Genomic DNA, 72,089 nt, shown 5'->3' on the forward strand with positions numbered 1-72,089 from the left:
CAACATCACTCCGTGCAACAGCATTAACTTACTCCAAGACCATCAGATTCCTGGTAGTCCAGCAGGAACTGTTCACCTTTCCTTCACAAGTCTGGGGTGGCAGAGTCAGTGACCAAGCGAACACCAGATCATCTATTGGTCTTTTGGAAGATGGTGATGAAGTTCTGGCTGATGGGGTCAGTTTCCCCACTACAGGAGCCCAGCTGCTCATTTCAGAAGTTGAGGACGACCCCAGTGTTCAGACTGGAGGAGACTACAGTATGTCCAGGCAGATGAGAAGAATGAGGATCCATGATGAAAGAGTAACTGGACATCTTAAAACTATCACATATTGCACCAGACACGTCCTGTTAGCTCAGTAAAGGAAGAGACAAAAATACAGTTGCAACTATTGATAAAATATTAGTTGGATGCTCTGATTTATGTAGCTTGGATAAGGCATTAGCTCAATAAGATTGTTGAAACACAAACTCTTTGGAACATATCTTTTATTAAAGCCAACTGTCAAAAGCACTTAATTATAAAGCTTGTAATATTTAAATGTACATTTATGTGGAATGTGTGGTTTTCTTAAAATGTGGGTTACTGACCACAGTGCTAGGCAGCTGATCTGAACATAGCCTCTGAAGCGCCCTCTAGTGGTGAATGTGAAATAAGGCCTTCATAACGTTATTACCTAAAACAAGCATGCTTCAGGTTTACAGTGTAGACATTGGTTTTACATAGAGAATACATAGGCCTACACAGTTTTTGTACATATGGAACATATGTAAAAGAAAATGTAAAATAACATCTGAACCCCTGAAGATTCATCCCAGTAATGGTTAGAGAATAGTCCCCATCCTAACACACCCACATACACACAGAATTAAAGAAAATGAAAAAATGACTAAATAAAGCATTTAATAAAAAGCTACATTTGTAGAAACAATCACAGTCTCTCAGAACTGAAACAGAAGCAGATGGGTGCCAGATCACTGTGAACAGAAGCACTGCTGGCCACTAGGGGGCCCTTCATAATACAGACTATACCAGGGATACTCAAATAGAAATGATGGCGGGCCACATTTTATTTTTTCAATCACTGAAGGGGACGGTTACGAACGTAAACGGGGGTGGCGAACGTGAACTGTAGACGGGGAGTGGCGAACGCATTTGGGCGTCTGCTACGTGTTTGTTGTTGCAATCCCCGGCAGCGTCTTGAGATCGCGGTGCGCGATTTCAAAATAAGAGCGGATAGCGCGATTGAAAAAAAAAGATTCCTAAAAAAAAAACACTTTTCAAAACAGCTCGCGGGCCAGGGCCGCTATTTGAGTATGGGGGGACTATACTGTTTATTTACGTACACGTTATAGTATTGAAACATGACCAAGATAAGCTGAAAAAAGGGGAGGAGTCAGAGACCCAAACAGGAAGTGGTTACTATAGGAACCATGGTGGGGGAATCCATTTGTCCTCATGCTGAAGAGAGAAACACAAAACACAGAAGATCAGCAAACATGAGAGTTTACAGTGCATCCGCAAAGCATTCACATCGCTTCACTTTTTCCACATTTTGTTACGTTACAGCCTTATTGCAAATTGTATTAAATTAATCTCTTTCCTCAAAATTCTACACAAAATACCCCATTATGATCACGTGAAAAAAGTTTTCTTGAGAGTTTTGAAAATTTATTTAAAATAAAAAACTAATAAATCACATTTGCGTAAGTATTCACAGCCTTCGCCATGAAGCTCAGAATTGAGCTCAGGTGCATCCTGTTTCCACTGATCATCTTTAAGATGTTTCTACAGTTTAAATGGAGTCCACCTGTGGTAAATCCAGTTGATCCAGCACTGCTCATCACGAGGCCAATACCATCCCTACAGTCACGCATGGTGGTGGCAGCATCACGCTATGGGGATGTTTTTCAGCAGCAGGATCTGGCAGACTAGTCAGGATGGAGGGAAAGATGAATGCAGCAATGTACAGAGACATCCTGGATGAAAACCTGCTCCAGAGCGATCTTGACCTCAGACTGGGGCGACGGTTCATTTCTCAGCAGGACAATGACCCAAAGCACACAGCCAAGATATCAAAGGAGTGGCTTCAGGACCACTCTGTGAATGTCCTGGAGTGGACCAGCCAGAGCCCAGACTTGAATCTGATCAAACATCTCTGGAGAGATCTGAAAATGTCAGTGCACAGACATCTCCTGTCCAACCTGATGGAGCTTCAGAGGTCAAAGAGGAATGGGCAAAACTGCCTAAAGACAGGTGTGCCAAGCTTGTGTCATCATATTCAAAAAGACTTGAGGCTGTAGTTGCTGCCAAAGGTGGTTATACAAAGTATTAAGCAAAGGCTGTGAATATTTATTGTTTTGCCTCTTGTAAGTTGTGTTGAGCTGCAATTTTTTGTACGCTATTTCAGAGCTCCCTCTTGTGGACGATTGGCATTACTGTTTCATTAACTTTGTAAAAAAATAAATCATTTAAGACGGCCGTACGCAATGTCGAGCCATTCGTGTGTCGAATGGTCCAAGGGTCTGTGGGACCCATTTTTAAAAAATCAGCTTAAAAAAATTCTACATTTTTTTTTTTTTCAAACTGAGATTCATTGGTCCTTGGCTCATTTTCCGTGAGCAACATAAATCAGAAAATATTTTCAATGACCCCCCATACACCCCCCTTCACATTTGTATTACATACAGGGGCCAGGGTCCACTGGGCCCTGGGCTACTCAAAGTTGGCAATCAACATTGGGTTGGGTAGTTGATAGTCGTCTGTATGACTTTAAAGGATATACAAACAAAGGACAGAGGTGTTTGGCATGCAAAGGTGGGCAACCATCAACACTTTTGATGGTTGTCACATCAGGGGTTGATTGCATATTGTCAGACAGCAGAAGAAGAATCTCTATAGAGACAAAGAGGTGAGATCTGAAAGAAGCATCTTTTCTCTCAGCCCTCATTATCCCTCCCTCCTCTCTGGACCTGTGTGTGTGTGTGTGTGTGTGTGTGTGTGTGTGTGATGCTATAAATGCTAAAAATGCTATAAAAGATGGCAAAGCTATTCTCAGTTCAGACTGCCTTACAGCTGAAATTGGAAGAGACAGAGGATTTTAATGGTGATTCAGAAGAAGAAATTTCAGGATCACATTTCTGAAATATCAGAGTCTGATACTGATAATGAAAAGGAGGATGAGCAGCAGCCAGCTCCGTTAGCACCAGCCCGTGAGCAGCTAGCCATAGGACCAGCCTGTCAGCCAGCATGATTTATGATTCATTTCCTTATTGTGTTACATTTTAATAAAAAAGTAACTAATAAATAAATAAGAGAGCAAACTAATATAACATATGTATTGTTTATTTTACTTGCAATTGGGCTGAATCTGCTGATTATTTTAACAAAAATTGCAAAGGATCCACCACACCCAGCTGGACACCCTGGATGAAGACAAAGCCTGGACTTTATCAGGGTTAATGTTGAACTCCACACATTGTAGCCTTGGACGAGATTGGTCCGTAAGTATCAGAATATGACAAAATTGTGATTTTATTTTTGTTTGTGTAAAAAAATATGTGCATTTGAGTTGATCTTGATTTGTTATTGTATGGTCTACAGCAGGGGTACTCAACTGGCGGACCGCGGTCCGGATCCAGACCCGAACGCAGTCCTGTCCAGACCCAATCTCATTCCTGATTAACTGGATACGGACCAAAAAAAAAAACGAAGCATTTATTTCAGGGCTATTGAAAAAACACTCCGTCACGAGTGTTACGTTCGCCACCCCCGCTCAACAACTTACGTTCAACCCCACCCCACCCCCGCACCGGACCTCAGGTCAGAGGTATCTGCCAAAATTGGACCGCGGACAAATTTAGTTGAGTACCCCTGGTCTACAGTTAACATGTAACATGTAATTTTTTTTTCTTAGTTTTACGACGGCATAAAGAGGGCAATGGTTAGATACCATTCTACAAATAAATCAACACAAAAAGAAAAAAGCTTGATTATTTGAAGCGTCGTTAACTCGCTGTCTAACTGGTGAAATTAGATAACTCAGAGCGAGGGCAGCACACTTATGTAAATATGATTTCTTCAAAAATATTTTTTCAAAACTCTCAAGAAAACTTTTTTCACATGGTCATAATAGGGTATTTTGTGTAGAATTTTGAGGAAAGAGATTAATTTAATACAATTTGGTATAAGGCTGTAACGTAACAAAATGTGGAAAAAGTGACGCACTGTGAATACTTTCCGGATGCACTGTAAATATCCACCCAGTACAGAATCTACACCAGTATGAGTGTAAATATCCACCCAGTACAGAATCTACACCAGTATGAGTTTAAATATTCACCCAGTACAGAATCTACACCAGTATGAGTGTAAATATCCACCCAGTACAGAATCTACACCAGTATGAGTTTAAATATCCACCCAGTACAGAATTTACACCAGTATGAGTTTAAATATCCACCCAGTACAGAATTTACACCAGTACGAGTTTAAATATCCACCCAGTACAGAATTTACACCAGTACGAGTTTATATATCCACCCAGTACAGAATCTACACCAGTATGAGTTTATATATCCACCCAGTACAGAATCTACACCAGTATGAGTTTATATATCCACCCAGTACAGAATCTACACCAGTATGAGTTTATATATCCACCCAGTACATAATCTACACCAGTATGAGTTTAAATATCCACCCAGTACAGAATCTACACCAGTATGAGTTTAAATATCCACCCAGTACAGAATCTACACCAGTATGAGTTTAAATATCCACCCAGTACAGAATCTACACCAGTATGAGTTTAAATATCCAACCAGTACAGAATCTACACCAGTACGAGTTTAAATATCCACTCAGTACAGAATCTACACCAGTCATGTTTCATATATGACTCAATATTTTGTACTTGGACAATATCTGCTTCATTAACTGGATACCACACACACACACACACACACACACACACACACACACACACACACACACACCATTTTGATCCACTGTTTGTGTTGGGGTTTGGTACTCAAAGAATTGATTTTGCACCTTTTTCTTCCTAATGGCCTGTGTCTGTACACTGCTCAAAAAAATATAGGGAACACTTGGTGTTACATTGTGTTGTTTAATTCAACCACACTTCTGTGAAACCAACCTGTTCAGCTAGGAAGCAACATTCATTCTGAATCAATTTCACCTGCTGTTGTGCAAATGGAATAGACAACAGGTAGAAATGAGAGGCAATTAGCAAGATTGCCCCCCCTATAAAGGAGTGGTTCTGCAGGTGGTGACCAAGGTTTGCTGTGTCTGTCAGCACAGTGTCCAGAGCGTGGAGGCGCTACCAGGAGACAGGCCAGTACACCAGGAGACGTGGAGGGGGACGTAGGAGGGCAACAACCCAGCAGCAGGACCACTAACTTCTCCTTTGTGTGAGGAGGAACAGGAGGAGCAGTGCCAGAGCCCTGCAAAATGACCTCCAGCAGGCCACTAATATCCATGTTTCTGCTCACTGTCAGAAACAGACACCATGAGGGTGGTAAGAGGGCCCGATGTCCACAAGTGGGACTTGTGTTTACGGCCCAACACCAAGATTGGCAGATTCACTAATGGCGCCCTTTGCTCTTCACGGATGAGAGCAGGTTCACACTGAGCACATGTGACAGACGTGACAGAGTCTGGAGACGTTCTGTATGTCAGTAATGGTGTGGGGATGCATTTCTTTGGAGGGCCGCACAGACCTCCATGTGCTCACCAGAGGTAGCCTGACTGCCATTAGGTCACTCAAGTTTGCTGACAGTGCAGTGGATGGATGCCATTGTCTCAGAATGCCCCCAAGCCTATGTTACCTTCTGGTTCTGCCTTTTTAGCTAGGCTGTAATAATTTAACTAAATGCCGGAGTTGCTGCCACACTCCAGAAATGTGTTTAATTTCACCTGTCCTGTATATGTCCTCATACAGAGCTAATTTTCCCTGTTTTATTTTCTCCACATGGCTGCCCGCCTGCTCGAGGAAAATGAGATGAGGAGACCCAAGCGATCCATCCAGTGCCAGCCACCTACTGCCTGACCGGATGAGCCTACACCATGATAGACATTATTACATCTTTTCCTTTTCTTTATTTTTATCTGTCTAAATTGTTGTTGTTGTTGTCATGGTGACCGGTGTCAGCCAGAGGAGGATGGGTTCCCCCCCCTGAGTCTTGGTTCCTCTCAAGGTTTCTTCCTCATGCAAAAAAAAACTAGGGAGTTTTTCCTTGCCACTGTCGCCTTTGGCTTGCTCACTGGGGGCTAGGATTCGGCACTTGTAAAGCTGCTTTGTGACAACAACTGTTGTAAAAAGCGCTATATAAATAAAATTTGATTGATTGATTGATTGAGATGAGATCCTCAGACCCCTTGTGAGACCATAAGCTGGTGCGGTTGGCCCTGGGTTCCTCCTAATGCAGGACAATGCTAGACCTCATGTGGCTGGAGTGTGTCAGCAGTTCCTGCAAGATGAAGGCATTGAAGCTATGGACTGGCCCGCCTATTCCCCAGACCTGAATCCGATCTGGGACATCATGTCTCGCTCCATCCACCAACGTCACATTGCACCACAGACTGTCCAGGAGTTGGCGGATGCTTTAGTCCAGGTCTGGGAGGAGATCCCTCAGGAGACCATCCGCCACCTCATCAGGAGCATGCCCAGGCGTTGTAGGGATGTCATACAGGCACGTGGAGGCCACACACAATACTGAGCCTCATTTTGACTAGTTTTAAGGACATTACATCAAAGTTGGATCAGCCTGTAGTGTGTTTTTCCACTTTAATTTTGTGTGGGGCTCCAAATCCAGGCCTCCATTGGTTAATAAATTTGATTTCCATTGATGATTTTTGTGTGATTTTGTTGTCAGCACATTCAACTTTGTACAGAACAAAGTATTCAATGAGAATATTTCATTCATTCAGATCTAGGATGTGTTATTTGAGTATTCCCTTTATTTTTTTGAGCAGTGTATATTTGTAAAGCGCTTTGTGACAACATGTGTTGTGAAAAGCGCTATACAAATATACACTGGATTTACAAGTTTAACAATACTATGGGTCCAAATCCCTAGTGAGCAAGCCAAAGGCGACAGTGGCAAGGAAAAACTCCCTATGATGGTGGGGAATAGGAAGAAACCTTGGGAGGACCAAGACTCAAAAGGGAACCCATCCTCCATTGTGCGGCCCGTTAACACACAAATTACACAAAAACAAATTATACAGACGAATACACAAGTTACAAACAAATGACACAATCAGGCTAAGTATAAGGTAACTAGAATGAAAGTTCTTGGTGTTGATATTGTCAATGTAAATGTCTTGTGATGAACGCCAGGTTTTCATTCCGTGTCGGAGCGATGATACTGGTATTGTAGGCTCCAACTGCAGTGTTACTCCCCAAGTGAACCTCGGAGAAGAAAGATATGTGATGTGGTAAATATGTAAAAGATTATTCAAAGGCCAAACTAAACAGATAAGTCTTTAATCAAGTTTTAAACATTGAGACTGTGTCTGAGTCCCGAATAAAGGCAGGAAGATTATTCCACAGTTGTGGAGCTTTAAAAGAAAAGGCTCTTCCACCTGCTGTGATCTTTTTGATCCTAGGAACAGTTAATAACCCTGCGTCCTGTGAACGAAGTGAACGTGCTGGGTTGTAATGATCAATAAGTTCACTAAGATACTCTGGAGCTAAGCCATGCAGCGTTTTATATGTTAATAAAAGTATCTAACTGGCAGCCAATGTAATGACGATAGTACGGGACTAATGTGATCAAATTTTAAAGTTTTCGTTAAAACTCGCGCTGCTGCGTTCTGAACCAGCTGGAGTTTGTTTATCGATTTACCAGAACATCCAGCTAGAAGACTATTGCAATAATCTAGGCGAGAGGATATGAATGCATGGATTAGTTTTTCCGCATCACTAGTATTTAATATGTTTCTAATTTTAGCAATGCTGCGTAAGTGAAAGAACGCTACTCTACTTATATTATTAATGTGTGAATCGAATGAGAGATCTGGGTCTATTGTGACACCTAAGTTCTTTACCTCTGCGCTGGGGGTTATAGTAAAGGAATGTAGATTCAATGCTACATTACGTATCTTGTCTCTCGCTGCCCTAGACCCAACTATTATTAGCTCTGTTTTATCTGGATTTAGTGCTAGAAAGTTACACGCCATCCAATGTTTTCTCTTCTACACACTTCTCGATTTTACTGTTTACACCTAAATCATCGGGTTTAGCCGATAAATATAGTTGGGTGTCGTCTGCGTAGAAGTGGAAACTGATGTCATGCTTATGCATAATCTCGCCTAAGGGTAACATGTAAAGTGTAAATAGAAGTGGTCCTAGGACTGTCCCTTTTGGGACACCATATTTAACCTGCACAGATTTAGATGTTTTATTATTAACACTTACACATTGGAAGCGGTCGGTCAGATATGATCTAAACCAGGAGAGTGCAACTCCTTTAATACCTACCGTGTTTTCTAGTCGATCCATCAAAATGTTGTGGTCTACAGTATCAAAAGCTGCGCTAAGATCTAACAGTATAAGGAACGAGATGAGCCCATTATCGGACGATATTAGTAAATCATTCACTACCCTGAGTAAAGCTGTTTCAGTGCTGTGGTTCGGTCTAAATCCTGATTGGAACTTTTCATGGATACTATTTGATTGGAGATAATGGTTTAACTGATTGTAAACTGCTTTTTCTAGAATTTTAGAGATAAATGGGAGATTAGAAATTGGTCTATAGTTGGCTAGAATCTGCGGATCGAGATTCTGTTTTTTAATCAAGGGTCTAATTACGGCGCATTTTAATTGTTTGGGCACATATCCTAGGTTAAGGGAACAGTTAATCATATTAAGTAAGGGCCCTGCAATAGCTGGGAGTAGGTCTTTGAATAGACGGGTTGGAACTGGGTCGAATATAAATGATGTCGGCTTAGACGAATTAATTAGTGTTGTGAGCTCTTTTTGAGATATAGGATCAAAGCCATTTAGCTCAGTAATATTTTCGGATGCGTAGTTACTAATACCTATACAACTGGGGTTGGAGTGGAGGTTAAGCTGTGATGTATTATGACTCTGTAGTCAGATAATATCTATTTTATTACTAAAAAAGTTAAAAAATTCATCACTAGTGTGTGTAAGTGCCGTATTAGAACTAGTGTCATTAATATTTCTGGTTAGTTTTGATACAGTCGCGAAGAGAAATCTAGGGTTATTTTTGTTGTTTTCTATTAGTGTCGAATAATATGAGGCTCTAGCTTTTATTAGGGCATGTTTATATTTGACTACGGCGTCTTTCCATGTGATTCTAAACACTTCTAGTGAGGTGGATCTCCATTTGCGCTCCGCTGCTCGAGCTGCCTGTTTTAGAAGACGAGTGTGGTTGTCATACCATGGTGCAAGCTTTTTCTCCCTAATTAATTTAGTTTTAACTGGAGCAACACTGTCTAAGGCAGGGGTACTCAACTGGCGGACCGCGGTCCGGATCCGGACCCGAACGCAGTCCTGTCCGGACCCAATCTCATTCCTGATTAACTGGATACGGACTAAAACAAAACCGTAGCATTTATTTCAGGACTATTGAAAAAACACTCCGTCACGAGTGTTACGTTTGCCACCCCCGCTCAACAACTTACGTTCGCCACCCCCGCTCAACAACAAGTCTGCCTGGTTGACGCTTCGCGAGCGGCGCGAGGGTCCGCGCGGCGAAAATGACGTAATCGCTGTGGCTCCGCGTGTGCGCGAGTGCCTCGCGCGCTGTCGGTTCGCGAGGTCGTGCACCTCTCGAATTTTGTAACTTCGCGCCGCGCTTCAGCGCAATGAACAAAGTCACGTTTTCAGGGTTCATACACCTTTATAAGGTGGAATTCAAGCACTTGTACGCCACTTTCAAGGTTCATTTCAATATTTCCCAGCATGTTAAACATAATTAAGTAAAAAAAACGCCCAATCTTCACGTCTTCACGTTCTCTCATGTTTCGTCCTGGAATTACAAGAGGCTCTTAGGCCTATTTGTTAACCTAATACAAGAGAACTATTCAGTCAGACAGATATTTGTTGTGAAACCAAGTAGTTACAATTTCAAGCATTTTAAAGTACTTTAACCTAAATTCCAGCACTTTTCAAACCTGAAACATATAGCAACATTAAAGTTGGTCAGGTAAATGTTCATTTTCCTGTTTTGAGGGGTGTTTCTACCACATATCGTTTCGGACAAAACGCCTATCGTTTAGGACAAAACGCTCGCGAAAGTATAAACGCCTCCACCGTTCGCCCCCCCCCCCCCCCCCCCCCCCGCTCAACAACTTACGTTCGCCACCCCCGCCGCACCGGACCTCAGGTCACAGGTATCTGCCAAAACTGGACCGCGGACAAATTTAGTTGAGTACGCCTGGTCTAAGGTATTGCTGAGTGTGGAATAAAACTGTTGTGTTGCCTGTTCTAATTCATTGGGCTGCAGTGGCATAGTGCTCGGTAGCTCTGGTAGTATGTTTATAAATGTAGCTACGGTGTAGGATTTGATGGTGCGTGTGGTTTTTATATGGCGCATCTGATGCAAATCGTATAAAGCTATTTCATATATCAGTAGGGAATTATCTGAAATGGCGTCATTTTGGGGGATAATTGCCAAATGTTCTATGTTTAATCTGTAAGTACGTATTAAGTCTAAGGTATGTTTACAGCGGTGAGTAGGTCCTGTCACATTTTGGGCTATACCTACTGAGTCTAGGATGGAATCGAACGTGGTTTTCAGTGGTTCTGATTTATTTTCATAATGAATGTTGAAATCACCCACAATTACAAATCTTTCAATTGTTAGGACTAATTCCAAAAGAAACTCAGCAAATTCCTTAAGAAATTCTGAGTAAGGACCCGGTGGTCGATAGATGGTCACTAGTTTAAGCTTTGTTTTATTGCCTATGAGATTATTGCCTATTTCACCTATCAAGGCTTCGAATGAGTTAATAGAGGTGGTTGGTTTTACAGTAAAACTTATATCTGTGTCATATATTGTGGCTACTCCACCTCCACGCCCTGTGATACGGGGCCGATGTACATAACTGTATCCAGGAGGAGCTGCTTCATTAAAACTTACATATTCGTCTACTCTAGCCCATGTCTCTGTTAAACAGAGTGCATTTAGTCTGTTATCTGATATTATTTTGTTTACTATCACAGCTTTTGATGCAAGCGATCTAATGTTTAGAAGTCCTAGCCTTAGCTTAATATTGCTGCTCACTTCATGTTGATTATTTAATTTAATTTTAATTAGATTTTTAAAACATATCGCCCTGTTATTCCTATATCTGCCATGGTTAACAGACACAGTCTCAATGGTTTGGTAGGTAGGAAAGTAAGTTCTACTTAGCGAATGGCCGTTGGAAACCGTTTTTTTCATTTTTGGGTGATGTTGTCCTTAACCGTCTATCTGTTTGTTGTCAGTTGTATGTATCGGCACCGTTATTTTGTTGTTTTTGTTGTTTTGTTGTGTTAGCGCTTGCTAACAACTGTCCGGTCGCTGCTACTCCGTTGCCGTTAGAAACGCAGAGCCGTTGCGCTGCCTTACCGGTGCACTGCTGAAGTTCCGCTCGGTTTCGACTGTAGTTAAAAATAAACTTTCGGTTTTGTTCTCGGAAGATGCTCTGGTGTTTCTTCTATCCTTTTATCACCTCGATAAATTATATTTCAAATTTCTCTAGGTGAAAATCTCCTTCTCCCGTACGTTCTCCTCCACAGCGCGGGGTCTTGCACCCTCACACGCCGCGATCCAATCACCATCACTCCATGATCACTCCACAATCATCCATCAACATCCACCTCCATCATAACACCATCTCCATCATATCAGCATCCACCTCCATCATATCAACACCCACCTCCATCATATCAACATCCACCTCCATCATATCACCATCCACCTCCACCATATCAACATCCACCTCCATCATATCAACATCCACCTCCATCATAACACCATCTCCATCATATCAACATCCACCTCCTCCACCATCATGTCACCACCCACCTCCATCAGATCACCACTATCTCCTGTTCAGTCTGTTGTTAAATTTGTCAGTGGTATTTCTCCATTAGCCTCCTCAGCCCCTCCAGGAGTGTTAGTGGGTGCTGGTTTGAAAACAGCAGACATTGTTAGCACTGAATCTGCAGATACAGACTAATCTTTGTCTGCAGTCTTGCTAAAAATATATATATATAAAATCTGGGTCACTAAAAAGTGGTTAAAGTGAAAGTAACCATATAAGTAAATATAAGTAAAAAAGTTAATTTACACTTATTCTATTCCACAAATATGAGTTCTATTCTATGAGCACATTTGTTCTTTGGGATCATCAGTGTGAACCACCACCAGACACCAATGAAACAACCACCAAATGAACGTTTGCAGTCGGTCATGTGGTGTTTACAGAAGAATTATTTTATTAATCCTAATTAGACTCAATTAGGTACCTTTACATCATTAATATTAATGGGGCGGGGTTCACGTTAGGGGTGGGATTTTGTCTGTGGTTATCTAGGGAGTGATGGAAGCTGTCTGTCTGGTGTTTATGTATTGGTAATAGAGCATTAATCTGTTTAAATATTCTTGAATTTATGGCGTAGACATGGTGGGGTTTATGTTAGTCTATGTTAGTTTTGTTTGTTTTGGCCTCAGTTGACTCAAGAGCTACAACTCCTCTTGTATTATAAACACAAAAAAAGATAAAATCACTCACATTTCTAACCAGAGCATTTCTGTACAGTTGAACCCAGACCGGATCATAACGCTGTATTAATTTTCTTGATTAATTAAAATCATGCCTCAGATATCACAGAGGAACTCTCATGATCAGAACACACAACAACGGTGGTGAAGAAAGCACAACAGTGTCTCTTCTTTGTCACGTAGGGCTACGCCCCCTCTCCTAGCTGTCACGTAGGGCTACGCCCCCTCTCCTAGCTGTCACGTAGGGCTACGCCCCCTCTCCTAGCTGTCACTCCGGTGTCCCTGTTCCCTAGTGTCTGTGTTGTTCCTTGCTCGGTTATCCCGCCCTGCTTGTCTGTTGCCCTGGTTTCCCTCTGTCTGCCACGCCCATGTCGTCATTGTCTTCATCTGTAGCTAGTTCAGTCCTGCGTATTTAAACCCCCTTTTATTTTTCCTCTGTGTCGGTGATTGTGTTCCTGTATTCATTCAAGTGTGATCCTGATTCTGTGTTCCCTGTTTTGTGAGTACTTCTTGGTTTCGCTGCCCAGTTGCTCTGTGTGTTTCAGTTTCCTGGTTGTTTCGTTTGTTCTGCGTTCTACCCGTGTTTGATTTCAAGTGTATCGTTCTGTCATGCCTCTCCATGTTTCATGTTCAGACTCCTTAACTGATTTGACCTCCGCCTTCTTATTTGACCCTGAGTTTGGAATTCCCTTTAATAAATCTCGCTCTCCTCAGCGTTTGTGTCCGCCTCCTCACTCCACAGCATACGCTGCGTTATACGTGCTTAAATGCCACTCAGTTCAGTTTAAAATGTGTAGTACGCTGCGTTACATTCTTACTAAAATGGCTAAAGAAGTTTGGCATGAACCCCTGGATAATCAACATTTTACACATGCACTAGGCTTGTCACGATACTAAGAATTACAACTTCGATATGATACTTAAAAAAATATTGAAATTCGATACCATTTTCGATACCAAAGTCAGATACGGTGCTAATTTCCGTTTTAAAGCCTTTTTATTTTTTTTATAAACAAACAAATGAATGTTGCTTTGTGTTTGAAAATGCTTGAAATTGTAACTTCATTTCACAACAAATATCTGTCTGACTGAACAGTTCTTTTGTGTTAACAAATACGAGCATCTTGTAATTCCAGGATGAAACATGAGAGACCGTGAAGACATTACGATTGGGCGTTTTGAAAATAAACAACCATTAAATAATGTGATAAAAAAGCGAATAATTTCGAGTATATGTATAAATATTTAACTTATCCCAACAAACATGCGACGTCAGAAAGACGTTAAAATCAAGTCTGTATCACGTTGGTCAGTCCAGACCCATTTTTGCATGTCTGGTGGACGTTCAAAACTGGTTCAAAATCTGACAGTGTGACTAGGACCTTAACCTTTTAACTTAACATGAATGTCTATGACGAGTTTTCTATCTGAACGTCTGACTAGGACCTTTATTGGATGTCAGGACGTGCAAAAACTGCAACTGAACGGCAGTAATAGACGTTTAAAAGACGTCGCTAAAACTTTCATTCTGGCTTTTCAGTGGACGTCTTTTGAACGTCTGACAAAGTGTCTTTGCTCGTGCTGAGAAATATTGAAATGGACCTTGAAAGTGACATACAAGTGTTTGAATTCCACAAGGTGTATGAACCCTGCAAACATGACTTTGTTCATCGCGCTGAAGCGCGGCGCACGCGAGGTCGTGCACCTCTCGAATTTTGTAACTTCGCGCGCGCCGCGCCTCAGCGCAATGAACAAAGTCATGTTTGCAGGGTTCAATTCAAGCGCTTGTACCAATATTTCCCAGCACGTTAAACTTAATTAAGTTAAATATTTATACATATACTCGAAATGATTAAAAATATTGCGCTTTTAATTAGGGATGCACCGAAAATTCGGCCACCGAAAATTTTCGGCCGAAATGGCTTAAATTTGCATTTTAGGTTTTCGGCCGAAATACTTTCATCACCGAAACAACATGGCTGAAACGATGTGTTGTGATGACGCAAGCAAAAATCGCCACCTGCACGTGCTTATTTGGATTTAAAAAAAGTTTCAAAAGCAAAAAAGTTTCAGTGATGCAGAAAGCAAAAAAGTTTCAGTGATGGCGCCAAGGCAAAGGACATTACACCAAAAATTATGGAACTCGTTGCCTTAGACGATCAGCCGTTCTCTGTCGTAGAGGATGTGGGATTTTAATAGAGCACATTGAGCCCCGTTATGTTTTGCCGAGCAGACGACATTTCTCAGAAGCGTGTTTACCTGAGCTGTTTAATGTTGTTGCAACTCACGTCACGTTTTTATGAGAGAATTTATATTTATCTTTCAGGCCAGTCAGTTATAATAAAATTTAACTCGTATAAAATACATAGATATGGATCGGAGGTAAATAAACTAGATTTTTTTTCTCGCCGTGTGAAATCGGAGGTGTGGCGTGTGAGCGTGTGAAGACAGTCAAATGCGTGTGTCACACGCTCAATGCGTGAGACTTGAGAGACCTGCTAATAATTGGCATAATGTATTTCGGTGTTTCGGTTTTCGGCCTTGGTTTCCTCATTTTCGGTTTTCGGTTTCGGCTAAGAATTTTCATTTCGGTGCATCCCTACTTTTAATCACATTATTTAATGGTTGTTTATTTTCAAAACGCCCAATCTTAATTTCTTCACGTGTTTCGTCCTGGAATTACAAGAGTTAACGTAATAACGTAACGTGCATTTTTCTTAACGTCTTCACGTTCTCATGTTTCATCCTGGAATTACAAGAGGCTCGTATTTGTTAATGTAATACAAGAAAAATGTCCAGTCAGACAGATATTTGTTGTGAAACGAAGTAGTTACAATTTCAACATTTTCAAGTACTTTAGCCTAAATTGCAGCACTTTTCAAACCTGAAACACACTGAAACACAAAGCAGCATTAAAATTCGTCAGGTAAGTGTTCATTCCCCTGTTTTGAGGGGTGTTTCTTTTATACTACCACATATAGTTTCGGACAACACTGCAAAGCGGAAAGTTTAAACGCCTCCACCGCTCGCGGAGGTTCGCGCGGAGTCAAGCGCTATGGTCACTCAACCAGGCTTTAGCGCCCTTCGTTGAAATGTTCCAAAAGCACCGCTTGCAAACTGGCTTGTTCATATCCTTCAGTTTTCCATCTGTATCTGCTTCGAATCCAACAGCACTGCGTTTGCTTTAGCTGCCATATTAACATTACAAACTGTCCTGTGCATTACGGCAGCTTGGGTGGGTCAAACGAAAGCGCATTTTATGTAAAAAGAATCGATACTTAAGGGAAACGAGTATTGTACCGTTTCAGAATGTTCAGTATCGATACGTATCGATATATCGATTTTTTTGACAACACTAACATGCACTGTGCATTTTGACTGGCATTTTGACAGGTGTACCTCTCTGTGATGACTGTAGTGCAGGTGTATCTCTCTGTGATGACTGTAGTGCAGGTGTAGCTCTCTGTGATGACTGTAGTGCAGGTGTAGCTCTCTGTGATGACTGTAATGCAGGTGTATCTCTCTGTGATAACTGTAGTGCAGGTGTATGTCTCTTTGTGATGACTGTAGTGCAGGTGTACCTCTCTTTGTGATGACTGCAGTGCAGGTTTAACTCTGTGATGACTGTAGTGTAGGTGTAGCTCTCTGTGATGACTGTAGTGCAGGTGTAGCTCTCTGTGATGACTGTAGTGCAGGTTTACCTCTCTTTGAGAGTCGTCTGTAACATTTCCATCCAACTATGCACACTATAAGTATAATAAGGGAAATGGTACTGTATTTCCAAATGTTGTATGACTGACCTGGAAACAAACAAAAACACTCAAATTAATTTCCATCTCTACAGTCATGCATGTCTAAGTAGGAGAAAAACAATGTTAAATACCATCTTAAGAGAGGCACATCATAAGAGAGTATGCTCTATGTAATACCAGAATCACTCTGGTGTTATCACTGATGTTACACCAGCCTCACTCTGGTGTTATTAGTGATGTCCATCCATCCATTTTCATCCTCTTATCCGGGTCCAGGTCGCAGGGGCAGTAGCATAATCAAAGAGGCCCAGGTTCCCCTCTCCCCAGCCACCTCTTCTAGCCCTTCTGGGGGGACAACCAGGCCTTCTCAGTACATCCGAGAGATATAATCTCTCCAAAGTGACCTGGTTCTGCCCCGGGGTCTCCTCCCTATAGAGTCGCCCAGGTGGCATCCGGACCATATGCCCGAACCACCTCAACTGGCTCCTCTCTACGTGGAGGAGCAGCCGTTTGTATTCGCGATCTTATTCTTTCGGTCACTACCCACAGCTCATGACCACAGGTAAGAGTCAGAACGCAGATTGACCAGTAAATCTACTGGCGAGATTTTTGCCTTTTGGCTCACCTTCACAACTGTCCAGTACAGCATCTATAACACTGCAGCTGCAGCACTGATCTGCCTGTCAATCTCTCGTTCCATCCTTCCCTCACTCGTGAACAAGAACCTGAGATACTTAAACTCCTCCACTTGAAGCTAGGACTCATTCCAGACCCAAAGAGGGCACTTCACCCTTGTCCGACTGAGTACCATGGTCTCAGTTTTAGAGGTGCTGATTCTCATCCCATCCGTCTCACACTCTGCTGTAAACTGATCCAGCGAGACCTGCAGGTCCTGGCCTGATGATGCCAACAGGACCACATCATCCGCAAAAAGGAGACGCGGAATCCTGAGGCCCCCAAACCAAACCCCCTCCACCACTTGGCTATGCTGAGAAATTCTGTCCATAAAAGTTATGAACAGAATCTGTGACAAAGGGCAGCCCTGGCGGAGTCCAACTCCCACCGGGAACCAGTCTGACTTACTGCCGGTCATGTGATACCGGATAGCCCGTAGCAGTGGGCCTGGTACCCTGTACTCCCAAAGCACTCCCTAGAGGAATCCCCAGCAGCATCGGGCCAAGACCTACAGCTCTCTCTGGATCAGTTTGCAGCCGAGTGCGAGACGGCCGGGATGAAAATCAGCACCTCTAAAACTGAGACCATGGTTCTCGGTTGGACAAGGGTTGCGTGCCCTCTCTGGGTCAGGAGTGAGTCCTCAAGTGGAGAAGTTCAACAAGTATATCAGGTCCTTGTACACGAGTGAGGGGAGGATGGAACGAGAGATTGACAGGCAGATTGGTGCTGGGGCTGCAGTGTTGCAGACCTTTGTGGTGAAGAGAGAGCTGAGCCAAAAGGCAAAGCTCTCGATTTACTGGTCAATCTAGGTTCCGACTCTTACCTATGGTCATGAGCTCTGGGTAGTGACCAAAAGAATGAGTTTTTTCCGGAGGGTGTCCAGGCTAATTGGATGTTCTAAACAGTCCATAAAGAAGCTACAACTTGTACAAAATGATGCAGCTAGAGTCCTAACTAAGGCTGGAAAATTCAATCATATTAGTCCCACTCTCGCGCTATTACACTGGCTTCCAATTAAATATCAAATTGAATTTAAAATTCTTATGTTAACCTATAAGGCGTTGAATGGTCTTGCCCAACAATATCTGAGTGAACTCATTGCTTTCTACAACCCATCTCGCCCCTTTGCGCTCCCAAAATGCTGGATTTCTCTTAATTCCAAAAATTTGTAAGACTACAGCCGGAGGCAGAGCTTTCTCCTTTAAAGCCCCTCAATTATGGAATCTTTAGGGCCTTCCAGCTCCAATCCGAGATTCTGACACAGTTCCAATCTTTAAATCTAGACTTAAGACTCACCTATTTAATCAAGCCTACAGTTCATATTTCTCTTGTAAATTGTGGGGCTCGGGGGCCCCCAGACACTGAGATTTCTGGTAATATGAGATGTTTATGCTGTCATGGCGTCACTCTAGTTGTGACAATGACTTGAATGGAAAGCAATGTCTCAGTGAGCCCTCATGACTGTGGTCACCTCTGAACCCCTCCCTTTAGTTATGCTGCTCTAGATTAGCCTGCCGGAGCCACATGCTAATCACTGGCACATGAGCTATGTACATTTATATCAATGATGGTTTAAATTGATGTCCACACACTCAGTTTGTATTGTCTATCTTTTTGCATGCTTCTAACCAAGACGATTGCATGCAAGCACCTACAAGCACCTGGTAGATGGTCTGGCTTGCCGGTGGATGTACTGATGCCAGGGTTGGATGTGCCATTTCCACAAGAGAACGTGCTGAGGCTAGCTCCTACCTGAGGCTCACCATCTACACCGAAGGGACTGTGACTACTTGGCCAGGGAACAAGGACCTTAACTTTATCTGTAGAACCATCCTGCGCACCACGGACTTGTGCTAACGGGCCGCCCAATGGAGGATGGGTTCCCTTTTGAGTCTTGGTCCTCCCAAGGTTTCTTCCTAATCCCCACCATCATAGGGAGTTTTTCCTTGCCACTGTCACCTTTGGCTTGCTTATTAGGGATCTGGACACATACGATTGTAAAGCTGCTTTGTGCCAACATGTGTTGTGAAAAGCGCTATATAAATAAAATTGACTAGACTTAACTATACTCCTGGAGCATCCCCCAGAAGAATCCCAGATGAACACGGTCGAATGTCTTCTCCAAATACACAAAACACATGTGGACTGGTTGAGCAAACTCCCATGCACCCTTTAGGACCCTGGCAAGGGTGAAAAGCTGGTCCAGTGTTCCATGACCAGGACAGAACCCACATTAAATCTCCTGTAACTGAGACTCGACTATCGACCGGACTCTCTTCTCCAGAACCCCTGCATATACCTTATCAGGGAGGCTGAGGAGTTGTGCCTTACTGCAAATTGGTCCTTGGTGATGGGTCAGACAAAGAGTGATCCAAAAGCCCATAAGGAATCTAGAAATAACAGGACACAAACTCCCTCTCCCAGATCAGGGTTACCAGGGCCTCCCTCTGGAACCTGGCCTGGGAGAGAGACTAGTTGGCGAGTGCCTGGTGGCCGGGTTTCTACCCATGAGGCCCGGCCCAGCACAGCCCAAAGGAGACATGTGGGTTCACTCTCCCATGGGCCCACCACCTGTGGGAGAGGTAGTACTAGGGGTTTGGTGCAATGTGGATTGGGCGGTGGCCGAAGGCGGGTCCTTGGCGTACTGAACCCTGGTTACTGAGGCTGGCTCATTAGTGATGTAATACCAGCATCACTCTGGTACCATTAGTGATGTAATACCAGCCTCATTCTGGTGTCATTAGTGAGAACAGATCAGTTGTGTTTATGTCTTCTTACTAGGGATGGGGAGATTCACAGATTCACATCGGTGAATCGGCACACGTATGCGATTCGACTGCACTGGTAGATTCAACGTGCATTGGGTTTAATTTGCGGGCGAATTTACGGTGCATCGACTCTAGCCTTTTTGCATCGGCAAATACCATGGTTAAATCGGGTGTTTTTGTATTCTAACGTATTTACAGAGGCAACATACTTTTTATTTTTATTGATTTCTTTTTTTTTCTCGAGGCAACATAAATGCATCATTGTGTCCTCAGGTACTGACGAAAACACGCAGACATACACAACAAAGATGGAGGGAAACGAATTAGCAACGACAAATATATTTAATGCACCAAAAAAGACACACAAATCAAACGTGTGGCAATATTTCGGGTTTTTTAAGCGAGGTGGTCAACTTGACAAGACGCACGCAATCTGCAAACAATGCCGTGGGGCTATCAAATACGTTAGTAGCACAACGAACCTGGCGACACACATGAAAAGACGGCACGGTGTGGACATCTCTGTGGCCGCTACCCCCTCGTAAGTCTAGCAGACAGTAGTGTTGCAGATCATAATTTTCACTATGTTAATACATTACTTTTAAAAACTGTTCATCTTATGTTTTAAACGTTTTGTATAAATATAGATGGAGAAAATAACTGAATAATTCACTTGAATAAATTAATGCTCTGTCTGAATATACTGAATTATGCATTTTTTTATATTATGTATTGGTTTTTCTCCATTAAAAACAACCAGGGGTGAGTTTCCCGAAACGTTCTTAGCGCTAAGTACTTCTTTTTTTTTTTCTTTTTTATTAAATGGCCTACCTCCACCCCCCCCATCTTTGGAGGACAACTTTGTTTTTATGTACAGTTCAAATGACAATTATAACAATTATAACAATATGCAAAGTGATAATTATTGGGGTTAGGTGGACCAAGAAAAGAGGGGGAGAGAAAGAGTAAAAAGGGAAAAGACTGAAGGGCAGGAAAAATAAATAAATAAATAATAATTATTATTATACAGGGTAAATACAGAGATTCTTAAGTTGAATTTATTACCTTTTTAATACCTACAAAATATTTTTTAATATCAGCATGACTTAAAGCGGCGACTGAAGTGGCCTCTTGGTTGTTGCTAACCACTGGCCTAAACCAGTCTTTAAACAGGAATGAAAATAGGTCAGGGGTTAAAAAGGTGAGAAGACAGGTGATGGCATGGGGATACGGCGATTACCATTATGCAAGGGTGTGTAGGAGCGGGTTTGGCATGGGGATGACGACACATCAAATCAAATCACAATCAAATCAAAGCCCACCCTATCCTCTAAAATATTTATATAAACTGATTCCACTGTAGGTAAGGTAGTTAATCACTGTATGTATAGTGACATAGAACATTTGTGGAATTACGGTAAATTGCAAATAATAAACAAAATACAACATGATACTGTTGTCCACAAACTTTAAATAAATTGTGCATGCAATGTATGGATTATATTCAGATATAACCAAAAAACTTCACTCTGCCTCAGAGGATGAAACATGGACAAATCTGCCCCCTAAGCGTCACAGAAGCATTCTTAACGCTGATTTGATCCCTCATTACAAAGCTGCAGCGGTTCTGCTTTGATTTGAGTGGTTTTTATTGGTCTAAAGTGGGGTAGTGACTTTGAATGACAGGTTTTACAACCTCTCCCCCGGCGAGGTGCGAAAGGGAGGGGGAGAGGGTGAACCAATAAGCCCACGGACAAGCTGGAGCTTCAGAAGTGATTGAAAGCTGTTCTAACCAATAGTTTACTTCCTTCCAAAGCTAACCAGCCCTCATATGACATGATTGGTCAAGTATATTTTTAAATTGAGCCCTCGGAAACTGGCGCTTCATTTCCAATTTCGGCCGCTAGCATAGCAACATAAGCTAACCCTTTGCTAACCTAAGCTAAGCTCCCCAGAACACACTGTTCAGCGAAACTGAAGCAGCCATGGATTATTTTGTTCGTTTTTATGCGGATTGTGGATACTTTTGAACATAAACGGATTACTTTGTGTGGAATATATGGGCAATTTTCGGAATTTTCGCCCACCCGGAAGTGAGACGGTACACCGGCTACGACGCGATTCTACGTACTGTGAGTAACAATGGATAATTTTTCATAAGCGATATTGTACAAAATATATATTCTAATACTAAACATTAACTAAGCGTTAGATTATAAACAGTTTTAGAGCGTTTGAGTGCTGCAGCACTCTGTATCGTGTCGGATGCTACCGGAGTTGGCTACGGTAACCTAGCTTATGCTGTCGGACTATATTGGACATAAATATGATATCATAACGTTCATATTTGGACATGGAATTTATTCATTGGAATTTTCTGGTCTTTCTGTAATATGTGCAACGTTGTTGTTTGAAATGGCTCATCGGTTTTGTGTATGGAATTTGTTAGCATGTTAGCTTGGTTGACTAAGAGTGTGTACCGGGTGTGGCACATACTTGGCACATTTGGACAGAGTGTGGTGAACTGGACATTCCTTGGAACAAAGTGGAATAACTTTGCAATGCTTGCATGGATTTGCTTCATTTTTTCTGTGTTGTTAGAAAAGACCCTAGCGAAACTTTTTGCAATTTCCAATAAGAGATTTGAATAACTATGTGAATATACATTCCAGTCATGTTCAAGTTCAAGTCAAAATTTTTGACATTCCTGGCATTTTAGCATTTGTAATAGAGGCTCTAAAATAAACCAAATTATGTGAATATGATATTGAAGTGAATCAGTATGTTCCCCCAACTGTCTACTTCAGTTTGAGCCATGAATGATAATTTTCCTATATGTACAACTTGAGATATCTAGTGTTGAAGTGTACTAGTACCATTCGCTCAAAGATGGCTGCCAACCAGCGTCAAGCATCAAAGGCTAGTAAGTCTGCAGCATAAGGGGACAAGACTAACATTAATGTTGGACAGTAAGGCTGTGTCCCAAACAGCACACTCTGGAACAATACATACTGCACTACAGAAAACACTTCAAACCACGGTGTCCTTTTATTTATTCGTTTTATTTATTATATTTTATTTTTTACACATTAAGTGTAGTAGCAGTCTGCAGTTTGGGACGTGGCCAGAGAGTAATGTAACTTTACGTTTCAGAGAGCTTTCTGACAAGCGTTAATATAAACGTTAGCTAACCCAAACCCTCCTAGTCTGTTACCATAACAGCACATTACAATAAAGCTATTTTATTGTCATATATATAGTTATATGGTTGGCTATTCATTGCTCTTATCACTGACCTCGCGTTTAACGCTGGCGCAAACTACCCGCCGCTGCAGCGAGGCGAGAGCTCGGGTCAGTGACGCTATGAGTGCGGGATATTTCTGAACAGGCATCTCAACACAAGCCTTAAGAAAGCGAAAGACCCAGAGAGCGCCTGACAAGTTGCTGTAACAACAAACACAGCGCTGCCAAACTGCGCTTTTAGATTTAAAAAGTTTTTTAACAGTTTCTGCTTTTTCTGTGTTTGAATTTTTGGGTGGGACAAATCTACCTGTTTCTGATATTGGGTGGCCAACTGTGCCATTGAAATAGCCGATTTCGGAAGTGCTCTGTTTGCTTATTAAGTCAATATGATAATTAAAATATATATATATAGATGTAAATCTCCCGAACCCTCGCACCACAAAAAAAAACTCCTCGGATCTAACCGATTCGCGTAGGTCACCCTTTTTAACTTCAAAACGGTGAATTTCGCAGACAGGTGACAGATTCTCATGCCTGTTTAAATCCCATAGAGTTTCGCCAACAGGTTTGGCGGCAAACCAGCCGGTATTTAGCATATATGTAATGCTGCAGGCCGGAGCCCCGGTGGACGTGAGAAATGTGTCAAAAAATAAAAATAAAAAAATACTGGTCTTCAAACTTTGGATTTGGATTATGTCACGGGTTTTGCGTTGGTGCACTTTATTCATTAACTCCTACATTTTCAATGAGACTGTGTGATCGTGTCCTTTTACTTGCGCTCCATTGCTGGTCACATCTGAACTTAATTTCTACAATGGTTTTAATATTCAAAGGATCTACAGCAGGGGTCGGCAACCTATGGCACGCGGGCCACCGTTGGCACGCCGAGGCATAATCACTGGCACGCGACACGCTGGACCAGCATCAGCAAAAAAATTAATAATACAAAATAGAGCACGATCCTCCAATCGAAATCGCTCCTCAACGCTCTGGTCGGCGGAGGCGTTTATACTTTGCGATCGATCGTGATATAATACTTAATTTGTGTCCATTTACACCTCCCCTCCGCTAACAATTTACACTCGCCACATATATATATGATGTACAAATGATGCAATACGTGCAATAAAGGAAAAAAAAACATTAAAATGCCATTCCAGAATAACAAATGAGAAGTATTTTAAACTTTGATTTAAAAATGTCTAAAGTCATGGCTCTTCTAATGTTTTTATTCAGCTACTTTTGTACAAGAATGGCATATACTTCTGTTTAAAGAGCTTCTCCGTGCAGTTTCCGCCTTCTTTTGGCAGATCTGTTAAGATGATTGGCTGCATTAAAAAATGATTGACAGCTAACTCTGGCTGATAATTGGCTTAATAAAAATTGATTGACAACGAAAGTCTAGTATCTGATTGGCTGCAGTCGAAAATGATTGACACATGCTCCGCCCTTTACCCACGCCCACCGGAGCTCCGGCCTGCAGCATTACCCTTCTCGTATTTAGGTGACTGGCGCGTGTGCGGACAAACATCAGGTCATGTCACGTGATATCACTGCTAGCGACATGTAAATAAATCTAATTTAATTAATTTTAGGAGAAAGGCCTGCACTTAACACAAATTCAAAAACGTTTAGGCAGTTGGATGAGCGTTCGAAAATTTAATACCTCATCAGATGAAGCTTAATACTTTTTAATGGCCTTAATTTTGGCCAACTGAATTTACTACCTTTTAATACTTTTTACAACCCCGCGGACACCCTTTTATATATAAAGAAAATAAACCCCAAAAAAATAAACCCAACCAGCTCGAATGACCACAGCAAAGTAAAGCAGAAAGTGTACCAAAGACATTTAGCACAAATGACATGATGTATGTGTGAGTGTGTGTTTATGTGTAACCTAGTTGTGCAACATAGAATAAATTTACGGAATGTACTTACCAGCAAGTTTAGAAAGCTGTGACAACATTCCCACTAGGGCTGCACGATTAATCGTATTTTTATCGTTATCGGGATGTGAAGTTTCACGATAAACACATCAAAAGAGCCACGATAACTCCTTGAATAACAGCAAACTCAAATTGCGTTATCCTCGTCCAGCAATAGAGGGAGCTATTCGCGCTGCAGACTATGATCACGTGACGTAAGTAGGCAAGAGGCAGAGTGATGCAGAGTTGCCAGGTTCGCGGTTTTCACGCCAAATTGGGCTTGTTTGAAAATCCAGCCGCGGGTAAAAATTCTGGGGCCGCAGGGTGCGGTTTTTTGGGCTACTTTTGAGTTGGGCTACTGCGCAAGTTACAAGTCAACACTAAGAATCGATCGCGATATAATACTTAATTTGTCTCCATTTCACACTCGCAACCCCCACCCCGCCGACAACTCGCAGATTTTGTGCGGAAAACTTTTGTAGGACCTGGCAACCCTGGAGTGGGGTGAACACGCTCATCAGACACGCGATTTGGTTTAAGCCTGGTTTACACTTGATGCGGCGCGAGGGTCCGGGAGGCGAAAATAATGTAATCGCGGTGGCTTCGCCCGTGTGCAATTGCCTCGCGCGCTGTCGATTCACGAGGTCGTGCACCTCTCGAATTTTGTAAGTTCGCGCGCGCCGCGTCTCGACGCAATGAGAACAGTCATGTTTGCAGGGTTCATACACCTATACAAGGTGGAATTCAAGCACTTGTACGTCACTTTCAAGGTCCATTTCAATAATTCCCAGCACGTTATTGAATTAAATATATATACATATACTCTAAATGATTCGAAATAATTCGCTTTTTTATCACATTATTTAATGTTATTATTTATTTAAAGTTCGCGCGCGCCGCGTCTCGGCGCAATGAGAACAGTCATGTTTGCAGGGTTCATACACCTATACAAGGTGGAATTCAAGCACTTGTATGTCACTTTCAAGGTCCATTTCAATAATTCCCAGCACGTTATTGAATAAAATATTTATACATATACTCTAAATGATTCGAAATAATTCGCTTTTTTATCACATTATTTAATGTTATTATTTATTTAAAGTTCTCGCGCGCCGCGTCTCGGCGCAATGAGAACAGTCATGTTTGCAGGGTTCATACACCTATACAAGGTGGAATTCAAGCACTTGTACGTCACTTTAAAGGTCCATTTCAATAATTCCCAGCACGTTATTGAATTAAATATGTATACATATACTCTAAATGATTCGAAATAATTCGCTTTTTTATCACATTATTTAATGGATATTTATTTTCAAAACGCCCAATCTTAACGTCTTCACGTTCTCTCATGTTTCGTCCTGGAATTACAAGAGGCTCATATATGTTAACGTAATACAAGAGAATTGTTCAGTCAGACAGATATTTGTTGTGAAACGAAGTAGTTACAATTTCAAGCCTTTTCAAATACTTTAGCCTAAATTCCAGCACTTTTCAAACCTGAAACACAAAGCAACATTAAAATTGGTCAGGTAAAAGTTCATTCCCCTGTATTTGAGGGGTGTTTTTTCTATACTACTAGGCCTACATATCGTTTCGGACAACACTGCAAAGAATGTGACACGGCAAGATTAAACGCTTCCGCCGTTCGCGGAGGTTAACGAGGTGTGCGGAGTCGCTCACTCGTGAAAGTATAAACCTAGATTGAATCTATTGTTGAATAAACCTGCAAAATATTTGGAATTATTCTGGATTCATTACACAGTAAAAAACAAAACAAATTAACGTGCTGCTGTTCAGAGAGACACTACATTTCTGTATTTTAATCTTAATTTATCGTGGTTCACATCGATATCGGGATATCCAACAATGTTATCGCACATCGCAATTCTAGTCCATATCGTGCACCCCTAATTCCCACAGAGGCCAGAGGTAGGCAAAAAAAGACCCGGGAATCCCACCCGGCCTCGGCCCCCCCAGGAGCTGTGGAGCCCCAGGGCCGCACTTCCCAGTGACCCTCGCATGCCCGCCCCCACAGGCGGGAGAGTGAGACCCCGGACAACGCTCCCACAGCCAAGGAGTGCAGGTCCAGGGGAACCAGAGGAAACAGAGCCCCCCCCCCCCCCCCCCCCCTCCCCCCCCCCCCCCCCCAGGACGAATCCTCATATAATAAGTCATATCATTATCAAATCATTTTGAATCGCATCATATCATGAACAGGAGTGATTTGTATCGCATCGTATCGACAAGGGGTTTCAGTGTATCGCAGTTATATCGTTTCGGTCAAACTACGTGTGAGTATTTCCAGTGTTTTTCAGTAGTGCAGGGCTACACACCAGAGATGTCAATGTGTGTCTCCATCCTGGGGTGCTGTTTCACTCTGCAGTAGTAGGTGTTGTTGTCATTTCTGTACACAGTGATGCGGTGAGTCACTCTGTCTCCGTGTGATTGTCCAGGTCCACTATTGAGTTCTGTTCTTCTGCTGTCCAGCCACTGGAGCTCAGCTTCAGGCCACCAGCCTTTAGTTTCACATAGAAGATGAACCCCACCTGAGTTATCAGTGTACTCCTTTCTGATCTCTGGATGAGTTCCAACACCTGTGGATAAACCAAAGAATCAGTCAGGTTAACAGGAGTTTAAAAATAATGTCTTCATGTTGTATAATTACATTTAGCTAAATATAAGGAATTGGTCATATACATTAGATATTAGAATGCATAAGAAATTAGCTTAAACAGAAGCACTTTTACTCCTAGTCTTAAACCTGTTAGAAAGACGTAATCACATGTAATTTTGTTCGGTTTATAATTTTTGTGTGTGCCATTAAAATATGTGTAACAGGATGACTTATCCTGAGCTGGATTTGAACCTAGGTTCCCACTTACAAGGATCTGCAGTAAAACTGAGTGAGCCAATCCACCACTCAGGGTTAAAGTTGGAATTTATGGTTAGAGTTGGAGTTAGGGCTAGGTTTAGCATTAGATTTAGGGTTAGGGTGAGGGTAAGATTTAGGGTTAGGGTGAGGGTAAGATTTAGGGTTAGGGTGAATGAGGTCTGTGCTACCAACACACCACAGAGGACATAATGAAAAACTGTCAGGGGAAAGGGCATGCTCAAAGAGAGAACCCAAACCCTAACCCTAGAGAGAATTCAAGTGAGTGAAAGTACCACTGCAGACTATAAAGAGAGATCCCATCTTCCAACTTCTAATGGTTACTAAGGTTACTTGTCCAACACCTGTTGATTCTTCTGATATACTATACAACATCTTCAGAAAACCATATACGATATCAAATATTGTCTCAGTTGGCATACTGGTCTATTTTTTAAACTATCTCACTCGTTCTACAACCCACACTGATTTTGCCTTTTGTCTGATAACTGTAAGGGTGGATTCCAGGGTTGGACTATTGTCTGCCAACATGAGGTAATCAAGCCATGGTGTAGTTGTAGAGTGTCTGGATACCAACACAGAGATCTGGGTTCAAATCCTGATCTGCACTTATAAACTCTATTTATCTCACTTCCCAATTGACATGATCAGACCATGCAACAAATTCTGTCCCATCTGCAGGGTCTCAACGTCTGTCCCATCTGCAGGGTCTCAACGTCTGTCCCATCTGCGAGGTCTCAACGTCTGTCCCATCTGCGAGGTCTCAACGTCTGTCCCATCTGCAGGGTCTCAACATCTGTCCCAGCACTTGGGTCCTACCTTCAAACCTACATGGCTCACCCAGTTAGCCTCGGTTACACTGATTTCCTATTGAACCTGCTTGTACTGCATTTCAAGCTTGTTGCTCTTTTGGACTGTCCAATAAAGATTCCCGTGATGTCTGTGGCACAGCAGAAGAAATCAAGACCCATGCAGATCCTTACAGGTCCTAGTTTAATATCCAGTGTGGGTATACAAACTACAGCCAATCAACAGAATGGGGTCAGAACCAGAGGTACAGCAAACAGCTTAAAATACAGCATACAACTCAGTCAAAAACAGTCCAGGTCAAAAGCAGAGCAAAGATCCAAAGCAGGACAAAATGGTCCCATGCACTGTGAGACCTCTGAAGTTCACTATTTGTAGGTCTAGTTTTGTCAATATGCCTGTGTCTGTCTGTGCCTCACTGGAGTCTTGCACACATATCTGGCTTTTCTCTGCTCATCCCAGCATTGCACAGCTGGAGTGTTAGAGCCTGAAGATACAGAGCAGGTGCAGGAGGGGAAGAGACCGGTCCTTCTGTCACCACCAGGAGGAGCCCACGACTCAGATCACAGCCCAATCAGCGGTGATGACCTACACCTGTCGCCCTTGTTTTTTTTTAGGAAGACAGATGCAGTGTCTCACTGCTGAGTTGTCTGACTACGTTGCTGCCAACCTTCAGCCTGTCTCTCTGTGTTACGTTATGTTGTGTCTCAGTCTCTGTTGAGTTTCTTGTTTCTTTTACTCTGTCTTTTCGAGTTCTTACCTCCTGCGCCGCTTTCTGGCTTCTCTCAAGTGTTCCTCCCACTGTTATATTTTCCTATCCAGTTTGGTTTTTTTTGGGGGAAGGGTTTTTTGTTCTTCGTGGCGTTCGCCAGCTAGCTAGTTACTTCCCCTGTTGTCTTTTGTTTTTCTTTGGTTTTGCTTCCCCATTTTTTCTCCGCATTGATTTTATTTTGCAATTATTTCAGTTCTCCCATTTTCTCCCCGTTGAATATACTCCGCGAGTGTTTTGGTTTTCTCCCTCATTTATTGCATTTCTCGGACTAGGCACTTGTGTCCACTACCGTCAAATCTCTATGGGGGATTTTGCTTCCTAAATCCCCCAACATTACAGAACAACTCAGCCAAAACATGGACCCAGCCGCATCCCGCGAAATAGAAGGGATAAAGTCTGTAATGACCAGGCAGGGGCAGATGATAGGGAAGCATGAACAAATGCTACAACAAACACTTGAACAACTGCAGAATGTTGTAGTTGCTGTGCAAACCATCAGCCAGCGCAGTCCACCCCCTGCTGCTCCTGTTAACCCGCTGCATGTTTAACCCTCTGCCATGTCAGCTCACCATGAGCCTGCTCTCCCGTCACCTGCACGTTATTCTGGTGATACTGAGGAATGTTTTGGATTTTTATTACAGTGTTCTCTCATAACACTGTAATAAAGCAGCAACCATCTCGATTTCAATCTGAAAACATTGTTTTAACATTGCTTTCCGCAGATAATGGACAGACACTCATGTCAGGAGATGTCTGTAGCCAAACCATCTCTTTGGACATGAGCATAGGAGGACATAGGGAACGCATAACAATGTATGTAATCAGTGCCCCTAGAGCCAGCCTTATTCTTGGGCTGCCCTGGCTCCAAAGGCATAATCCGAAAGGCCAGGTTCCTACCCCCTCACAGACCATATGATATTGCTATAGACCTCCTGCCCGGGACAAGTCCTCCTAGGAGTCGGTTGTTTTCCCTTTCTCCACCGGAGCGCAAGGCCATGGATTCTTATACCCAGAAGTCCCTGGCTACAGGTCTCATCAGGCAATCTACCTCACCCGCGGGGGTGGAGTTTTTCTTCGTAGGGAAGAAAGATGGGGGGTTGAGGCCTCAGACTGACTACCGGGGTCTTAACAAGATCACCATCTTCACAAAACTGGACTTGCACAGTGCATATAATCTGATCAGAGTACGTGAGGGGGATGAATGGAAAACGGTGTTCATAACACCCTCTGGCCATTACGAATACCTCGTAATGCCATTTGGGCTTATGAATGCTCCTGCTGTTTTCCAGCACTAGATCAACTAAGTTTTAAGGGAGGTTCTGGATTGTTATGTGTTCGTCTATTTGGACGACATCCTAATCTATAGTCAGTCACGTCAGGAGCACGTCGCTCACGTACAAAAGGTTCTCCAGTTGTTATGATATTAAACTCATATTGTCATTGCCAGATAATTTTCCTGGCGTAGACAGCTGTTTTTTGTGGGTGCCATTTTAATTAGCCTTGTTTATGGGATACAAGAAAGATTAATTTTTTTGTACTTAGCTTTGATTTGCTCTGTTAGATTACTTACTCACCATCCACATGAGATATAAGGATATGTCATTTCCAGTATCAAGGCATTTTAATACTAATGGACATTTTATTAAGAAAATTAGGAAGTAAAAAAAATGCCTGATTTACACTACTTGAACCCCATGAATTAATGTGATGATTTAAACATTTACAGTTGTGATCAAATTTATTCAACCCCCAATGCTGCGAAGGGTTTTATGGAATTCAGTGCACATTTGTAATTGTGTTCATAATGAAATCTTACAAGGACTTGTTAAAGAACTAAATGCAACTAAGATAGCATAAATTTTTTTTGTCATAAAGTATTAAATGGCCTTTTTGTGATTTCTTCATTGACACAATTATTCAACCCCTTTACGACTACCACTCCTAAGAACAGAGGTTCATTCCAGTGTTTTCCATCAGGTATTGAAAACATCTGTGGATGTCAACGAGCAGCAATCAAGCATGATAAGCACCAATTAGGCAGATTTAAAAGGACTGTGATACTCAGCTCCTTCTAGACATCTACTGGTGTGTTTCCAAGCATGGTGAAGGCAAGAGAATGGTCCCAGAAGACAAGAGAAGAGGTTATTGCTCTTCACAAGAATGGCAATGGATATAAAAAGATTGCGAAGTTGTTAAATATTCCAAGAGACACTATCGGAAGTATCATTCGCAAGTTCAAGTTAAAGGGCACAGTGGAAACGTTACCTGGTCGTGGCAGAAAGAAGATCCTGACCGCGACTGCTGTGCGCTACCTGAAGCGTAATGTGGAGAAAAATCCCCGCGTGACTGCTAAGGAACTGAAAAAAGACCTGTCAGATGTGGGCACTGAAGTTTCAGCTCAGACAATAAGGCGCGCACTGCATAACGAAGACCTCCATGCCAGAACGCCCAGACGCACCCCCTTGCTGACTCCAAAGAACAAGAAAAGTCGACTGCAGTATGCCAAAAGTCATGTGGACAAGCCACAAAGGTTTTGGAACAGTGTACTGTGGTCAGATGAAACTAAATTAGAACTGTTTGGGACAATGGACCAGCGCTATGTTTGGAGAAGGAAGAACCAGGCTTATGAACAAAAGAACACCTTGCCTACTGTGAAGCATGGCGGGGGGTCAATTATGCTTTGGGGCTGTTTTGCTTCTAATGGTACAGGAAAGCTTCAACGTGTGCAGGGTACCATGAATTCCCTTCAGTACCAGGAGATCTTGGAGGAAAATGTGATGGAGTCAGTCACAAACCTGCGGCTTGGGAGACGTTGGACCTTCCAACAGGACAATGATCCGAAGCACACATCCAAGTCCACTAGAGCATGGTTGAACATGAAAGGCTGGAACATTCTAGAGTGGCCATCGCAATCACCAGACTTAAATCCAATTGAGAACCTCTGGTGGGACCTAAAGAAGGCAGTTGCAGTGCGCAAGCCTAAGAATGTGACTGAACTGGAGGCTTTTGCCCATGAAGAATGGGCTAAGATACCCATAGGTCGCTGCAAGACACTTGTGTCAAGCTATGCTTCACGCTTGAAAGCTGTCATAACTGGAAAAGGATGTTGTACTAAGTACTAAAAAATAATGTCACTAGGGGGTTGAATAAAACTGATAATGATGTGAGCACAGTAAAGACATTTGTGGTTATTCCATCATAAATATTATGTTATGTTTGTCTAATTTATAAGTGCCTCTTTGATATAATTGTAAATAAGATGACTGAAATGATCAAAATCAATGTCAAACTGGCCAAAACACTTTATTTCAGTGGGGGTTGAATAAATTTGATCACAACTGTATGTTTTATGGACATTTATGGTTAAAATTGTTAGAGTTGTCGTTTTCAATAAAACATTTTTATTAGGATTGATCAAGCATTTGTTGTCATTTAAATGTAAGTATTATTATAAACAGCTCATCTCTGATTGAAATTACTTATGATAATACAGTTTTTAGTGCTGTGCTCTTATACAACAGTTGTGCAAAGTAAGAAAAGCAACTGAATATTGCATTAGGTATATACTGCAGAGACCTCACCTGAAGCCCTCTATGACTCCATAGGGACCCACATTGGATGACACAAGTTAGCATTATAGTAATTGTGCTCCAAATGTGTGATGCAAGCTGACATTCTAGTGAGTGATGGGCTAATATTTGGGCCCCCTTTGCATAACCCATATGGGCCCTATAAAGATTTGCCCATGGGCCCCTAATGGGGCTGAAGCAGGTGTCTGCAGTTAACCATAAGGGCCCTACTTGTTGCCCACACTGGCCCCGTCATTATCCCACAAAAACAAGGGGCCCATGTAGGGCCAGTGAATCATTGCTCATACGGGGCCCACCTGAGGCCCACATTGACCCCAATATTGGCCCACATGGGCTAACACACATGGGGCCCATGTGGAGCCGATGGACAAATCTTTGTGGGCCCCAGCTGGGTTGCCCAAAAAGGGCCCATGTGCCAGCCCATTTCAAACCCATGTGGGGCCTCGCATAGACATGTTGACTGGGATGGAGCATGTATTTACTTCATCCCTGTTGTCGCTGCCGAGACTGAATTTTAAAGATGTTTCCAGGATCGTTGGAGAACATTCAACAACGAAGGGTTCCAAGTTGAGGCTACAAATTGTTTGTAGAAGAATTAATTAACTCATACCAGGGTAAGGTGACACCAGCTAGCACTAGCTAGGTAACTAACTATTATTTAACGTATAGCTAGTTCCATTAGTCATCCTACAGAGTCTATATTATTATGATATATATTATAATATTATGAATGATACTGACAGCTTTAGTTAACAATATCTAGCTAGGTTAGCAAGCCAAGTAACGTCAGCTATTGATTGTTTGGTTTACATCAGTATCAGTAAAGTTCATGACATACACCAAGTTATTAAGTGTTGTTGTTTATTCAGTGTCCAATATAGTCGACAGCAAAGTGATGGTCAGAGCTAGATGAGCTAGATGCTAGTGGATCAGAGCTAGTTTCAGAGCCGGTTTCAGTGGAACAGTTGCTGTCCACATTTGAAAGAGCAAGCTCTCGGCTGGGAGTACACGTCCGTCCACCACGAACGTGTACTCCCAGCCGAGAGCTTGCTCTTTTCTAGCTAGATGCTAGCGGATCAGAGCTAGGTGCTAGCAGATCGGAGCTAGATGCTAGCGGATCCGAGCTAGATGCTAGGGCAAATGTTCAAATCTTCCACAACCCCTGACTCTGGTGGTAGGGTTGCCACCTGTCCCGGTGTTCACGTATGTTATGGCCCATTTCCACTAGGGCCTGCTTGGCGCGGTACGGTTCGATACGGATCGATTCGCAACGGAACGGTACGGTCGCGTTGTGTTTCCATTACAATAGTGGACCACCACAATGTGGGTGGAGTCACTGTTGGCGCGCGGGTTGTAGTGTCGTGACATCATTTGTATGCGACCACAACACCGGTCGATGCCCCTTAACACATACCATTATTGTATCTTATTTATCTTTATCTTCATTAATGTATGTGGTTGCTCTAATTATTGATAATAATTTGGTATTACTCAAACAGGCTGAACACAATCTGCATAAAAAGCATCAGTCATACAATCAAATGAAATCAAACTTTATTATGAAATATAGATATTTAAAGTACAACATACAGTATGTAAATAATATATTTATAGTAAAAAAAAGTGCAAAAAGCAAATTACCTAAAAATAACATAGCTTTATATGAAATAAATATTTATAGTACTACAAGCAACATTTTGTGTGCTTTTACTGGCGTCTGTCTTGCATGGTGTTCACAAGTTCGCCAAGCACCCCGAGGAAAGCCCGGTTGAAGGAAACATTTTCCGCCAACTCCGCTCGCATCGTCAGTGGAAGGGGAATCTTGAACGTAAAAAGTAACAAATATTAAACACAAGCATTCCCATGAAAGCAACAACAATATAGCGTAACTGCACAAAATGTGTAGCACGTCATCGCTGCTCATGCTTTGTTTATGGCTACAGCTAACTAGCAACTAGCAAGGCTAAGAGCTAGCTATTGTACAGTAGTGACTATGGTGGTAACATTAACTACAAACACAGCTCTAAATTCCTGCGTTTACAATAGATGCGTTCATATTACATCTTTTACGAGCCTAGTAAAACTGTGAAATCACAATACACTCACCATTCTCCGTGGCCTCCAGCACCGACATTGTCGTGTCCAGCACGTTTTCTCTTCCGTTACTGGCTGGCCAGTGACCGTATATGGCATCCATTTGCTGGAACCATTTCCAGTCTTTGCGGTTTGCTCCGCTGCGTCCGTTATGGTCCTTTACCGCCCGGTAATTGCTTTTAAGCTTGTTTAGCTTGGACCGACCGGCACTGCTGAACGGACCGCTGGTAGCCATGAGTGGCCATTAGCGCGGAAACCTCGCTAAAAACCTTTACATTTCTAGTGGCCCCGTCCAGTTCGCCCTGGATTTTTTGATCGCTGATTATTAACAGAAAGGTTTGTACCTCAGCGTTTGACCAGGGAACAGACTTCGCTCCTTGGGTTTTAAAAACGGCTGATGAGTCCATAGCATAGCGGAGGAGTCGCTCTCTTGTCGCAACCTGTGACGACACTCCCTGGCCAATCAGTGTCATGCTGTTCCTCCACGTCACAGAACTGTACCGCTTTGGAACGGTTAGAACCTCGAGCGAGTAGGTACGAAAAAAGTACACGAAGGGACCGGCAAACTGGGACCTGGTACTAATGGAAACACTCACAAACCGTCGCGAATCGAACCGTACCGCGCCAAGCAGGCCCTAGTGGAAATGGGCCAATAGAGTGTCCTTGTTTTTTGTCAGACCTAGGTGGCAACCCTATCTGGTGGACGTATGTGTACTCCCAGCTGAGAGCTTGCTCTTTCAAATGTGGACAGCAACTGTTCCACTGAAACCGGCTGGGAACAGCACCAACTTTTAGCCGCGAGCTTCCTACTATGTCTGCAGCAGTGAAATGCTGGCTACACACAAAGATGCTCCGCATCACAAGGTTTTCCCCTTTTTCTCTCCTAATTGCACAAACCCATTTTCTTTTTTGCTCGTTGTCAGCCGGAAAACCATGGAAACTGAGATACGGCTGTTTTTGCTTCAAGTCTGAACACCCTGGTGCACTGAAATAGCTCGTTATTGGACTCTGCCATTGTTTAATGCAGTGGTTCCCAAACTTTTTCTGCCATGCCCACCTTTAGTAGATGAGAATATTTTTGCGCCCCCCCCCCCCCCCCCCCCCCCCAAACTCAAACGCCTTTTGACCAGTGGTGTAGTTAAAAAAATAAGTGAGGGTTCGCGAGTGTAAGTTGTTGAGGCTGCAGTGTTCCCCCGAAACGATAGGTGGCGATAGGGGGCAGTGGAGAATAAAAACCCCTGCAAAACCGGTGAAAGAACATTTTTACCTGATGGTAAAAATGATACATACCTGATACATAGATCTATATAGACAGAAATATACATCTATATACATCTATGAATCTGCGCGAATGGTGGAGGCGTTTATACTATCCGCGTCACATTCTTTGTAGTTTTGTCCGAAACAATATGTGGTATTATGAAGAAACACCCCTCAAAAAAAGGAAATGAACATTTACCTGCCGAATTTTAATGTTGCTTTGTGTTTCAGGTTTGAAAAGTGCTGAAATTTAGGCTAAAGTACATTCAAATGTTGAAATTGTAACTACTTCGTTTCACAACAAATATCTGTCTGACTGAACAGTTCTCTTGTATTAAGTTAACAAATACGCCTTTTGTAATTCCAGGACGAAACATGAGAGAACGTGAAGAGGTTAAGATTGGGCGTTTTGAAAATAAACCACCATTAAATAATGTGATAAAAAAGCAAATCATTTCGAGTATATGTATAAATATTTAACTTATTTAAGTTTATTGTGCTGGGAAATATTGAACTGGACCTTGAAAGTGACGTTCAAGTGCTTTAATTCCACCTTATAAAGGTGTATGAACCCTGCAAACATGACTTTGTTAATTGCGCTGAGGCAGGGCGCGTGTAAAGTTACAAAATTCAAGAGGTGCAGGTGCACGACCTCGCGAACCGACAGCGCACTAGACCCTCGCGCATGTGCGGAGCCACCGCGATTACATCATTTTCGCCGCGCGGACCCTCGCGACGCGTCAAGTATAAACCAGGCTTAAAAGAGTTTTTTCACGGACACTCGCGCCAGTCGCGACGCAACCTTCCAAGCATGTTTTACTTTCAAGCTCTGCGCCCCCCCCACTTTGGGAACCACTGGTTTAATGTGTAACGGAAGTAACTTTACCCTGCGATGAGAGCTTCCGGAAGAAAAAATGCAGAAGTGTGAAAAGGGCCTATTGTAGGCCTATATTGATTTACTAATTGCAAAATATATACAACAAGGCCTGCAGACAGTGGAGGATAAACAGAAGTTAACTGAATGACTTAAAAATGACTGTATATTGTTAATATTGGGTATGGATTTTATCAGTTGGTGGTGTGACTTTTTTCCATTGAAAACTCACGTTTACAGAATGTTACAAATAAAAGTAAATTTTCATTCAACATATGCGTGTAATTTTTTTTATAATGAAGTGTTCCACGTGCGCTAAAAAGTGCCCTTTCCCCCCAAAATGTCTGCACGCCACTGGCGTGAGGTGTGTGGAGTCGCGCGCTATGGTCACTCGTGAAAGTATCCAGCCTTATCTGATACACGGCTGAACGGTTCATGTTTCAGTTAGGGGTGGGATGCGCAAAAAAATTAAACGAATTAATTACAAGCTTTGTAATTAATTAATCAAAATTAATCGCGTTTTAATCGCATTTCAATAATTAACATGATAAATATTAATTAAGTTTGAATGATGATCAATGAACATAAGCATAAACTTCAACATCTTGTTTATTTTTCCACCAGTCTACTACACAGACCAATAGATGAGTGCAGAAAACAGAGCAAACAGTTTTCAGAACACTGGAAATTCTGAGCTTTGCTCAAGATATTGGAAGTATAAGAAGAACTGAAGTAAATCAGAAGATGTTTTTTAATACCATTTTAGATGGTAGACTTTTTGTTTAATTTCCCAGGCCTCTGCCACAGGCATATCCACAGTGCCTAGAAGTGGTCTTTTGCATGCTCAAAGCAAATGACTGGATCTTCCATTCATCATCTATAATATGAGCTGTCACACCAAGATAATTCTTGTTGCTAACAGAGGTCCAGTGATCCCCAGTCAGAGCCACATTTGTGGCGCTCTTCACAATAACCTGTTTTACTTCCCTTTCCTCATCATACAGCTGCTGGATTTTCTTCAACATTGTCTTTCTGGACGGCAGTTTGTAACTTGCATCAGCTGACGCCATTTGCAGCACTTCTTGTAAGCCTTTATCTTCGACCACAGAGAGCGGTCTACAGTCCACAGCAATCCACCTCGCCAGTGAATTGGTCAATTTGTCTGACGTGGACTTTGACATTTTGTTTCTTAATTTGAACCCCGACATGTGGTTGCGTGTTGACTGGCGACACTCAGGACTAGGAATACATTTAGCAGCTAAGTTATCATTACTGACCTGTGCGTTAGCCCAGCATGTTTTGTGTTGAGGTGGTAACGAAGGGTGGAAGTGCTCCTGTGATAAGCGAACTCCTTCCTGCATAAAGTGCAAATAACACTATTTTTGTTTGTACTTCCATCTGGAAGTTTCTTATATTTAAATTTCCCATCCACCAGCGTAGCCTCTTCAGTCATCTCCATCATGATTCATGATCTTATTGTGCGTCCATATAATCTGTATGTCTGGAACTCGTGCACGGAGAAACATTCCACGGTGCAAAAGTGTCTCATGCGTTAAAATGCGTTAATATTTTTAGTGCGTTAATTTTCCTGTAATTAATTAATCGAAATTAACGTGTTAAAGTCCCACCACTAATATATATATATATATATATATATATATATATATATATATATATATATATATATATATATATATATATCAGTAGCGAACCGTGACCATTAAACCTGGGCCCGCTACTCCCCCCCCCCCCCCCCCCCAAAATTTTTTTTCCTCTCCTAATAAACTGCACTAAAGAATAAAGAAAAAACCGAGACGACAGTATAACTTTAGAAACGCATGTAGTGCGTTCAAATAACATTTGTACTAGATAACTTGTTAAGCAAAATAAGTTTCCAAACAAAATAAGGTTTCACAGCTCCGTGGTTCTCGCAAGCGGAATATGTAAATGAGGACGTCAAAGGGCCGAATCGAAACTAGCTAGCGGCCGTAGGCTAACGACAGCTAGCGTCGCCACAGCAGGCGGAAATTATCATACAGTTAAGCCCGCCCACTAAGAGGGAAGATATGATTGGTCAATTTTGCTGTCATTTGAAACTGGTATTGCGCTGAATTATAACTGCCAGGCCCTCTGTAAACGAACAGCGGGCATCACAGTCCTGATAGGGGGAGACACAGACTCACAGGCTTCCACTTAACCCCTCACCTTCCAACACAGATTGAATAGACACGGTTGAATAATTTATTTGCTTATATTTTTGTAACTGTTTAGATGTCGATTGTAAAACTGTAAGTAGATAAAATAAAATTGGATAATTATATATATAATGTTTTAAGAATATTTTAGGCCCTCTGAGAGGGCGTAGAGGGCCCTGATGGTTCCCCACTGATATATATATATATATATATATTGCATGGCGAAGCAATGATTTAGTAACAGCATGCACGCATTTAGATACGTCAGCTTTGCTTAGTCCTTGGGCATCACCAACAGTGCAGAAACCCACCTGTGGCATAAAATCGGAGGGCGGTCAGTAACTGCATCGTGAAGCTAAGGGCAAAATTCTGCATTTAGGCGAACTACATGGCCTCGTGGATTACGTCTTCTATTCAAAGCCTTCTATATACTCTGCCATGTTCATCACACAAGCACAATTGTTAGCATTAATCCAAGTTACTTATATGTGCTGCCGATTAATCGATCCATTTTATTGGATTTTATAAAACAAGCCTAATAGGCCAACTTGTATCCATTTCTTTGCAAATAATACATTAACTGAAAGTCTGAAACGCTATTAACTGCACGATGATGAACGGAGAGATTTAATTAAATATTGGGAACATATCAACTAATGCTAAATAATTCAAAGTATTTGATTTTTGTTGACACAATGTGGTATATGCGATGTAATTACTTCAAAAGAAAATAGGCTAATTATACACATAAACGCAAATGTTGTAATGCCATGATTAAAACCAGCGCGAGTGAAATTGGCGCCTCTATCCTTTTTGAGGTAAAACTGCACGTGAGCTTCGAGTTAAGAAGTACTTGAGTTACGAATGGGGCCGGAGATTCTTAACTTACGAACGACTATAAGAACGACGTAAGTTACGAAGAGTTTCGGGAAACACTCGTAAATTTAAGAATATTCGTAAGTACGAGGTTACGAAGTACTTAGAGTTACGAACGTTTCGGGAAACCCACCCCTGTTCTGTTCTACTGTTAATTACATGAACATTTGTGTCATTTCAAAACGTTGATGTTCTTCTTTGCTTCATTATTTTTTGTTGACCATCTAGATACGTCTTGAGGAGCAGACTCACCACTGATGTTAATCGATGTCTTCATCCTCTGATCTCCCTGTTGGACTACGCAGGTACAGCAGTTGGTCTCAGTCTTCTGCACAGTGATGTTGCTACTCACGTTAACTTGTTGCCGTAGGCCCCCTAGTGGTCATGCCATCGGCGACCCCTCGCTATATTTATGTAATGTAGTCTACTTAATGTTTCCGTCAATAGTACCATAGGAATGACGATAGAACCATCTGAATGCGTTTAGCCATGATTAGCTACCGTAGTATAAAACATATGCATACATAATCTGAGTTTCCTGTGTGGTGTCGTGTTATACTACACCATTTACCTTTAAGAAAAGGTGCACAATGTTACCACATACTGTCGTAATTGACGTGTGCAGCGCGACACTTTCTAAACAAACACGACAACGGGCTACATTCACAGCGGTTTTCTTGTTAGCGGTTTAGTTTTTATCGGTAACGTAAGAGTCGACGAAAGTGTAAGGATCTATTACTGTTTTTGTTATATTTGGTTTGCATAAATTTGCAACTTGCTGAAGCGAATAATCGTCGGCTTTGTACAGGGACGTCGTTTTCATGTAAAAATTGACGCCTCGAAAATTGATAGACTGCGGTATTTTGGAGAAGAGTAAATGAAAAGGTAATTGGGGGAAAAAAGCTATTTCTGACTGCCTTAAAGGGTTAATGCGTCCATTGTGTCCATAATTCAAACTAGCATATTCTTCACTGCCCAACCACAGAAGTTCAGGTTCAAACTCCCAGCCTGTAGTTTCACACAGTAGTCTGATCCCTCCTGAGACATCAGTGCTCAACACAGAGATCTTTAGAGGTGTTCCAATATCTGTGTATTAAGAGACCATAAAACAGCTCAGCACTGTACACATGAGAAATGAGGATCATGTTCTGATGACACACAGAGCCCTAAAGATCCTTTAACCAGGAAGCAGTAATGTGTTTTACTTCCTCTGCTGTGTACACTAATAAAAATATAAACATCAGTTTTTCCTTTTACTCTGATGTGAACAGTGTAATGTTGGACATGTCTGAATAAAGCACACAGGAAATGTGTCTCTTACCTTTAACAGTGAGATTAATGGTGAGCTCATCATAGGCGCCAGTGCCCTGAACTCCACATCTGTACTGTCCTCCATCAGACCACTGAACATTCTTCAGGAGCAGTGAGGTTTTGCCATACTGTAGCTCCTCTTTAAACAGAGATGTTCTGCCTCTGTATGAAGGATCCTGATCATCAGTCTTGTCTTGTTTATTCTTATAGTGATGCACCAGTTTGTCTCCTAGATCCTGTCTGGTCCACTTCACTTCCATGTCCACAGCACTCATGTGTGGTTTGAGTGAACACGGCAGAGTGATGTCAGAACCAGAAGCAGCAACAACAACACCTCCACCCTCCACAACACCTCCACCCTCCAGAATAAATAGCTGAGCTCCTGTAATGAGAAACACCACCATGATTAACATGCACACTCACTGTACAACACACACCACACATGGATACAGATATTCCACATATTCACTATACACTACACACAGATACTCCACACACATACTGTACACCACACACACAGATACTCCACACACACAGATATTCCACCCAGATTAAGGAAGATGAATGGCTGGTGGAATTACAGCATGATGGAGACACTATGAAATCTGATTAAGAACTGGTGCTGTATATGTTCAATATGAGAGTTAAACTGAGCTGATTTAGCTCTGTTACAAATACATTCATGGCCATTCACACTTTGATCCAGTCCAGAACATCTAGTCGGTTGTGGAATTCAAGACTCTATAGAAAAATAAACATTTAAAATAAATAAAAATAATAAAAACTCTGAAGCATGTCTTAGACTCTTGTGAGGTCAGGACCTTTTCAGTGTGTGAATGGCATTATGACCCTGAATCTTTGAGTTACTGCTGTACAGAGTTAAACATGTCAAATCCCCACAGTCACCTGTAGAAGAACATGGATCTTAAACCAGGTGGTAATTCACTCATGAACCTTTAGACTAAGTGCTGGTGTCACTCTATCAGTGCTTCACAGAACTAAAGCTGCACACCGTGTTACGCAGACATGACTACATCACCTCTGGGCCTGAACACAGTGTGTCTGAACACACTTAACAAATTACATGAGCACACTAACTGAGAACAGCATTCTCCCTCTGATCCACAGAGATATGACACACCAGCATTTACACTGAGAACTACAGCCTTTGGTCTGGTAATGTACTCGTGTGTTGATTTAAATGGACATTATTCGGTTTCATTAGTTACTTTTGTGGGTGTTTTCATCCGGGCCAAAGGAGGTTTGAGCATGTACTGCCCTCAAGACTATGTGGTGTGGAGTCAGTTTGATGGACATGGCACCCCAAACCATCACTGTCTGTGGAAACTTTACACTGGACCTCAAGACATGTGAAATCTGTCTCTCCTCTCTTCCTCCAGACTGTGACCTTGATTTCCGTAGAAAATGCAAATGTACTTTCATCAGAGAACAGAACTTTGAACTCCTCAGCAGCAGTCCAGTTCTATTTGTCTTTAGTCCTGGTGAGACACTTCTGTCTCTTGTTCAAGAGTGGTTGACTCAAGGAATGTGACAGCTGAACCCCACACCTTACATACGTCTGTGTGTGGTGTCAGCTGAACCCCACACCTTACATACGTCTGTGTGTGGTGTCAGCTGAACCCCACACCTTACATACGTCTGTGTGTGGTGACAGCTGAACCCCACATCTTGCATATGTCTGTCTGTGGTTCTTGAAGAACTGACTCCAGCTGCAGTCCAGTCATTGTGAATCTCCCCCACATTTTAATAGGTTTTGTATCCTTCTGTTCTCCTCTCTATTGATGTGCTTGGACACAGAGCTCTGAGAACAACCTCTTTACTAATGACCTTTTGTGTCTTGCCCAGCTTATAAGGTGTCAATGGTTGTCTTCCCCATGACTGTGTAGCCTACAGAACTAGACCGAGACACCATTTAACAGACTTTTCAGGTGTTTTGAGTTAATTGGCTGTTGAGAGTATGGCACCAGGTGTCTTCAATTGTCACGCTTGGCTCCGCCCCCTCCAGTCCGCCACACCTTCCTTGAATATTTCTGCCTTCGTTTGCCATCTCAGCTGTTTCTAGTTTGTCTCATTATTTCTGGTATTAAGTTCCTGGTTTTCTGTGTTCTGATCGTGGGTTATTGTGGTTGTGATCTGGTTGTTGCGATCTAGCTTAAATGTTTAAAACCCTGTGAATATTTGCTCTCATAATGGTCAGTGTCGCTTCCATGTCCTTTGTGTATTTTGACTTTGGTTATTCGTAAAAGTGTATTCTATGTTCATTCTTAGTACGTCCTGGTTTATGCTCTGTGCTCTGTTACATTGTCAAAAACTCTTTTTTTTAGCGTTCGTATCTTCTGTGTAAGTGGTTCTGGTTTCTGGCACCAGGTGTCTTCAATATTGAATCTTTTCACAATATTCTAATTTTCTGAGATACTGAATTTGGGTTTTTCAGTAGTTGTCAGTTATAATAATCAAAATAATAGAAATAAACACTTGAAATATATCAGTCTGTGTGTGAATGAATGAGTATAATATCAAGGTTTATCTTTTGAATGGAATTACTGAAATAATCAACTTTTTCATATTCTAATTTTAAGACCAGCACCTGTACAAACATTTATATATTCTTCCTGTTTAGAGGCTTTACTACGATGTTATTTCACAGGTTACAGTACCTGAGAGAGACCAGTGGAGGAGCAGAATCATCACAACACCCTCCATCTGTGTAAGAGAACAAGTTAGAATATCAATTTACATTAAAACTCACTCTTAAATTTAACACGCAAGGCAACTGTATCAGTTCATCCCTAAGTGAAAGACTTGCTTTCTAGAATTTTAAAACTTTATCTAAAGTGTATTTGATAATCAAATCCTCTGTAAATATAACTGAGCCTGTGATGTAGTGAGGGATTATGCAGGAAGCCGGGACGACACAACGTAGCTTAAGTTTTTATTTAGAAAGCGCAATAGTGCTAACAAACATTACACGGGTCACAAGTGTCAATAAAAGACACAAGAGCAGACAAAGAAGAAAGACGCGACACACATAGAAACTATAACACATAACAGGTGCAACGAAACGGAACAGGTGAGATGACTTATGGAGGTGAACATCTAAACATTAACAACCACATTAATTTCCCTGACAAATTCTCCCTGAGTGTGTCTGTGTATCTGTGTTTTTCTGTTCAATAAAAGCAGTTGTCTGAGTGTGTGTGTGTGTGTGTGTGTGTGTGTGTGTGTGTGTGTGTGTGTGTGTGTGTGTGTGTGTGTGTGCGCGTGCTTGTATGCCCAGTGGTGGATGGTGTTCTGCCACTAGGGTCTGTCCTCTCTCCCCTTCCTGCACCCCATTCAGTCCCCCAGGGGGTGTGGATCCCGGTAGAGAGTATGCTGTGTGTGATTGGCTGCCGCTTCTCGCTGGTGTGTGATTGGTTGTGTAAGAGTTGTCCCTGTGTTAAAATTGTAAAGCGACATTGGGTATCTAAAAAGGCGCTATATAAGTTGAACATTCATTCATTCATCGTCCCAGGCCCCAGATCACCCCAGGCAGAGCAGCACTGATGCACCTGAAGCCCCTCACGCTCTGCTGGGCAGGTGATCGGGGTAGTGCTGGGTAGTGCTGACATAACGGCCGCGTGCACAACGGATAACCAACCAGCAGTGCCGTTGGCCTCCAGCAGGGGGCAGCAACAGGAGACGTTGGCTGTGTTACGAGTTCCGCAGAAAGACTGCAGAGTAGTGCAGTGTCGCAGGGAGGGGCTCCAATCTGTCCAGTATAGCAGCTACATCATCCAATTGCACACCCGGAGAGCCAACCGCAGTTTTAGACCTGCAGTTCTAGACCTGCAGTTCTAGACGTGCCGTAGTTTTAGATGTATGTAACGTAATATCCAGATAGTGTTTTAGTATGTCGCGGGAGCAGATGGAAGAATGATATTTATAAGCAGCAATAATATATGATAGATATATGATAATGTCTGAAGGTCATTTTTGGGTTATCGTAATGTTTATGTCATGAATGTTTATGTGATGAATCTGGCTAGCGTTAGTGTGTCTTAGTTCATTAGTTCTGGCTACCTTTATGGCTATTTAGTAGCTTTGATTAAATTTGAAACAGCTTAAAGGAAGGAAATTAGCACGTACTACGCTACTATTAATACTAAAAGTAGTAAGCAAGCTAAAGTAGCATTTCCCCATCATTATTAACCCATAAGAACCCAGACTATGTTCTGAATATTGATACAATTGAGCATATTAATATATGATAGACATATATTTAGTCTGCTAAATGCCATAAATGTAAATGTAAATATGATCGGTCTGAAGGTCATTTTTGTGTTATCGCAATGTTTATGTCATGAAGGATGAATCTGGCTAGCGTTAGTGTGTCTCTGGCTACCTTTATGGCTACTTTATAGCTACTTCGACTTTGAGAGAAATGCTAGTCCTGCGAACGTAAGTTGTTGCGGGGGGGGGGGGGGGGGTGGCGAACGTAAAATGGACAAAAATTAAGTATTATATAGCGATCGATCGATCGATCGCCAGTGTTTGCGCCAGAGCGAACTGGTAACTCATTGAATCATATATATATATATATATATATATAGAGAGAGAGAGAGGTAAATAAACTAGATTTTTTTTCGGCGTGAGAAATCGGATGTGTGGCGTGTGAGCGAAAAACCCCAAGTATCACATAATATTTGCTAGTTGCATGCCAATGAAGGTATACAAGTAAAATAAATCACTCCTAACATTCTGGAAACGTATGCTTACTCACTGAAAGCATCCGGATATTATGCAATTTTTGCTGATTTAATATAAAATAGCCTATGCCAGTAATCCAGTAGTTTAATTAAAAATAAAATATGTTCAGGAGACAAGCTGTGTGTGTAAATGACAAAATTAATCCAAACTCCCTAAAAGAACAGGGAAAATGAGGCGTACTACTTCTATTTAAATACAAAATGTGGTGTACATTATCGTTTAAAACTTGTCAAATGTTAGAGATTTGGCTAAAACAATTGAGAATCAATGGGCATATTTAACAAATAAACTCTTTATACAATGGATTATTACAATATACAAGCCCCTGAGCCTACGGCATGCATTGGAACTGCTGGTCTAGAACTGCAGTTGGCTGTCGTTAGCTACATTCCGAGCCGCTAGGTGGCGCATGTCTAAAACTACAGCACGTCTAGAACTGCAGGTCTAAAACTGCAGGTCTAGAACTGCAGTTGGCTCTCCGGCTGTGCAATTGGATGCATCTCGCTGGGAGGGGCTCCTATCTGATCAGTACAGTAGTGACTAGGAGGGGCTCCTATCTGATCAGTACAGTAGTGACTGGGAGGGGCTCCTATCTGATGAGTACAGTAGTGACTGGGAGGGGCTCCTCCCTGATCAGTAGTGAAAGTATAGTTGTGAAAGCATGATGTGCATAAACCTGTAAAGTGAGTCATGACTATATGACATTACACATGAAAAAAACTAAATTAAGTACATAAATGTTGGGTTAAGACAACAAATAACACAAAACAGAGTCCCCATCACTTCTCATAATAAAGGTTTTTAGCCTAGCTGTCACAAATCCGTTTAATATAACACAGGTGCGCCAATAGTTATTACTGTGTCAATAAATTGCAAAACAAATCGTTTAAATGTCGAACGCTGTCTACGTAAGGTCCAAAATGCCCGTTTCACTATTCAGCACCTTCAGAAGGATCAAAGGAAGAAATGAAACCACGTTCAACAGGAAGCGCGCAAACGTGTGAACGCGCAAACCTTCCACGAGGCGATGCGCTAAAGAAATATAACCCAAAAAACCCACATAATGATGAATAGCGCACGAAAGAGTTTAATTAAAGTTTACATTTTCCTGAAGATTTTACAATGTTTCGTTTATAACTCTTGAATAAATTGAATTGTGATCCAGTTTTATATGTAGACACTATATAGACACTATTTTATATGTAGACACTGTAGGTTAAACCTACAGACATCCTAAAATAAATCCAGACGACCAGAATCAGCTCGCGTGTATTTGGTGTAATTTGAGCTGTTCTCTTTAACCCACATCCTGTTATTCACTGAATTATCAGAATGTCTAATCTAGACCCACAGAAACATGACAGCACCAGAACCGACGCACCCGTGGTATTAACCGCCAGTTTTGTTTTGTATCGATTGAGGAAAACGACCGTTTGTAATTTATTAAATTAATTATAAATAGTGAAGGCGAACTCACTTTAAATGTACCACTGCTTCAACGGATCTGCTCAATAACGAGTCTTGTAACGCTGTCACCACGACGTGCCTCCTCTGCAGGAATAAGCGCTAGTTATCCGCTCCACACCCGGATGGTTAGACTGATGCCACGTGCGTTTCCGTCCTGTGAGACGCTGCTGGTGTCAGATGCATATGAAGCAGATGCAGGTCTGGGCTGCTCATGTATGGAAGTTTTTCTGTCTCAATATTAAAATGAAAATGTAATGTGCATTTGCATTTACATGTTCTACTCATACAAGCAACTTTGAGCTCAAAATTCAAATTCAAATGCAATAACTCCATTTTCATTTGCAATTGTTCCACTCATACTATGGAGGGTTATTTGTGACAATATTATATAAATAAATGAACAAAGAAATAATTGTTTAAAACGTTAAATAAATATTTAAAATGAGATTTAATTAATTAAATTATTAATTACATTATTTAAATATGGAAAGGAAGCATAAATAATTTTATGTAATTAAATTCATCGTTAGTTGATTGTGATATTTGTATTTCATTAATTGTTTAACTTAAATAATTAAATTAATTATTTCATTATTTATTTCATTATTTCAAGCGCGTCGTCGAACCATGAAATAATTAAATCTGTCAACATCAGCCATCAAACTCAGTGGGCGGGCCTAACTCCGATCGATGCAGGTTGATTGCTCTGGCCTGTGTGAGTGTTTTATCAGCATGGTGGCTCTCGACATGGATCTGCAGGACATTTCTCAGGAGTTCGTTAGAACTATCTTACAGCTAGCGGAGGAAATTGAATCAGGGGCTGCAGCCCCAGACTCTGTCACTGATCAAATACACGACTTTATAGAAGTGTTAGGGCTGCTTTCTGCTCTCTCTCACCAAAATATAGACTACAGGGTAACTGCAAACTTTGAAGAAGTGCTCCAGCGCTTCTCCATCCAACCACAGCAAACTACAGCAGGCCCAGGTCGCCCAGCCTTTCACATCCCCAGCGGAATGCTGGAGCACCAAGTTCTCTGTGGAGTAACAGCTCCTGAAATCGCAGATATGTATGGAGTGTCTGAGAGGACCATCAGGAGACACATGGAACAGAACGGAATACGGTGGGTAACCAATCATTTGTTCCATATAAATTTCCCTAATGTAGCATCATCTAGTTCAGGTATCACCAAATGGCGGACCGCGGTCCGGATCCGGACCCGAACGCCGTCCTGTCCGGACCCAATCACATTCCTGATTAACTGGATACGGACCCAAATGCCAAAAAAAATTTAACGGGAGACTATATTTTAAACCGGAGAATTTATTTTCAGACGAGTGTTACGTTCACCACCCATTTGAGTGTTACGTTCGCCACCAACCCCTTCCCCCTCAACAACTTTCGTTCGCCACCGCGGACCCGGACCTAAGGTCTGAGCTATCTGCCAAAAATGGACCGCGGAAAGATTTAATTGATTACCCCTGATCTAGTTCTAACTAAAGTACTGAAAGTACTAGCTAGGTCAGTGTAACGTTTGTCAGTGTAACATATATTTTTGCACCCAATTTTTCCAGTTTTCTCAAACGGTCAGAAAACTGAACTGATAAACGTTACACTGACCTTACTACTATATGAAAACAGTTTATCATGGCTTTAATATACTAAAACATTGAGCTATGAACACCAAACTTAACTTGTTTATTACTCTTCATTCATACTGTCTACTGCTGTAAAGATGAACATGTACAATTGTAAAGTATATTGTATAGAGATATCCCTTTCCCATCATATATGACTTTGCTCAATGCTTTTGTTTGCTGCAGAAAGACAGACCTCTATTCACCACTCACTAATGAAGAGCTGGACTACATTGTAACTGATGTCCACAGAAGCCACCCAAACACGGGCTACAAGCTAATGCATGGTCTTCTGAAAACCAGAGGTATACGTGTTCCAAGTAAGTGTGTAGAGAGACATTGTATTGGATGGGATTTAATGCTATCTAGCTGTGTAAAGAATGAAGAGAGCACTGCAATGGTTTTAATGTTCTGGCTGATATATACAGCTGTTTAGAGAATGAAGAGAGCGCTGTGTGTGAAAGACTGCCCTGCCAAAAATCCAGCTCACGCCCAGCTTGTCATCCACAAAAACATAGCCTATGCTGGTAAAGAGCTAGTTTTTTATTGGGTGTCCAGCTGGAACGTGGGCTGGATTTTTTTTTTTAGAAGGGTAGTGGCGAGCAAGCCAAGGTGCATGAAAGCTGTGATTAAATATCAGGGTTATTCCACCAAATATTGATTAGTGAACTCATCCAAAGTTAAAACATTACTATTGTTATTTCTAAATGAATATGAACTTGTTTTCTTTGCATTATTTGAGCTCTGAAAGTATTGCATCTTTTCCTTATTTTTATATTTCATGTTTTCTGCAGAAAATGCTCTAAATGAAAATATTTTCATTTGGAATTTTAGAGAAATATTGTCAGCAGTATATAGAATGAACCAATAATGTTCATTTTACTCACATACATCACTTGCAATGGTCTCTTAATTTTTTTCCAGAGTGGTATGTGTTTTTCAGCTATATTTCTTTTCAGTCTCAAGGTTGAGAGAGTCTTTTCGCAGAGTTGATGCAGAGGGTGTGAGACGTCTACGGTTGCATACACTAAGACGACGGCAGTATTCTGTGCCTGGCCCAAATTACTTATGGCACATCGATGGTAACCATAAGCTCATAAGGTATCAGTAATACTGGCAGAAAGAAAAATCTATGTACAGATATGTGTACAACATTGTGAGTTAGCTAACCTGTTCACAATTGTCTCTTTCATACAGATGGAGGTTTGTGGTCCATGGAGGGGTGGATGGATTCAGTCGCTTGGTGGTTTACCTTACTGTGGCTGGCAATAACAGAGCAAACACAGTCTTACAGAGCTTTCTCACAGCTGTTGATGAGTATGGATTGCCATCAAGGGTACGATCTGATAAAGGTGGGGAGAATGCAGACGTTGCAGAATTTATGATCAGGAGCAGAGGTACCAACAGAAATTCCCACATCACCGGCAGAAGTGTTCATAATCAACGGTAAATTCACTTACCTTACATTATAGTGTTAATTGATTGTACAAGAGAAGATATACAATCCAGGTTATGTCTTTCTTACAGAATAGAAAGGTTGTGTAGGGATGTTTATGAGCATGCTCTAGACCTCTTCTACCAGATCTTTGTCTCTTTGGAAGATCAGTCAGCACTTCACCCTGACAATGAACTCTATCTATTTGCCTTGCATTGGATCTTCCTACCACAAATACAGAGGCATCTCAAGTCTTTCAGAGATGCTTGGAACTTCCATGGCCTTAGAACTGAAAGGGGTCAGTCACCAGAACAACTCTGGAGAAGATACAGAGAGCAAACTCCCACAGAGGACTTAACCGAGGTATGTATTCATTGAGAAGTCAACATTTTAATGTAATTAAACATTCTGCATGCGTGCATTTCAAACATTTGCTTATATTTTTTACTGAAAAACTAGCTGGTTTGTTACTGCAACAGTAGGTATTATACACTGACTGGTCATTAAGTACGTTATCTTTGCTTCTACGATGAGCATTGGGTACTGTAAGAAGTCACTAGTCTATTATGATAATATATTTCATAGGTTAATGAAGACTATGGGATTGACTGGAATGGGCCTCACACCCTTCTTGACAACACTGTATCTGTTCCGGAGATCCAGCTGCGCCGTGAGCTCACTGATGATGAACTTGCTTCTTTGCCAGTTCCAGGGGGGCCTTTGGATCGCACAATTGGCATGTACTTGGAGACTGTTCAGATTTTGTCAAGAATCATAGGAGACTGAAATAAATTGCATATAATTTATTCTTGTAGCATATCTAGATAAACATGCATTGGATTTTCAACAACAGTTAATGAAAAGCAAAAAATAAACACTTTGTTTTAACAGCATGAATTTGACATAATTCTTTGTTTTCTGGAACTAAAATAAACTGTGTTGTTAAACAGCCCTATCCTGTCTATTTTTTGTCCATTTTATTACAGAATAAAATAGTGAAGCTAAACATGAGTTAAACTCTTCCCTTTGCAAGCCTCTTTCAAACATGAGGTGAAAAAAAAACTTAATCTTGTTGGTACAGACTTATCAATTTGATCTGAGCAACATCACCAGGTGCACAAAATGTGCCATGAACTAAGGTCTGGAACAAATGACCAAAGTTTGGTCCAACCTAATGAGGTTGTCTTCGGCCAGAACAACTGAACCATGGTTAAGTTCATCTGCAGTGTGAAAACACTGAGATGTTTTAAGCTTTTGGACTAATCAGATGAAGTTGAGACATGATATTGTAATGCATTCAATAACAGCAGAAGAAAAAGAACTGTGTTGTGCCGTTATCACCCACATCCACATACCACCCCCCTTTTTTTAGGAACAGAAATAAAAGTAATTAGAGGGGATTGCACTACCCTGAATCTGCTGCAGGATAGGCCTACAGTTGGATTCAGTACAACACCTGGAAAGATAACACTGTTCAACTGCTAACATTCTACATGTCAATCGGTGTTGAGTACAGAGCGACTCTGCTCACCTAGGTGATGATGGCAGGATGTAGTAAAATTGTTTAGTGCGCTCAGTCACTAAACTGCAGTGTGAAATGAAAAGTAACTGGACTAAATACAGTATACAATGTCACAAACAAATAACTGTGGTTTGAACTTCAGACTTGTGTCCAATCTTATTCAAAAAGACTGGTGTGGCTGCAGGTTTGAAACAACGTGCAGCACACTGGGTTTCATGCATAATCAATAAGTCACTCTTCAAACAACTGATTACCTGAGCTTGTGACTGGCTGGAATGAAAATCTGCAGTCACACTGGCCTTTTGCAGACAAGATTGGACAACCCTGATCTAAGGGAAAGTTGTGTTAAACTAGTCCAAATCCAGTGTGTGTGCTATTTATGGAAGCCATAAAGGCAGCCTCAAAGTCTGTGTAGGACTTAAAATGAACTGGCAGCTTCAAAGTTTCAAAGCATGTGGTGGATGTAGGAAAGGATCCTCTGGACAGCTCCACTTTGAGTTCACATGGCAGCACCTCCCACCCCACCCAGAACTTTAGCAGCTCGGCCAGTTTCCTCGGTGAAGCTAAAAGTCAACGAACACAGAATATTAGAATAAGGATTTTTTCATCAGAAACAACTGTACTGCAAACATTCCATTCCATTGTTTGCATACATATGTATGCATTTTCTGTAAAACTGCATACTGTACCTGTGATAAGGACAACAGGGTAGTATTAACACAACCGTACCTGTTTCGATGAACAGGCGCAGAAAACCAGTAATGCGACATGTGGTCTCAACATCAAATTCATCATCATCATCACTGTCCTCAACAGGCCAAATTATTTTGTCAAGGAGCATCTGAGGAGTGAAAACATTCAACAATGTTAATTAGTTGCATAAATGCACATTTACATAGATCACGGGACATATAGATTTGCATATTTTTACACAGGAAATTCTCCCAGTTGGTTACAAAACATACCGATTACAAGGTTTACAGATGACGAAAAATACTCGTGTGAACACAATCATGATACAAAACTGAGGAAAAATAAATCACCTGGGGAGTGTAGAGCATTTCACCTGTTCTGGGGAAAACCAGCGAGACAACGTCGGGTCTAGATATCAGGAAGGGCCATACCATCACATCTTTCAGACCCTTCCTTAGCTGCTTTATTTGACGCTTGGTCCTTCAATGACCTAAATGATATAGCCAACACAAATGAGAACTTTCTACCAGGAGAGGCACGGATAGAAATTGTCAAATTTAACTGTGTTAAATCATGTTTAAAATGCTCAGTTTTTTTAAAGTGATTTGGTGACAATTTGGTGTTTATATGTAATAGCTTGCCAATTTCCACCTCTCAACACTGAACATAAAAACAGTAATTTCACTGAAAAAAATATGTCTCTAGTAGCGTGAACTTACAGCATGGACCAATAGTTTGTTCTGTAGCCATCTCCTATTTGTTTTTGTGACTGCTGGAAGATCCCACGACATGGATAAATCTGAGACAGTGTCCTGTTGCTCCTGAGTAAGTTCTTCAGTTTCAAGCTAAAATTTAGATTATTATATAAAAGTTATTACACTAACACACAATTTAAAAAAGTACATGACAATTTTCAGAAATATTGGATATGCTTATGTGCTGTCTTCACTTATGGGCCTGATTCTCCCAAAGAACATAAGACAGTTAAAAATAACTACACTTATTTAACTGAATCACCTCTACATGACCAAACCACGTATTGTGTATTCCCAAGGACTGTCTAACAGTAGACTACTGTATTTTACTAAAGATTAAAATGTAACATCACACACACACACCCTTTGAACACAGTTCTTAAATAACATTACACTTAGGCATATATCTTGTGAACAAGCCCAGTAATCTATCCTACAAAATGTTTAAGAACAAATTAATAACGGCATTGATGATTATTATAGATATTAATAAAGTAAAACAAAGTGATTACTAATCAGCACAGAGCTCTTTCATTAACCCTTCTTCATTCTGAAGTTGTGCACCATAGGCATGCCACTGACCCAAGGAAATACTAAGTGTAAATAGCACCCAATATGTGTCATATTTTGAATCCATAAAAATGCACTATGAAATGCAGAAACCAAAACCAAAAACCTTTACGCTTAACCCTTGTATGGTGTTCATTTTGTATCAAATGAAAAAAAGACACTTAATTATTTTTAAATCTCAGACTCATTGGCCTTGGCTAATTTTCTATGAAGAACATGTTGTATATCAAAATGCATTTTCAATGAACAAAATGTGAATGTGAACTCAGTGTTTGCGGGTCCACCAAACCCACAAACACTGAGTAACAAAAATATCAGCACCACACAAGGGTTAAAACAGGCAATTTCATGTACCATTTCTATTATGCTCCTGATGTGCAAATCGGGACAGTCTTCTGTGACAATTGTTGCCATTTCTGGGTCTCCATTGAACAACACATGGATTATAGCTGGACTTAATCCTGTCACACATGGGCCATCATGCAAGAAGGAATGACCCAACATCCTTCCAGCAACCTGGAAGAGATTGCTCTCAATAAGGGACTCTGATGTGGCTGGAACGAGGTGGTCAGGCTGACCCTCAAATAACAGTGTTCGACCTGTGCCACCTGTCAGTAACACAAAACAGGCCATTACAGTGGTATAAGTAACTTACTGACTCTCATTTACACATGCTATAATATATGCTTTATACACACACCGAGATTTAGACTGAATCCAAACTGAAGTTTGGATATTATTGTTGTCAGAAAGTACCGCACCACTCCTTGTCCAACAGCAGCATCCCCTGTCATAAAACAAAATATTTATTCAATAATTGAAATAAAAGTAGTGTCTAACAGATTTTTTTGTCTGTAGCTGTCATTTAAATTTTAACTCACTATATTACTAACCATCAAGGGCACATTGAAGAGGACATGCCCATTCACGTTGCTCTTTATAGAATGACAGAAGTGCACGCTCTCTGTCTTCCTCAGTGTCCCTTATATCCATCTTCAGTTTAAGTGGCCTTCCAGATGCATGTTCCCCAAGTAAGCTCTCCTTGAAAACTTTGGAGGCTTGAACTGGATTTTCAATAAGTCCCCATACTACACACACAAAAAATATGTGCACAACACAAGATCCATAAATGTTATACCATTTTGAAAATCATTACAAACAAATCAAAACTATATGGCTACTCTGCTGTGTGAATACAAACCACGGTCTGCTGCTCTGTGCTCAAACTCTTCACTGTCAGCCACAACTACTGCACTTGCAACCGATGTCCCTGCTGACTCCGGCCTTACTTGGATACGGTCACTGACCGCGTCTGGTTCCCTAACATTAGCCTCACCCTGATTTTCCTCTCCATCCCTATCTGATTCCTGAATGGATGTCCTTAAAGTAACAAAATAAGATTTACTTATCATACTCACTAGAATGTACAACAAGCCAAAATACAAATCCAAGCACAGAAATTGGTTGTGTAGCTACATACCCTTTACAGTTCTCCCTGTGCAGTTTCATTTCAGAGAAAAAAACACCCCTCTGACAAGTGAGGCAGGAGATGACTGGACCAGAGGCACGACGAGCACCTTCCTAATAATGTAGTGGAAAGATTCATAAAATAGCATTTTAATTAATTACCGCTATAACTGATGATTTTATAGAATATAACAATAAAGAACAACATTAATGTGTAAGAAGTATAAACATTTTTTTTCACAATGTGTAAAAGTATAGCTTACAGATTCAAAAGGCAGGTCTTGTTGAAGTGGGCGTATGTAGATTGTAGCCTGTCCAATCATTGTAGCTGGATCTTTCAGATAGACAAGTGTGTATCCAGAGTTGGGACAAGGGAGTAATGCCAGACTTCGACTGCGAGTAGATCCAGCAACTTTGAGAAGCTCAAAACCACCCCCTTCACGAAGTTTTGGATATACTTCCATCAGTCTGTTCGTTACTACCATAGGATCTGCATAATTTCCTGATTACATAAAAAAATATATACACATACATATACACACACACACACACACACACACACATTAATTTCAGAGTTAGAGTTATGCAAACACATTAATATTGTGAGCCAAACTGCATTGTGACTGGCACAGAAACAGAACTTTACAGTTCTTTCAAGCACAATTACTGAAACACAAATGAACAAAAGCAAATTACAACTCATAAATGATCAAACTAACCTGAAAATTATACTTTTTTTTCTCCAAGTCCTGAGGCTGCAAGGTCTGCCTTCTCCTGTACACTTGGAACTGTATCAGCCTTGTGACCATGCAAGCAACAGAAGGTGTGTGTGTAGTAATTGCATCGAATTGCAGGGCTCTGCAATTGACGTCTAGCATACCTTCTAGGTGTAATGTTATTGCTGTATGGAGCAAAGAGCCTTGCCACCTCGGCTGCATATAGAGAGAAACAAAAATGTCACAACAAAAATGAGAACCACCGACTGAAAACAAAGGATTAACTATATGCTGTCTAGTAGAATGGCGACAAAGCTTAAGTTCCTTATTCTCATGCTACTCTAAATGATTCTAAAATGTATCAGAAAATAAAGTGTAAAAAAAATTAAGTAAATAGTGCTCCCCTTAACATGCCTGTCACGCAAATTACAGTTAATGACTGAAGGACTAATATTGAAACTTGGAATTAATTTGGCCCAAGCTGATTTAATGATTCATAATTTATTGGTAACATGACATGCTAATTCACACAGGGTAATGAATAAGGAACTGAGGTTCTAAATGGATTTATGGAAGTTATTTATCTCACATCTCCTTTTTTAACCCATGAGAACCCAGACCCAGTTCTGAATGTTTATTCAAAATAACAATCATTTAACTTATCTAAGCAGCTCATTAATGTTTTTTTTTTGTTGTGATTACACAGTCACATGATTTCTGTAAATACTTTAAGGTTCAACTCACACTACAACACGTCATGACAAGTAACTATATTACTTGTATTTTATTGTTGGGTTCTAGAACTTTTTTAGAATATTTTAATTGATTGAATTTGTTGGAACAGACCTTTTAAAAGCAAAAAAACATATAAAATGAGCTTTATTTTCCTTAAGAAATAACACTTATAGTCCAGCAGCACTACTGTGTTCGATCCACTCACTGTACCAGTACACACACCTCATACACCACCACCACCACAATATGACACACACTAACACTAGGGTGACCAAACGTCCGTATTTCCCGGGACATGTCCGTATTTCACGTCCTGTCCCGGGCGTCCCGGGATATTTTTTAAAACTGTGGAAATGTCCTGGTTTTTAAAATACGTTAATCGGGCCATTAATTCTACAGGCACTAGGACCCTGAGCACGGCGCTGTATGACACGGAATCCCTGAGCCTCATCAGTTGAGCCTCACCATACTCAACTGGCGGAGAACCAACAACTTACGTTCGCCCCCACCCCCCCTCGCTCGACAACCTACGTTCGCCACCCCCCCCCCCCTCGACAACCTACGTTCGCCACCCCCCCCCCCCCCCCCCCCCCCCCCCGTGTCCTGGTTTTCCCAAACAAAAATATGGTCACCCTAACTAACACCTCATACACCACCACCAACAATACACTAACACCACATACACCACCACAATACAACACACACTAACACCTCATACACCACCACAATAAAACACACACTAACACCTCATACACCACCACTATGCCAGTGCAGTCACTGCAGTGATAAGAATAATGACCCACCACCCAAATAATATTATCCATCCTGCTGAACTAGCCCAGTTGCTGAAGCAAATATCAGTGTCTGTGAAAGATGCAGCTAACTTGATTGTTAACGTTGTACAGTTTGCCCATATTTAACACCCCAGTACTAGACACGCAAGTCCAGTATCTAAAATACCTCTAACTAGACTATCTAACTAGTATACTAATAACTGAAGCGGCATGTTGGTGTGTTAAGCTGGTTAATGTTAGGCCCAATCTGTCCTACACCCAACTACAGACCTTGGACAGGTTGTCTGTGTGATGAAGTGGAGGTTGAAGGCTGCTCCTGGGTGTTAAGAGCTTCAGGAGTGTTCCTTAACGCTTCTTCAATCAAACCTGCAGCTTCTCTTAACAGCTCAGGGCAGCTTCTCGACATTTTTATCTCGAAACAGTGAACACCGGTATCAGAAAAAGGTTAAGGCGCGTTAGAGCTGCTCTCGAACATCTGTCATCGCTCTATCATGACTTACTGTGCAATCTAACCAATCAGCCTGCATCGATCGGAGTTAGGCCCGCCCACTGAGTTTGATGGCTGATGTTGACAGATTTAATTATTTCATGGTTCGACGACGCTTGAAATAATGAAATAAATAATGAAATAATTAATTAAATTATTTAAGTTAAACAATTAATGAAATACAAATATCACAATCAACTAACGATGAATTTAATTGCATAAAATTATTTATGCTTCCTTTCCATATTTAAATAATTTAATTAATAATTTAATTAATTAAATCTCTTTTTAAATATTTATTTAACGTTTTAAACAATTATTTCTTTGTTCATTTATTTATATAATATTGTCACAAATAACCCTCCATAGTTTGCAATAACATTACGATACCAACAGCGCTAAAACTGTGTCAAAATGCATCTTGAAAATGCAATCCGAGCAGATTGCATTTTCATTTCCATGGTCTTCCACTATAGTCAAATTATAGTCAAATTAGATCCCATCAGCCTTCCAATCAGATTCCACCTCCCTCCACTTTATTCAGCCAATCGGGTTCCCCTTTCCACCTCAGGGAGCCAATCAGGACGGGACTAAAGCACGCTCAGCACAGAGCCATATAGTTTCTGGCTCTGCAGTACAGGCGAGTTTTTGGTCTTGATTTATGATCCCTAATGCCTGGTTCACACTGCACGACTTTTCAGTCGTCAGGTTTTTGTGCCGTTCGCACTACACTGGTTGTGCTGTAATCGCGAGTCTTTCAGTTGTTGTGGCTTTCACACTACATGACTGATCAGTGACGCGGGCTCACGAATTACACGACTGGGGAATCGCCGACTCATCTGGCTGCCGTCCAAAAACACGAGAACACGAAAACGAAACTCTCATGAAAACCAGCAACACCACATAAAGAATAAAACAATGTACATGTACTCCACATTTTCGTTATTATTATTATTTTAGTCCCATAGTCCCAAGTTGCCAGAATTATTTCATCTCTCCGTTGCAGTGAACATAGTTATAATCAATCGCACTATTTCTCCAGTGCTGTCACAATAACTTAAACAGTGTTGTAGTAAAGTTGTAAGAAAGGTGAGGATTTTGTGTGTTTGCTGGGTTACTGTTTTGAAAGCATTCTTGAAAGTTTTTTACATTCTCAGAGATATCTTCAGCGGTGCCGCGGTTCTCTCTCCGCGTTCCCATTGGCTGTAGTTAGACGCTGCTGCCGACTCTCAGTCACCGACTGGGCTAGATATTAAACATGCTAGATATTAAACACGCTAGATATTAAACATGCTAGATATCTGCCGGTCGTCTGCGATGAGTCGGCGACCACTCGGCGAGCGTCTTTCAGCAGTTCACACTACACTGAGCGAGCGCCGAGTGATCGCCGATTTGCCTCCGACCACAGTTTCTGTCGGCGATCTACAAGAAACAGTCGGCGACTGAAAAACCAGCCTAAAATCGTGTAGTGTGAAGCGGGCATAAGGTGTAGTTTGAGACCTAGGCAAACTATAACGTAGAGGAAAAGAACTCGTACGAAAGACAGACCAAAGAATAAAAACGTACACTGAACACTCGATTAAACAAACACAATCTATGAACCCCAAAGGTATAGTCTGAGACTAGGGAAAGGCATGAAACGTAGACAACGGAAGCTTATACTAAGGACTTACCAAGGCATGAAAACATAAGGACCAATCGACTCAAACAAGGACAATCTATGAACCCACAATGTGTAGTATGGAGTGAGATTGCGGTCTTTAATATGAGAGCGCAAAGATAAGATTCAATCAAGCAAGTCAGACACACTGAGCACGCAAAATCAAGAAAACCGAGCGCTGTTAAGTGCGCTCACTTCCCTGTTTTCAGTGCGCGTTTCAGTTTTTTGCTCGCTTCTAAAATTTCTGCTCGCGTCATGATTACAAGTACGTTAAAGATCAAAGCTTGGTAGAGGATTACCTGCGGGTTCAGGTAATTATGCCGCGTCTGTGGCATTAACCACACTAAACAGGGACGCTGGGGGATTCTAGATAACATCACTCATCGAGGCATTACCGCTTTATAACTTTAAAAATACGACAGCACCAGGGGCGAGGCTAGGGTATTTTTAGTGGTGCTAGAGCACCACCGTGAGGTTGCTCAGCACCCCCTGGCTCAACACATTTTTTAAATATTATATTATGAAAAAAACTTGCTCTGCACCTGCGCAATACTTTGGTATTGTGCCTCTGTGAGCACTGGGGGCTGGGCACCCCTAAAGACCAGATCCTAAAATCGCCCCTGGACAGCACAAATGTTTATTTAAATAAACCAGCATTAACGAGCAGAAATGGTTTTCTGTTTCTGATCACACGAGACCCTTCACGGAGGTCGGCCGTTGTACCGCCGTAGTTTGAGGCACACAGTTGCTCTGCCACAGCGCTCAATTTGGCAATAACAGTCACATCAACGCCAGATAAGGCTGATATGTCTGCCACTTGATCGATTAACATTTCACACTAATGTAGTGTAAATTCACCATAAGGACTCGTCTGCTACCCTTTGAATTAATCTAATGAGCGCTTCTGTGACCATGTCTAAAAAAACTCGCCTGTACTGCTGCGCTGTAGTCCCGTCCTGATTGGCTGCCCGCTGTGGAAAGCTGTGGAACCTGATTGGCTGAATAAAGTGAAACCGTGGAATCTAATTTGACTATAATTTGACTATAGTGGAAGACCATGGAAATGAAAATGCAATCTGCTCAGATTGCACTTTCAAAATGCATTTTGACACAGTTTTAGCGCTGTTGGTATCGTAATGTTAGTGCAAACAGGAGAGGCGCTATGTCTCCATTAACGTTTGAATATTGACATCTTTTTAGCGTGGTGGTGAGGTTGAAAATTACGTTTCAAACGTGTTATCACGAAATGCAAAGCATATTAAGCGAATAGCATTTTAATTATAATTTTGAAACAACCTTTGCATGATCACATGAACTTGATAATTCAAATCGGGAAAAAAATTTTCATTTCAATAAAGACACAAATAAAGCATCAAAATGTATGTGTAAATGAAATATGAATAGACGTCTATCACATTGCAAATGTAAATGGAATTATTGCATTTGAATTTGAATTTTGAGCTCAAAGTTGCTTGTATGAGTGGAACATGTAAATGCAAATACGTATTACATTTTCATTTGAATATTGACACAGAATAACTTCCATACTCATGTAGATGATAGCTACGTTGTGCAACTCGCAGTGTCTTGTGATGAGGCGTTTAATCCAAAGAATAGGTGAATAATGCAGTTACACAGTCACTAAATAATGTCAGAAAATGTAAGGATGTAAGGATATACCTTATTTATATGCTAAATATTAAAACATTTCTGAATATATTTGGAGAAGAAAATAATTCAGTTATGCGTGACAACCATAAAATACTTTAATTGATCGATGTATGAATGATTTCTATTGGAAACAAACCGCAGAATATCAAAATAAAGTTTTGTTTGTTAACGCGGTGACTTAAACCTACAAACCAGGTGTTGAAACGAAACTAGATCAGTAAACACGTGCGTTTAAATCGGCTCAGTCAAGATATTTCATAACGTAACACGCCCGGTTTAATCTGTACACTGTTCGTCTGACGATGTTTAAAGTGACAGTGTAACGTATCAGCCAGTAATGTGTCCTGTATAATACATGTACAATAGGAATATACACAATTACCTACTGTCTGGTCTTAGTGACCGTTTGATCTTCTGTACACACTTGGTGTTGGATACCTGGTTAATATCTGTGTTAGGTGAGGTGAGGTTAATAACTGTGTTGGGGTTGGACACCTGGTTAATATCTGTGTTAGGTGAGGTGAGGTTAATAACTGTGTTGGTGTTGGACACCTGGTTAATATCTGTGTTAGGTGAGGTTAATAACTGTGTTGGGGTTGGACACCTGGTTAATATCTGTGTTAGGTTAGGTGAGGTTAATAACTGTGTTGGTGTTGGACACCTGGTTAATATCTGTGTTAGGTTAGGTGAGGTTAATAACTGTGTTGGTGTTGGACACCTGGTTAATATCTGTGTTAGGTGAGGTGAGGTTAATTACTGTGTTGGGGTTGGACACCTGGTTAATATCTGTGTTAGGTGAGGTAAGGTTAATAACTGTGTTGGGCTTGGACACCTGGTTAATATCTGTATTGCGCGTTTGCAAACACAGCAAACAGCGTATGTATTTAGTGCAGCGTTTCTCAAAGTGTGGGGCGCATGGGTATTGCAGGTGGGGCGCAAGCAATTGGAAGAATTGAACCTTTTTAAGCCTGACGTTTTAATGCCTGTTCGTTTTGCATGAGCCCCGGATGTCTGTCTGCGGAACAGTGTGAACCAGGGCTAGATTCGGCCCTTTAATGAATTTGTACCGGCCCCCATTTGTATTTTATTACCATTTTGTTTGGGTGATATGGGACAGGTCATTTTCAGCGTGTGAACCCTCGCGCCGGTCGCGACGCATCATGTACAAACGCAGCTTGACACGGCTCAGGTATTACAGCACATGCAGCGCCGTGCGCAGTGCCCTAGTGCCTGTACATTTAAATTGTAATGGTCCAATGAAGGTTATTTTAAAAACAGGACATTTCCTCACTTTAAAAAAAAACTGGGACGCCCGGGACAGGACGTGAAATACGGACATGTCCCGCGAATTACGGATGTTTGGTCACCCTTAGGGAACGCCCAGAGGACCACAACTCACCACATCTCCCCTTCCCCATAGTAGTGATAAAGTCTTATATTCTGACACTTAAACAGGACTACTGAGAAAAAACCCAAAATAACATTTCACACCCTTTCAATTATTCTGTCTTATTATTGTACAGTCTTTAAGCCATGCTGGTGCCTTCACCTCCCTCCTTGGTTGAGCCCTTTCCACCTGCTCTCCCTCCCTCTCTTCTGGTCCTGCTGTCTGTTCTGTCTCCCCCGCAGTCTGTGCAGGGGTTTGTATGTCTGGTAAGGGTCTGAGATGTGCCTTGTTTCTTCTCACCTCTTCCGAATCGGTCTCCACGACAAAGGAACGGTGGAGTGTCTGCTTCTCTCAGCACTGTAGCAGGCTCGTGGGTGTTTGTAATCCAGACCCGCTGACCTGACCCCAGCTTTATGCCTTTTATTGTAGGCCAGTGTCTGTGCCTGTTTTAACTCCTGGTCCTTGTCTGCAAATTTTTTTTGGCCATTGTGGTTTAAGTTGACCAGGTGAGACTGGCAATGGTGAGCGCAGCTTTCTGCCCATTAGGAGTTCAGCTGGTGAAGGGCCTTGATACAGCGGTGTGACCCGGTATGCCAACAGGGCTTTTTAGGGATCAGTGTTCTTCTTCAAGAGGCTTTTCACAGTTTTAACAGCCCTCTCTGCCTCCCCGTTGCTCTGGGTGAAGTATGGGCTGCTGGTGACGTGTCTGAAGTCGTAGTCTGTAGCAAAAGAGGAGAAAGAGCTAGAAGAAAACTGAGGTCCTTTATCTGTTATCAATATTTCAGGCACCCCATGTCTAGCAAAAACAGATTTCAGGCCATTAATTACCCCTGCTGACGTAGTTATAGGTGTCTTCATTATTTCAATATATATTGATTAGTAGTCTACTACCAGTAAATAAGATATATTGATTAGTAGTCTACTACCAGTAAATAAGATATATTGATTAGTAGTCTACTTGTGACGGGCAGGTGTGAGCAACAAAAAGGAAGCGATCACGCCAAGTCTCAGGGAAAAAGGGTGGTTTAATATAAAGTGTGCAAACCTAAAACCCGTGCAATAGATCCAAATCAAGGATATAATGACCAGCGGTCAACTGGTACAAAGACAAGACATATATAGACAGACAGACAAACGACCATCAGGTGGGAACGGATCACGGGCTCCGCCCACCTGAGGGGCGTACACGACGTCACAAAACAACAACAACACAGCCGCTGTGGACGGAGGCGACCGGTAGGGGGCCGCCTCACCGTGACAGACCCCCCCACCAAGCCGCACTCCCCTCCACTGGGTGTGTGGCACACAGCGGCTGCACAACAACACGAAGGGGCAGGAAGGCAAGGACAGGCAGGGACACGCCTCCTGCAGTCCACGAGCTGAAACACAAAACACATAACATTAGTCAGCTCACCTCCCTGGGCGGGACCCTGGACCGACTGGGCCGTTAACAACACATAACCACGCCCCGGTCGGTCACAGGGCCCTCACGCCCTAACAGGCATTCAGCTGGTAAGCCCCATGGGTGTGAGGACGAGGGGCTACGGCTCCTCTCTCGTCCCTTGTGTGTGTGTGGGTGTGCAGGCTACCTCTCCAAGGCGTAGCTACTTCACCTCCTGGACCTACCTCCTCCCAGAGCTGACCCCTGCCTTCTGCTAGGGGTCACCCCAGCCTCCTGGGGAGCCAACCCCTCCTGGGGCCTCTCATCTCAAGGTGGACTCCTCCACCCAACCCAGGAGCGCCAGAGACCGAGGCCCAGAGCACCCCCGACGCGGGCTAGGGAGCAGCCCCAAGGGCCTCCTGGTCACCCCGGGCAGGAGGAAGGATCTCCATCCCCAGCAGGAGCTTTTCAGACCGGAGCCCCATGGTCCCCAAACATCCGGGGGCCCCAGCCCTCTAGGGAGGGGCTCTTCACGACCGGGCTCCGGTCACCCCACAACACAAGGGGGCTCCTGCCAGGTGGAGACCCCCACAAGGTCCAGGAACACCGCCAAGGAGAAGCACCTGCACAAAGAACACAACCTCACACACACACACACACACACACACACACACACACACACATATACAAACAAGAAACACAAACGCGCCCTTACCCCATTCAGGGCCTCCCTTGGGAGAGACGCCCTCCGTGCCACACCCCCTGGCACGGGACCACAGCCGGTCCCCCCCCCCAAACACACATTTTAGGGGAGGAGCATGAGTGGAATTACATGTAACAGTTGACAACACGCTAGGACAAAACACACACGCAACTACTAGACAAACAGTGTACAAACAGACAGACGGGACCCACACATGCGCGCTCTACATACACATACACAATAGTGACGCGCCGCTCCGAGTCGCAGTCGCTCCCCACATAAAACACAAGACACACGGGGAGCGAGGCGACAGTGACGAGCGGCGACCGCGTCACACATGAAACATTTAACATGAAACAACGAGCACGCACACCGATCCACACGTCCGTCAACATGTACACACTTTTCCCACACAAAACATGAAGAGCGCTCCCAGGGAAGACGTCCTGGTCCTCGCCGCGCCACAAACACAAACACGGCGGAGCTCTTCAAACAAACAAACAACAAAAACGAAGAGTATTTCCAGGGCGAGAGCCCTGTCCCTCGCCGTGCCACAAACAACACAAAAGCACGGCGGATCTCTTCAAACAAACACCACGCAGACAAACACTTACCACGAGACATGACCACGAACGAAGGAAAAAGAAAAAGAGACTCGGCGGCTTCCGAAAGGTGGCTGGTCATTCTGTGACGGGCAGGTGTGAGCAACAAAAAGGAAGCGATCACGCCAAGTCTCAGGGAAAAAGGGTGGTTTAATATAAAGTGTGCAAACCTAAAACCCGTGCAATAGATCCAAATCAAGGATATAATGACCAGCGGTCAACTGGTACAAAGACAAGACATATATAGACAGACAGACAAACGACCATCAGGTGGGAACGGATCACGGGCTCCGCCCACCTGAGGGGCGTACACGACGTCACAAAACAACAACAACACAGCCGCTGTGGACGGAGGCGACCGGTAGGGGGCCGCCTCACCGTGACACTACTACCAGTAAATAAGAGTCATTTTGCCAGTAAAACATCTGCGCCAATTTTCTGCCAAGGCCCCTTAGGCAGCTTTGAGAGTATCATCGGCTCTGGGTGTAGCTGTTGGTGTTTAGCACATATCTGACATGTTGGAAATTATATTTAAAATACATTAACATTACAGTATTAATCATACTGCTTAAGATCAATAATAATAATCCCTTTATATTTTGTTTACATTACAGTGTTAATCAAATTACTTATTATCAAAAGTATCTGAGAATATGCTTGTCTGCCCTTTTTAAGTACGTGCAGGAGAAAGTGAGCTAAAAAGAGGAAGCTTCAAAATAGCCCCTGTAGGTCCACTTGACATTTGCAAACCAGAAATGAGAAGAAATGTATGTGTGTTTGACGTCTGTAACTTAGGTGCAACCCCAAGTAGTGAAAGTTAAGTGGATTACAACCCCAAGACGTGGGGCCTCTTTCACCTTTGTGATCGCTAATTTGTCAAAACATGTTGTAGGATTTAGGGAACTAAGATGGGCTCATCTAATTCTGAAAGTGTTAGACAAACAACTTTTGGAGAACATGCAAAAACAGTTTTTGAGCAATAGGCAGACAAGTTATCAGACATAGGGAGACTCCATCGCTGAGTAGCAAAGGTGGGGGCTTATACCCAGACCACACTATATAGGACAGGAGGAAAAGTGTCTGAGTTAGAGAGACCTGCGCACAATGCTATAGGGTAGAGTAGATCGGGTTTTGCATACTCTCTCTCCAGAGATCTCTGTATTTTTACTTGCTTATAATAAAAGGTTAAAGACAAGACTGGTAATGTTTTCTCTTGCATCAACGAACATGCTGCGCTAAGGTGAAAGTGGAACCAAGCGCAACATTTTTGGTGACTCCCGACGTGATGCGAGACGTTTTTGAATTCTTCGTCTAAAGGCTGTTAGTTCATCCGTGCCGGCACAAAAACTAGGGGTAAGCAGAAAACCTGTTACAACAAATTTCTGCAAATTGTGCATAACTAAATTGAGATGAACTAATGGTACTTGGGCGATACCAAATTAAATCCAGTCTTTGGTAAAAATAAATAAATAAATAAATAAAAATAAAATAAAATAAACAAATTTTTACTAAGGAAAAACGGGTTTCAGTGTGACGGGCAGGGTGAGCAACTCAAAAAGGAAGCGATCACGCCAAGTCTCAGGGAAAGAGGATGGTTTAATAGAAAGTGTGCAAACCAAAAACCCGTGCATTGTTCCAAATGAAGGAAATAATAACCAGCAGTCAACTGGTACAAAGACAAGACATATATAGACGAACAAACGACCCTCAGGTGAGACGGATCACGGGTCCCGCCCACCTGAGGGACGAACATCACGTGACCAAAAACAGGACCGCTGCCGCTGTAACCGGGGGCGACCGGTAGGGGGCCCCCCCACAACGTGACATTCAGTCCCTAAGGAAAAAGTGTTTCAGTCCCTAAGGAATAGGGTTTCAGTCCCTAAGGAATAGGGTTTCAGTCCCTAAGGAATAGGGTTTTAGTCCCTATGGAAAAAGGGTTAGAGTCCTTACCGGCATAATAAGTGGTTTTGTTTCCGTGGTGTGGCGAGCCGAACCGTTCGTCTGACGGGGCGAACGGATACGCAGGGGTTAAAGTCCCCGCGCGCTAGGTTTTGGTAGACCTTTGGACCGGAGGAATCCATAAATACCCAAATTGGACAAGCAAAAAGCCGGACAAGGAACCTGAATTGATTGAGGGTGGTAAACCTCACGGTGTCAACAGAACCCTCAGTCTAGTAAGGTTGAAGATAATTTCAGGTGAGTATCTGTTTTTTATCAACATGTGAGGAAATGCAGAAGTCATACAAACAGTCTGATGTAGAATTAAATACTTTAGAGAAACAGATGAATATGACCCGTAAAGTGATTTATACTATTGAAGAAAATTGTAAGAAGTGGGACTAAATAAGGGCTGGCTGTTATGCTGAATTAGACGTATGGGTGTCCAAGGCAGGAAGGCAGGTGACGACCGTGTGTCTTTAGGTGACATCATTGACCATAAATCATCACAGTCTCTCTGCAAATTAGAACAACTGAAAGAGCAACAAATTATCAATCGTGAAAGAGAACTAGCGTTGCGATGCAAAATATAAGTGTTGTTGGCTTGGGCTATCGGGGAACAGGCCAGGAAGATAGCGGATAGTAAGAAAAATATGCCACCCTCACAGGAGAGTGCCACCAACACTACAAAAGGAATCTATGCAGTGGTTAATGTAAAAACAGGAACCCTGCAAATAGTTAAAACCCCCAATAAAGAGTGTAAAAACCAATGCAAATTGAGCTGTTCGACAAGATGAGAGAGGGGGGGAGAACTGCGACAGAAAACAGGCAGGCGAGCAGAGGTAGTGAAGCGTGCTAGTCCTGTTAAAGGATTTAAATTAGGAAAGACCAAGAAGGGAGTTAAGGGAGCAAGAAAAAGGGAAATAGACAATAAAAGTAAGTCAGGTCGCGCGGTAAGGATTAACTGCAAATTAAAAGGGACTTGGGTGGAGTCAGATGTTGAGAGCGCACACGTGGGGGTAAGTGAAGAGAGTGAAGATAACATGTCAGAGGGAGAAACAGTGGGGGGTGATGGTTTGAAGTCAGGAAGTGTCTCCCTAGTAGAGGAACTTATAGAAGCCAGAGAAGAATGACGTAATGTCACAAAACAGCTTCTCTCGCCCCAGCATTTAGCCCCAGAGTGTTGTGAGTTGGATGAGTCTGTAGGCCCGTACCAGGGCACTAGATCTAGGGCACTAGACCCACTGGCCTTGGTGAATATCAGCCTCTGCCATTGACTGACGTCATTGCCCTGTCTGACCAACTTCCCCCTCTCAGTGAGGGAGGAGGCATTTGGCTAGTTAAACTGGATAAGCTGACAGCAGGAAAGAGCTTGGCTCTGGGAGACTTAGAGGAGGGGTAATAATAATAATAATAACAAATAAAAATAATAAAAATAAATACTTGAAATTGTTTACACTGCGGGCCCTGAATACATAATCCATGAAAGTAGCTTTTTTGGATATTGATCAACATTTCCATGTTTTTCAAATTTTGTTGTCAGTTCAATATGGGGAACCTGACGCCAGTTAAAGTGACTGGGAAATGTTTAATAATAATAACAACAATAATAATAATGATAATAATAATAATAATAATAATCTGTATTTGTATAGCACCTTTCATACATACATGCAACTCACAGGATAAATTAAAAAAAAGAAAACATTAAAAGGAAGTAAAGAGAAAAGAAAAAGAATGTTAAAAGAAATTAAAGATGGAAAACAATAAAAGAATGTAATAAAGTGACAAATTGTGAAATAATAGAAAAATAATGCAATAAAGTAAATAAGATGGCATTTATGTGACGGTGGCGGGTAGGAGCAAGGATGAGACACGAATCCTGCTTTGCAGCCAACGTCACTGCTTTATTCGAGTTGCGTTGCGCAATACGCGCACAGAAAACACAAACTTCACACACACATGCAACGTGCAAACTAAAGACAACGACAAGCACACGACACTGCGCGAACGCACATTAAATAGACAAACTACATGAGCCCCGAGTGATTACGAGACGGGCCACAGGTGAGACGGATGAACACACGCAGACACAACCACACCCACGAGGAGCCACAGACGCAGACGGAAAGACGCAGACGACGTAGACACACGCCCACAGGGAGGGGTCCGGAGCTGTTCCGTGACAGAACCCGCCACCAGGGGCTCGCTACTCCCGGAGCGTCCGGCGCAGCTGGAATGCCCCGAACCTACACCGACGGGCAGGTCCGGAGCCGCTGGTCTACGAGCCTCCGAGAGCCGTCACCCCCGACGGCAGGACCGCCACGAACCCCCTAAAACACCCTCCCTGGGAAGACGGGGGAAAACACGTTAGACACATTCAACGGGACATTCACAAACACACAGACTGGCACACTAACACACAGCGGCACAAAAGGGAATAACGGATTAGGCACATATACGGGGAGACTTACGAACACAGGCACACACAAACATGAAACAGGCGCCCAGCTACGCGCCAAGACGAGAGCCCAGAGGAGCGAGAGATCGGGAGCTGCGGGCACCGTTCCACCTCCAGCTGTGGCTGCAGCCCCTCCGCTGGGAGCTGCGCGGCCGGCTGACGTGCCGTGTGCTGCGCGGCCGGCTGACGTGCCGTGTGCTGCGCGGCCGGCTGACGTGCCGTGTGCTGCGCGGCCGGCTGACGTGCCGTGTGCTGCGCGGTCGGCTGACGTGCCGTGTGCTGCGCGGTCGGCTGACGTGCCGTGTGCTGCGCGGCCGGCTGACGTGCCGTGTGCTGCGCGGCCGGCTGACGTGCCGTGTGCTGCGCGGCCGGCTGACGTGCCGTGTGCTGCGCGGTCGGCTGACGTGCCGTGTGCTGCGCGGTCGGCTGACGTGCCGTGTGCTGCGCGGCCGGCTGACGTGCCGTGTGCTGCGCGGCCGGCTGACGTGCCGTGTGCTGCGCGGCCGGCTGACGTGCCGTGTGCTGCGCGGTCGGCTGACGTGCCGTGTGCTGCGCGGTCGGCTGACGTGCCGTGTGCTGCGCGGCCGGCTGACGTGCCGTGTGCTGCGCGGCCGGCTGACGTGCCGTGTGCTGCGCGGCCGGCTGACGTGCCGTGTGCTGCGCGGCTGAAGGACGCTTCGGACGCAGAGCCACTGGCGGTCGTGCCGAAAGGGCTGTGTGGACGGTCGACCTCGGTCTCCATGTCCTCCCCCTCTTCTCCTTGGCTCCAGTCCATGGGTCGCTCTGGGCTGCCACCCCGGGTGCAGTCCATGTCGCTGTCACTGGGGCGATCGGAAGAGGGGGTCCACTTCCCCTTAGTGATCTCGACGGACAGTTCCGAGGGAGGAGGGCTCTCCTCGTTGTCTCCGCTCCAGGAGACCTCGGACGATGGGTAGTCTTCTCCACCGTAGCCCACGGTGGAGGCGGCGTCTAACGACGGGGGGTAGCCCTCTCCACCGTAGTACACGGTGGAGGCGTCGTCCACCGAGGGGGGGTAGTCCTCCCCACCGTAGTCCACGGTGGAGGCGTCGTCCACCGATGGAGGGTAGTCCTCCCCCCCGTAGTCCACGGTGGAAGCGTCGTCCAATGACGGATAGTGCTCCCCTCCACCGTAGTCCGGCTCCGCCTCCTCGTCTGGGGAGTCCTCCTCTCCGAGCTCGCTCTCGGGGTCCCTCATCAACCCGCAGAGCTCCACGGTGTTTCCCCGCTGGGGTGAGGGCTCCCTGGAGGACGGGGAGTGGTACGCCCTCCATATCCTCACCGCCTCCTGGCGGAGCCCCTCCGCCGCCTCGGGGTTGTGGTGCTCCCGAGCATGACGCAGCAAGGACGCGCATACAGGGTCTCCCTCCAGCTGCGCCTGAGTAGGCGTGGAGCTGTCCGGTTTGCGCTGGTTCACCTCCACTCC

At 42.6% G+C, this 72,089-nt stretch overlaps 2 protein-coding genes and 1 long non-coding RNA gene across 3 annotated transcripts; 1 reads left to right on the top strand and 2 right to left on the bottom strand.

Moving 5' to 3' along the window:
- Positions 1-479: 479 nt before the first annotated feature.
- LOC143497362 (butyrophilin-like protein 10) lies at positions 480-48,160 on the bottom strand. The gene is made up of 8 exons (XM_076993270.1): positions 48,044-48,160; positions 44,478-44,523; positions 41,810-42,181; positions 41,414-41,574; positions 40,741-40,840; positions 27,464-27,724; positions 16,466-16,564; positions 480-1,461 (listed from the first exon to the last, which is right to left on the bottom strand). Exons 2-8 carry the CDS (start codon positions 44,521-44,523, stop codon positions 1,457-1,459), a joined length of 1,044 nt encoding a protein of 347 aa, XP_076849385.1. The 5' UTR covers positions 48,044-48,160; the 3' UTR covers positions 480-1,456.
- A 568-nt stretch (positions 48,161-48,728) lies between these two features.
- Positions 48,729-52,045, top strand: LOC143497344 (uncharacterized). Its single transcript, XM_076993246.1, has 6 exons — positions 48,729-49,154; positions 49,855-49,973; positions 50,628-50,769; positions 50,866-51,114; positions 51,344-51,466; positions 51,689-52,045. Exons 1-5 carry the CDS (start codon positions 48,766-48,768, stop codon positions 51,459-51,461), a joined length of 1,017 nt encoding a protein of 338 aa, XP_076849361.1. The 5' UTR covers positions 48,729-48,765; the 3' UTR covers positions 51,462-51,466; positions 51,689-52,045.
- A 3,805-nt stretch (positions 52,046-55,850) lies between these two features.
- On the bottom strand, positions 55,851-56,609 carry LOC143497336 (uncharacterized). Its single transcript, XR_013125846.1, has 3 exons — positions 56,374-56,609; positions 56,124-56,224; positions 55,851-56,023 (listed from the first exon to the last, which is right to left on the bottom strand). It is a non-coding gene; the product is annotated as an uncharacterized LOC143497336 (long non-coding RNA).
- Between the last annotated feature and the right edge of the window lie 15,480 nt (positions 56,610-72,089).

Source organism: Brachyhypopomus gauderio, unplaced genomic scaffold (assembly GCF_052324685.1).
Source record: "Brachyhypopomus gauderio isolate BG-103 unplaced genomic scaffold, BGAUD_0.2 sc107, whole genome shotgun sequence".
NCBI lineage: Eukaryota > Metazoa > Chordata > Actinopteri > Gymnotiformes > Hypopomidae > Brachyhypopomus > Brachyhypopomus gauderio.

What these genes read in the sequence shown, in the direction of transcription:
- LOC143497344 (XM_076993246.1), top strand. Translation starts at nt 48,766, where the DNA reads ATGGTGGCTCTCGACATGGATCTGCAGGACATTTCTCAGGAGTTCGTT. An exon ending in ATGGAACAGAACGGAATACG is followed by an intron (nt 49,155 to 49,854) that starts GTGGGTAACCAA and finishes TGTTTGCTGCAG; the next exon opens with AAAGACAGACCTCTATTCAC. An exon ending in AGAAGTGTTCATAATCAACG is followed by an intron (nt 51,115 to 51,343) that starts GTAAATTCACTT and finishes CCACAAATACAG; the next exon opens with AGGCATCTCAAGTCTTTCAG.
- LOC143497362 (XM_076993270.1), bottom strand. Translation starts at nt 44,523, where the DNA reads ATGGAGGGTGTTGTGATGATTCTGCTCCTCCACTGGTCTCTCTCAG. An exon ending in CCTCCACTGGTCTCTCTCAG is followed by an intron (nt 42,182 to 44,477) that starts GTACTGTAACCT and finishes TTCTCATTACAG; the next exon opens with GAGCTCAGCTATTTATTCTG. An exon ending in GACACACATTGACATCTCTG is followed by an intron (nt 16,565 to 27,463) that starts GTGTGTAGCCCT and finishes GTTTGTTTCCAG; the next exon opens with GTCAGTCATACAACATTTGG.